This window comes from Haliotis rubra, unplaced genomic scaffold (genome assembly GCF_003918875.1).
Source record: "Haliotis rubra isolate DU_JTF1 unplaced genomic scaffold, ASM391887v1 Scf1010, whole genome shotgun sequence".
Taxonomy (NCBI): domain Eukaryota; kingdom Metazoa; phylum Mollusca; class Gastropoda; order Lepetellida; family Haliotidae; genus Haliotis; species Haliotis rubra.
This window is the reverse complement of record NW_025764905.1, coordinates 288,559-341,114: the sequence shown is the minus strand read 5'-3', so window position 1 is coordinate 341,114 and position 52,556 is coordinate 288,559. Positions and strand designations below refer to the sequence as shown.

At 43.4% G+C, this 52,556-nt stretch overlaps 1 protein-coding gene across 1 annotated transcript; it reads left to right on the top strand.

Annotated features, from left to right (window-relative positions):
- Positions 1-24,966: 24,966 nt before the first annotated feature.
- On the top strand, positions 24,967-34,222 carry LOC124269197 (transcription intermediary factor 1-alpha-like). Its single transcript, XM_046704208.1, has 6 exons — positions 24,967-25,053; positions 28,759-29,810; positions 30,619-30,677; positions 31,548-31,608; positions 31,771-31,839; positions 32,720-34,222. Exons 2-6 carry the CDS (start codon positions 28,760-28,762, stop codon positions 33,373-33,375), a joined length of 1,896 nt encoding a protein of 631 aa, XP_046560164.1. The 5' UTR covers positions 24,967-25,053; position 28,759; the 3' UTR covers positions 33,376-34,222.
- The last annotated feature ends 18,334 nt before the right edge of the window (positions 34,223-52,556 follow it).

Here is a 52,556-nt window from a genome sequence, read left to right as displayed (position 1 = left end):
TATATTGTACTACAAGTAGTAAGTAGTTTGATTCTTTAACTTCCGCGAAGCGATCTGGACAAATTTAAGATATCGTTCCAAGCTTCCACAACGCTTGTTTCGCACTCACAAACATAACTCATTTACTAAATGATTTAGCACGAAACTGCGGGTCCGGTGGAAATTAGTGCATGGTGACACCATCACTCGACCCCCCAGGACGGCAACGCAACGATTGACAGCAACGCAACGATTCGTTTTGCTTTGAGTAAGTTTCGTTGTTCAGACCATCCTTTAATGTTGGAATAAGGGCGAAAAGTAAATATAAAACAACATGAGTGATTCTACTCTCTGTGTATTGTACTTACCATTGAATCAGAGTACCAATTCTTTATTGAATGTTCATTTTACTGTGATCTGAGAAACAGCCTTCTCCCACAATACTACATAAATAATCCATGTGAAACATTGACAAAAGAGCAGAAGTTTTGAATATAGAGTATAAGATTAAATTAGACATTGTACACGTTAGCATACAGCTTAATATTATATATGGCGCTGGATTGTATTTTCACCTTTATAATTGTAAAACGGGTCGGTGGCCCTTGTACGAAATTAACTCTCACTGACTAGATATAAGCTTATGATGATACATATTTAAACTCAACGTGACAAATTCACTTTTCACCCACAACATTGAACACTTAAAATGTGTTCACTGCAATTTCGACTAGTCAAGTCGATAATCCTTTCGTTAACCCCTTAAACAATCATTACTAAAACAACACCAAACATCAAAGACTACCGCCAGTCGCCTTAACGACCCCATGAAACACTCATGCCGCCCCATGCCACTATTGCAATTAGCCCATGCAGAACAATAATTTACCATCACCCACCAGTTATCTCCCCTTGCGGATATTTCCAAGATTGGAAATTTTTGGAAACATCATCTTTCCAAAATTGGAAAGTCTTGGAAACATCATCTTTCCAAAATTGGAAATGTCTTGGAAACATCATCTTTCCAAGACATTTCCAAGCTTGGAAAGATGGATTTTTTTTCCAGTGGCCCGTCGCCATACCGTTCGTCAGGTTTGAAGAACTCACGGGTGACATCATATTGCGAGGTATGGAACACGTTGCCCAGTCTAACACATCTTTTACGTTTGACAGTACCATGACCGTAAGGTTACACATAGTGAGGAATCCCGCCGCTGTAGGTAGAGGTAATGGTCGATTGACTAAGAAAGAGCTTATCACGCTGGAGGCTTTTACCAACCGTAAAACCACTAGGGGTGGTTGTCTTACTAAAATAGAGAACAACGACAATTTATGTCTAGGTCGGGCTATTGCTGTAGCCCTATATTTTCTAAAGCATGCTTCTCAACCACGGATGTGTCCAAGAAGGAGCGAACAGCGATATACAGAGCGTGAAGCGTTCCTGAGAATCTTGCGCGGGGTGTACAAGCGATAGCCACGCATGAATTGTACAGGCGAGCGGGTCTCCACCCGGGAGCGTGTATGGAAGGTCGTCCGGCTTGGGAGGCCTTCCAAACATGTCTAAGGAATGAGGCGCGCTTGCATGTACACACCATTACACCCGGTAATGGTGCTTCTATCTTGTACGCTCCACACACTCCTCTTGACACGGCCGAACACATCCCCTGTATCGATATTTTCTGGTGGCCTGCTAACACTCCCAGAGGTGGACCGCATGGTCACTATGACTGCATCAATACAGTGGTAGGGCTGTACGGGAATAGTAAATATTGTAGGGTGTGCCATAGAGGGTACAAGGCGGACAATACTCATGCATGCACTAATGAGTACGCGTGTGGGAAATGCGGGCGTAAGGGTAAAAGCTGTCTGAACGATTTTCGACGACAGAGGTCAACCTTGTCGAGAGTGTCGGGTGTGGTTTCCTACGAGGGACTGTCACACGGCTCATATCGCGAACCGCGTTTGTGGACGAGAGAAATTCTGGTGTCCTAAATGTAAGACCGATAGAAATGCAGACCACGAATGTCTCAAAGACAATAAAGATAGGGTGTGTTATCGGTGTAAACGTTTTTTCGGACCTTCGCACCGCTGTCACATACCCGTCGACATCGTCAAGGATGAGGACCGCGTAGACTATGATTTGACCAAGTACGTTTTTTACGATTTCGAGTCCATGTGCGACGAAAATGGTAAACACATACCTAATCTATGCGTTCTCCAGCTCGGTTAAGCGGCAAGTGTATGGGATCAGAATCTGAATACCTGTGTCAGACATGCCCCTGGCGTAGTGAGAGTAAAACCGGCTGCGTGCCTACTGATTTTAAACGGGAAATAGTCATAGACGGTCCCCATACCGAGACACTCGTAGGGCTGTTTTTTCGTCTCGTACCACCCGCGCAGAAACCACGAGATACTGCCGAGAACATCGCCACCCCTCCCAAAGAGTGGAGTCTACCGACACGGTCAATCACAATTCTACCGCAAATGACGTGGATGGTGACGCTAGCATAGTGGTGGGTGGCACACTATGCTAAAGGTTACGACAATCATTTCATTTTGAAATCGTTGTTAGAACATCTCACTCAGAAACACCGCAGTTATTTTGACGGGGGTAAAATTTTTGAATATGACCATCGGTAGGCTACTTTTCCGTGACTCACACAACTATATCCCTACAGCTCTGAAAAAGTTCTGCGATACTTTTGCTTTGGAAGACGGTGAAAAGGGATATTTTCTGCACCTTTTAATAAGACTGGCGCTGCATTCAGACAGCTATCCAGAGTAAACTACCACCCAAACATTACTACGATCCGGATAGCATGTCGGCGGGACGTCGGCGTGAAATTCTTAACGTGGTATAGGGAAAACCGCGAGGGCACCTTTCAACATGCAGATTCGAGCTCTTTGAAGTATTGTCGACGAAGATGTGTCCATCTTAAGGCGGGGTTGTGCTAAATTCATAGATGCCTTCATGTCCCTTAACGACGTTAACCCTTTGTACGAATGCATCACGTTGCCTCATGCCTGCATGTTGACCTTTAGACGCCAAGTACCTGAAACCCGGCACTATAGCTATAATACCCCGGGGTCTACGAGGACAATCAACCGCGACAGTCTAAAATATGTACCGAATGGTTGGTTGTCTCTTGAACGAAACCGGGTTTACAGTTGGACCGTGAAAGTATCCTTTCACTCCGCGCGGCGTCGTCGGCGACCACTGCTTCGATAACGACGACCGAGGCATACGCCATACCTTCAAGGTAGGCGGATACGATCCGCACAACAAAGTAGTGTACGAATTCCTGGGATGCTTTTGGCATGGTTGTATACGTGGCTTTCCATCGTGGCCGAATGTCAAAGTACACTACGGCTCAGGCACTACCCTGGCGAACAGACACGACCGTAATACCGTGTATCGTTTAGGTCTTTTACGAGGACCATGCGGAAGTGTCTGCCATACAACGTCATATGGGAGTGTCATTACAGAACCGTTAGGCCCAGGGAAGGCGAATTACCTAACGAGAGGCTGTCGCCTCTCAACCTCGGGGACGCGTTTCACGGGTTGACGTACTAATGGGATTCACTTGCACAAAAGTGTGGCGAGGGAGAAAAATACGGTATGCCGGCGATGTTAGCTGTACCCATCGATATTGTAAAGCGGGTCGCTTTCCAGTATCTCACCCGGCGTTTACACAACCCCCTCTCGGACGAACTGTTCGAATTGGATGGTCTCGCTCAAATGTGACATTCTTCCCCCTCGGCGTCTCTATCATCCTCCCTACCATACGCGCTACTAACGGGAAGCTTTACTTCCCTCTCTGCCGAACGTGTGCCGAAAACGCATGCCAGCAACGCGTGTCAACATACCGACGATCAGAGATCGTGGGTGGAATCGCATACACCACCGTGGAAGTACAGAAAGCGGTTGAGAACTGGGTTATGTGTGGTTAGACGTATTTTCTCCGCATGGCACTTTTCGGTTCGAGGTTTAATCGACAGAGCAACCGACACCTCCGGGGTTGTTCGCCGAATACGTCGACAACTTCTACAAACTGAAACAGGAAGCTAAGCGGCTATCCTGAGGAGTGTAAGACGGATGATAGTAAGGCATGTTTCGTCGACAGGGTTTTCAATAAGGAAGGTGTTCGCCTGACCCTGCCAATATTAAAAAAACAAGGGTATGCGCGCCATAGCCAAGTTTATGATGAACAGTCACTGGGGCAAATTTGGTCAGTCTAATGACAAGACCCAGTGCCAGTACATCTGAGACGAGAGAAATTTCTACGACCTCTTTCACGACAAGACCATAGAACTGAAAGACGTCGTTTTGATTAACCCGACACTCTACTGCGTCACCTACTCTCCTCGAGGAAACACACACCTAATACCTCATACCGCCAGCAATCCCGCCTTAGCCGCATGGGTAACGGCACAAAACGCGTTGAAGCTGTATGAGGCCTTGGACGCCCTAGGCGAAAACGTATTGTATACTTTGACACGGATTCGGTCATTTACACGGTACAAAGCGATGGCGCCCCACTTCTGTTTGAAGCTCGGTGATTCTTTGGGCGAGTGGACTGACGAAATAGAGGATGGTAATGGATTGACGAATTTGTCACCTGCGGACCGAAAAAATTACGCCTACAGGCTACACCATCCTCCGCGTGAAGGTCCTCAGGAAGTTTGCAAAATTCGAGGTTTCACCTTGAACTATCGCGCCTCGGCTCGTCTGAATTTCAAGGCCATGGTCAGGACAGCTCTTAAGCCTAGAAAAAACCGAGGGAAGATAAGCGTCACGTACCCTTATTTTCTCAAGAGGGGTGGGCTTAAGCGTGGGCTGGACGTGCACACCACCGTTCAAACTAAAGAATACGGGTTTTGTTACACAAAACGTTCAGCATTATTCGCGACCCGTAACCTCTAGGTTGACCTATACCGTGCCTTACGGTTACGAAAACCAATGCCTGCATTGATTCGTCGATCCGCGTCCGACCGGTAATAGCTCGCTAGACAGTCGCTCTCTACTATAAAAAGCCACGAACAACTCCCTTTAGTTCGCCTCCAGCTGTATAATAGCCTTTTCCTCACCTCGCTCCATTCACAATCACCTCACGGTCATGTCTCTACAGTCAAACGATCGTATGTGTAAGAACGACGACGTGTTCCACATAAGCTGCGCCCTGACGAACGCCCTGTCACCGCACGTCATGGTGGCTCTTAAGGTCTTAGTATACAATCATCCTCCAGCCTGTCACTTCAGGGGACCAAAAGAGACCACACCACCACCAACAACAACGACGGTTCAGCCGAGACCACCCGAAAGCGCGACCAACAACGGCAGCAGCACCACCACCGAACACCACCACGAAAAAACACACCTCGCGGCGACGACAACCACGAACCACTCGCCGAAGAAGCCGACCACGCGAAAGAGAAAACTCGGCGCGATTTAATGCAGCGACGCTGAACAAGAAGAAGCAGAAGAAGAAGAACCCTACAGCATTACCGTCGCTATGCGACGACGGCGGGACGGCGAACAGGGGAGGGAGAAACCAGCGTGAACATCGAGTTGCAGAAGCTCGTGGCCGAGCTGATAGGCAGCACAGCAGGCTCCGACACTAGTGCCTGAACAAGCGCACGCCCTCCCTTCTCGACGTGTCGATTATAACAACGATGATGATAATAATAAAAAAATTTAAAAATAAACGAACGGATCGCGTGTTCCGTTGGAAATGTATATTCCGCTATTTCTGTCGTTATTCTCGCACCCCCCAAACAGGGTATGTCGAGGTCTGGATTGGAAAAAAAAGGGGTGCATGGTTGTCACAGGTTTTTAGAACTATCCCCGTCATACTTTTTTAGATCAGTTAGTCGCATACATTTAGATGCGGCGATGGATACACACAGGAATAGCGTGTCATACTTTTTGGAACGGTATGTCATACCTTTAGGCGTGATTATTCGTTCTACCCATACTTTTTAGCAGTAAACCTATGGAACGGGTCCACGGCTAATGACACGATTTTGGAAGGGGTCTGTCATACTTTTGGAACAGCGTGTGCGTAATTATTAGAACAACGCATCATACATTTGGAGCAGTAAGTCGTACATTTGGAAGGACGTGTGACACTTTTAGAATAAGCGTGTCGTAATTTTTTTTGGGGGGGAACGGTTTGTCATGCCTTCGGGTGTGGTTATACATTCTCCCTACATTTATTTCAGTAGTAAAATCTACGGACACTAGAAAACCCGAGACAGTAATATGCGTTTTAACAAAGACGTCACGGTAACACTTTGATAAGATTATTTATACGCGCAATGTTAGCGGTTAATTTACGCCATTCCTCCGTGGAGATAGAAATACCTAAAATTGTCTCTTTACCAGCTATAAATTGCCTGATATCTACGATGGGTAAATTTTCTTTCAAACAAACGGAAACACGTTTTGTTGTCGAGAAAGGCATAGCTGATTGGGCGCATACACTCGTTATCCGTTAGATTCACACCCGTTCCCGCGACAAATGACCAGGGGTGTTGTTCGATATGAGTGGAGAGCGGTAAAGCTATCAGCGTGCAGCGCGATAGCTACCAATAATCCCAACACCGTCCAGACACGCATGCTTCGATACACACGAGTCTCTTTCTCCGTCTCTTTGCCGTGGTTTCCATTTTCAAATAAAGACAATCCTCTTTGGGGAATTATTCGGACATTTTCAAGCGCGTACACGCCGCGCAACACAAATATGGCATAAGCGGTATTCCCTTCTCTACTCGTACACTCTACCCCCCTTTATATACTGGCGTGTTGAGAGAGAGACTCCCCTTATATACCGTCGGCGTTGAGAGAAGCCCATAGCGTTGTCACCAACTCCCGAGTAAACATGAAGACCGACTATCGCTGACGGGCAGAAACGTCTAGTCGACAGAATTCATTTCAATTCCCAATGATATTCAGACTCTTAATAGGAGGTCCTAGCGGTCGGGTAAAACCACTTTCGTGAAGCACATGCTGAAAACGATATAGATGGTCCGTGGCCTTTACTACAAAATTACCAGACGTTATAGTATGGGTCTACAGCGAAAACGCAACCCGTATACGACGCTATAAAATACATCTGCGTCAGGGGAGGTATCGACATTCATTTCGTGCAAAGATTGAGTGGCGGCGGTAGAAGGCTACGTTGGCGGCTTCCAAGTATAACTGGCTGAGTCGTCGACGGTAGCGGCGAGGCGATTTGACAAAGGAGGGGGCGAGCAAGAGTTACTTAGATGGTTCCCGTTAAAGAAGATCGCATCACAGACAGACCAGCATACTATACTTACAACAGAATATTTTTGCTTGCGCGAACACCGTTCCATAGAACGATCAGCTTAAATGTAACGCGACATTGTTGTGCCACCAAGAATCAATAGAAGTCAGATAGAGCATTTAGCTAGACAAATATTTCCGGGTCAGTCGGAGCTTTATAAGAGGCGCACGCCCAAGCTACGTCACAACCACTTACTTACATACTGCTAGATTTAACACCGAACACGCCCGACGAGTTTAGGAGTGCGTGGAAACCAGTTTAACAGAGAACTACTTGGAGAAATAGGCGAGTATACCGACCTAAACAAAGTGAATAGAATGGATTGCCATAAGCGCTCAGAGTTAGCGTTTCGGGTAATGAAATGCTGAGCAGACAGCGGTCGATGGAGGAAGCTACGACGGACGAAGACCAGGATAGCAATAGTAGCAGCAGCACCTATGACGCACGACTATTCTTCTCGAATGTCATACGACGACTACAACGATGACTCTAGTACTAGCATAGAGCGATCTGACGGCGTCTACCACCACGCAGTTCTTCTTCTTCGTTTGGGGACAGCTTAGCGCGTGCTACATTGTCGGGGACGATGTAGCTTTTGTATACTGACGACGGCGATAGCAGCGACGATACCGAGGACGGCATTATACAGCGGAGAACGTGTCACATTCGCCCGGGCGACGAGGGTGGTGTCGCGGCGGTAACAACAGCCAGAGGTCAGATAATACCTCCTATACCAATACCCAAGATTGTTCTGAAAATAAATAACCATAAATACGAAGATCGTGAGTTTAGTCGTCATTTTATTGTACACCCTCGGAGTAGAGCGCGACACCCCTACCCCTTGACAATTTACTAAATTCACCGAAAAATATAAAGTCCGTTCTAGCGGTAAATTACACACTTTCGACCTTTCGTGGCTGTGGTAGGACAAGGCTTTACCCAGTGGTAAAAGAAAAGGTGTCGCCAAAGGCGATTCGGTCAACAGGAGTTAAAGCCAGCGGACATTATACACTACCTATGTAGAGCCCCACCCGCTGTCAGACGCCGAACTTCGTTAATTGTTTACCCAAAAGAAGTCATAGACGCTTTTTAGCAGAAGACGGCCGTTAATGTGTATTCGGCAATTTACCTATGACGGATGATCAGAGACTCGGGTTAAATCGCAAGAAAAAGAGCTCTTCATACCCTATGCCAGAGACGCAGAGCTCTCGCACGCTGGCAAGAGGGAAAATATTGGCGCAAAGGGGTGGTATATTACCATTGTTGTTTGCCTCTTTTAGCTCCAGTCGTAACAAACCTCATATCGAGTGTGGTAGGGTCTATTACAGGCTCCAAATAACCACGCCAGATGTCCTCCTTTACTAAGATGGTCGTGCTACCTCAGGCAGCGTATTCCCGACTTCATTACATTCCTCTCGCGACGAATGGCCAGGGTCTCGGGTCAAGATACTCTCCTCTCAAGGAAATGCTCTTTTAACGAAGAAAGGCGAGACAATTTAGATGAAATGAGAAATATTGTGTATGACGCACGAGCTGGCAGTAAGTAGGATGCTGCTTAATAGGGACGTCATCTGTGGCCGGTTAAACTACACGAGAAAATGTTGAGCTATAACGCTCTATTGGAAGAGCGCCCTAGATTGACAGTGTCGAGCCCGGCGCTGCGGAAGGTAAACGGAAGTCGATGATGATACATTTTCCCCGAAGCCATTAAACGACGCCGCTTAGCGCCGTGCGACTGTAGCTCCCGTGGTTACGGCGGGAGTGCTTCTTTATCGAGGTTTAGATGCTTACGCTTTCCTAGGTTTTGACCGATTTACCTAAACCGCATTACAGACGAGATGCTAAAGATATTACCCGACTTTATTAAAAACGATCCAGACTTGGGGTACGACGGACGGTAAACTTTGAGCTATATAAGGGTTGTTCTCTGGGACCGAGAGACCTTTATGCTGACGACATTACAATTTAACTGACGAAAAAGGTAGTAAATACAACGAGGTAGCTGCTTTTCTGTCGTCGAGAATGGCAGACACTGGCGCGAGCACTGGCGCTATTAAAAAACAGGTTATACACCGAGGGGGGCGACACTCCTGGGAAGTCGCGAAGGAAGAAGAAACGAAGTAATGAGGAAGGCTGGAGCTCCGGACAATGTCGGAGGGAGGCAAAGAAAGGCGCCCGCGATGGGATCGACAATTACCGACAATAGCTGGAAAGCCTATTAAGCCTTACTGGCTGAAATGGTTGAAACGCATCGTGATTATGATGTATCATCGAGGGGTTTTGATTCACTGGTTGCGGCCTCTTTAAGAAAATTATCGAGAGGCTAGGCAACGGTGAAAGGTTCCCTGTCAAACCTACTCCTGCTCAGGTGACGGTTTGGTTAAAGAGACATTCGCTTTACAGTCTACATAGGCCTCGCCTCGCCAAGCTTTCCTAGAACACCCTATTCGCTACCATATGTAGAAAGGATCAGTTGTGGCAGGCTGATTTGTTCGGACGTGTCGCCAGACATTAACAAAGTCAACGATGGTTACAAATTTATATTATCGCGTTATAGACGTGTTCAGTAGATACGCGTTTGCCCGAACCGGCTCAAGGATAAAAGGCTAAAACGGTGACCCGGCGGGTTTCAAAAGAATTCTGAACCGTGCTAAGCCTCGTATTTTCCATAGCTTAATGACCGATAAAGGTAGCGAATTTGTCAACAGTTGTTTTAAGCATCATATTAGGAACGTTCTGGAAATGTTTTATACTCAGCTTCAGAACGATGACGTGAAATGTTCCGTCGTGGAAAGATTTCAGAGAACTCTAAAGACCCGCGATGTGGAATACTTCAACACTGTGTCGCAACTTTCGGTATGTGCCGAGGTATTGGCTAAAATATTGGCGTGCAATAGCGCGATACCAATACATCCATAGGGCGTAGTTTCCAGCCTAATGCGGCGATTACTATTCTCGACGAGATAGCGGTATGGAACCACATGCGAGGCAGCAATAGCGCGGTCAAAAGATTCCCAAAACGTGAGAAATACTTATTGCGCAAACACCAGTCAGAATTTCGGCCGAGTAAAGGGAATTTTGTTAAAGGTTACCTAAGCCAATTGGACCAGGGAAATATTTTACGTGGTCAACAAAGTTAGATATAGGAAACCGACTGTCTATAAAATACGACTACAATAGAAACGCTATAAAAGGAACATTTTACCGGGATGAGTTACAAGTCGTTAATCGGAGCCAGAGAACGCACGGCGTAGAAAAAGTGTTAAAGAGAAGGGTCAATAAGACTACGGGTAAAAGAGAAATACTGGTTCGATGGAAGGGATACCCGAGCAAAAATTCGACCAATGGCTACCAGAAAGTCACATGGTAGGGATTTCCTCAAAAAGGGGCTGACGTGCATGAGGAAACTGCCACTACACACCATCCTGCTATGCGTGCTGATCGTATGATGCTACCTGTCGCTGAAAGGTACCACATCGTCCGATCTAGCCGAGGATATAAGAAAGAAGGTTGAAGAACCGTTGTTTGAATTACTGAAAGTATCGCTGTTCACGCTGCTCGGTTGATACCCCTCCCCGCCCTTTAAGAAGTCGTAACAGCAACAACCCTCGTCTGTCACCGAACGTCAGCAGTGTATGGGAGAACAGCACCGCCAGCATTATGAATAACGGCAACTGGCGACAGATTTTTACATTACCCTACCAGTTTTATGCCAGTCCCAAACTACGACCCGGATAATGTACAACACACTTACACCGTCAGATTTTACCATACCCCTGAAGGTAAACAGAAAGGATAATTGGAGGGTTACGTTAGTACTGTGCAGATACCCGATGACATGGCACAATTTTACCCGTTCTCATAACGCTTTCAGCACGTCCAGCGAGAGTGTATAAGAAGGGCATGGTGAGAAAGGATAGATTCGGTTTAGAAACTAAATTTCTGGGGCAGATAATGTTGTCAAGCAAAGGAATTATCTGATCATAAAGACTCTTAGATACCATGAATAGTTCCATCAACGCCACAGTTGGAAGCGCTGGCGAAGAATATCATAAACATAGCGATGCAGGGGTGGTGTGGAAATCGATAGAATTGATAACGCCTAAAGAGACTAGTAAATATGTGTACTCCCAGGACGATTTAGTCTACATGGCCTCGGGCTTTGTGGAAGCCATTTCGGAGGGTCCCATGCTGAAGAGGTGAGACATGTTTTAGGCAATTGTGGTCCTAGATTGGCGTGTCTCCTTACTTGGCTTCCATGCTGGGTTTCACAACCGTAGTGCCGAGGCAAGGGGCGACTTACACGTGTATGTGCTCGACCCCAGAACGACCCCGTGAGCGATCATGTGTTCAATTTCTCCAAAGAACAACTTTTTCCACAATATGTAACGTCTATGCCGACATTATAGACGACCAGATAGGTTGGTCACACAATGGCGCCTCTGTTGACATTGATACCGTCCAAAAGGAAAATGTTAAAAGATGTAGTATACGTTGAGCGAAAAGAACCCTATTCAATATCTGTCTTTAAAATTTGTGAGATCGTTCTGTGACTATTCTTATAAGAGGCGATCGCGGACTGACCATTATCATTTGCTAGCGGTTACGATTCGGTGGTGATACTCCATTTTAAAAGCGAGGGATAAACGGCGTAAGACGTCGTAAGGGGATGTCACGGAATCACATACCCGTGTAATGCGTGGGCAGGCATTATGGTCAAGGTGGTGCTGGACTCGGTAATATTTTAGGCGCTATAGGTAGAATAGCGATGCCCCTGCTAAAGTCAACGGGTAAAATACTATTGAGGGACGGAGCCAAGGCTGCTGCGGGTGTTGTGGGCGACGTGGTGACGGGTAGTGCAAAAGCGTCAGAAAGTATAAAACGACGTAGTAGCAGGGCGCTTAAAAGCACGATGAAAGGTGTTTTGGGATCATTTCCGTCGGGGACGTCGAGCCATAAGCGTAGACTCGTTAGTACGGGTACTCTGACACCTCGTAAAAACATACGCCGTCTAAAAGAGAGAATTCCGGCTGTTGGATCCCTCCCGAGCAGAGTGAGTGAGTGAGTGAGTTTAGTTTTACGCCGCACTCAGCAATATTCCAGCTATATGGCGGCGGTCTGTAAATAATCGAGTCTGGACCAGACAATCCAGTGATCAACAGCATGAGCATCGATCTGCGCAATGGGGAACCGATGACATTTGTCAATCAAGTCAGCGAAACTGACCACCCGATCCCGTTAGTCGCCTCTTACGACAAGATAGTCGCCTTGTTATGGCAAGCACATGGGTTGCTGAAGACCTATTCTACCCCGGATCTTCACGGGTCCCTCCCGAGCAGAAAGAAGCGTAGGAGAAAGTCTAAGAGGCGTTTGGTATTTTAGTAGAGATATCATAGCTTCCATCACGATGTCGAGGGATATGGAACACGCGCAATGCGGTAAAAGTGAACTGGATTTATTTTCATTACCGGGTATGGTTTCCACGATGACGGATTCACACTGGACCAAATATAGCCCCGTTACAGGCCTCGGGCAGTTGGACGGTACCATCAGGTTTGATATCAATAACCCTATAAACAGTTACGTAGACTTGGCCGAATGTTACCTGAGAATTGTATCGCGAATTTAAGGCGACGGATGGTCGTGCTACAGTCGCTGACAATGTGATGAGCCGCTGATGGGGAGACGGTGACTAGACGTAGAGACGTGTGCGCCCCCGCGACAAATACTCTACATTCTCTCTATTTGAGGAGGTGAGAGTAATAGCGGGCTCTAATCAACTAAATTAACAGAACAGTTTGGGTACATACCGTTACAGAGCGTACATAGAAACACTACTGAGCTGCGATAAATCGCAAATAGACAACAATTTGGTAGCACAGAATTTCAGTAAAGATAAGTGAGGGTGTTTTAATAACTTTTCTCTAGGCAATGAAGATTCCAACCCGCGATTCGCGAAAGCGGCGGCAAAAATGTGTGCCCAGTAGGCCCTTAGAACTTCGTTGGAAAATTACACTCTGATTTGTTCATGCAGCATAGATACCTCATAGACGGGGTACCTTTAAAAATCGAATTGATACGTAGCCCGAATAACTTCTATATGTTACACTCCACACTACGGACGAGGCCGGTTACTCGCATACCCGGTTATGCTTGCCATATACTCTCAGCCGAATTTCATGTCAGACAAGTAAACGTGAGCACCAGCTATTAGAGATAGCCATATAAGAGGTTTGACGCGTGGAAGTACCGCGAAATATCCCATAGCCCAGGTGAAAACTTCGACACCGACATTCCCCAAGGCCTGAGAGAATATAATTCGAACATTTAATAATGGGTCACATTCCTAAAAGAATAGATACTCGGTCTCGTTGACAACGAATCCTTTGCGGGGTTTCGAACAAAAATCCTTTTAATTTCCAACCTTTTGGATTGACGGAAATAGCCGTTAAAAGTAAACGGTCAGGAGGTAGGCAAAAGATGCCATACCGTCAATTTCGAACCCGACTCTACACGGATGTATCAGACATACCTAGAGCTGTTTAGAAATACAGGGGTTTGGTGAGAAATTCCACGCACAGTAACTCTCAAAGAGTTTTAGACGGCACTACATTGTTTGTGTTCGATTTAACGCACGATTTAGGTGCTGACATGTCACACGTGTATCGAAGAGCTCTGGTAAGGTCGGCATAGAATTGAAATTTTCGCAGCCAACGCCCGAGCTCTGACGTTAGTGTGTTATAGAGAGCTGGACAGCGTAATAGAATTTGACCACTTTAGAAATGCCGCTATACACTGACGTAGACGAGGACGAGTTACATATCCTTCTAAAATGTTGTACGGTCGAGATTTGGAATGGTTTGGTCGTAATGAGCCTTTCCTTAAAACAACTATGGCGGCATAAGTAGCAGAGATACTTTGGAAGAGGTGTGTGGTAATAAAATAGTCGGGATGAAGAGACTGAAATATCCTTTATTGTTTATTTGCAACACGGACAGAAAAGCGAACCGGGGAAGTCACTGGCTCGCTTTAAGCGTAGAGGCACCGGTAGATTACACATGCACGACTCGTACGGTATAGATTACACGCGAATATGGCCCGAATTTCACTGATTTTGTGACAAAATACGGTCGTTTGCATTATTCCTACAACAGAGTTCGTGTGCAAAGTCTATCGTCAGTAGCTGCGGTCACCATTGTTTATATTTCGGTAGCTGGCGATCTCGAGGTATTTCTAACGGCGATATAGTTAGTCATTTCAGTAAAAGTGATACGCTTGCAAACGATTCCATGGTTTTCAGATGGTATGATAATGCCAAGAAGAATATACTCGAAACTTTAAAAAGAGCTATGGATTTTGACGAGGGAAAAAATTAGGTTATTGATAGAGCTGTAGGAATGTTGTCGATTTTTTCCCACGCCATCTCGGTCGTAAAACCGGTCTTACTAGACAACCATACAAGGAGGTGTCAAGCCGGGTTTTAGCTTTACGCTGTCAGGTACCGTCGCATAGCGATAACGACTATGTTCGATGTAATTGGAATAATTATGTTCAGGGCGAGGATTTGACCCCTTACCGTCCAATGGCAGGGCGATAAGCCCTTAGGTCACGCCCCCTATTCTTCTGGCAACGTAACCGCTGATGGTGTCGAGTATCACGCACCCCAACCGCGCAGTAGCTAGTTAGAAGCCGACTGCCCGAGAGCGAGGTTGTGTATTTTGAGTACTCCGTACCACGATGTCCTGCTGCTACGTTCCCGATTCGTATAATGACCAGAGCGATGGAGAAAGATGTAAACTTTTCTTCAATAAGAAGGAGAAGTATCGCCATCAAAGGACTCTGAAACGAAGACACCTTGTCTGTGGACGGGAAATATGGTATCCAACGTTTCAGCGATGATAATGTGGATTCAAAATTACCGTTTCACAACAGGGAGAATGGAGGAGAAACGGTGATAGACAGTTCGGGTACACGCGGAGACACGTGGAGGAACCTAGAAGGCTACTGACGGATTTAAGCCAGAACTACTGTTGAAGCAATGCTCAGCGGCTACGCCAGGATGGTTTCTTTCCAGGACTGGCCAGAACAAATGGTTCAAAAGGGAGACAGCTAGCCGGAGAGGATTCTTTTTTATCACGGGCGTGGCCCGGACAAAGGTCGATGTGTTGCATAGTGTGGATTAAGACTATGGAAATGGTGTGCAGAAGACGACATAGACTTTGAACACAACAGGTTCAGCCGATGTCGTATGCGCATTTCTCAAAATCCGCGTCCCGTCAGGTTTGATACTGACATGAGAACTGGAGTTGCTTTGTGGGTAGAAATGTAGATGTGCATATTTACGAATAAAATTTGTGAGATGTTGTTTTTACTAGTCTCTGTTGTGTTTTATATAAAAGTGTTGACGTTGTCTACCTCGTGGGTATATTTTGGGGTGGTTTAAAACAACGAGGGATCACGGTGCTCGCCGCGTCTAGTATTGTAGAGAGCTTTACATAGACTGTCCGACTCAATCTCTTCTTTGTTGTATTTGGTAGAATATAACCGCCTTCCCGGTGTTGTATTGTAGAGAGCTTTACATAAACTGGAGGGTGTTATTTTTGAGTGTCTTGTTACATTTGTTTTGCTGCCTAGTATTGTAGAGAGCTTTACATTGGCAGTCACGACATTTACAGACCTCCTTCAAAATTATTATTCGTTCCCGCTTTGGGTTTACGATACGAGGTAAAGAACGTAACACTCGGTACCACTCTTGCTGCTTTGCCGTTTTCTACCCTCACATTTTGTTTCGTAGAATATCACCGTCTTACAGTCCTGTATTGTAGAGAGCTTTACACAGACGGGTGGTCGTGTGATTAAGAGTGTCTAGGTGTTTCTTGCGGTCTAGTATTGTAGAGAGCTTTACATAGACAGCACGAGATTCCCTAGCCTCCTTAAAAACTCAAATATTATTGGCGCGCGCTAATGGTGCATTTATGAGGTAAAAACGCGTCTGAGAAGTAATCGAGAATTTAGCTTGGCGGATGGGATTCTTATGGTCGCCATTTTTGTTTGTGTGACGTCATTAGTAGAGGTCACATGCGCGCGCACACACACACACACACACACGTACATGCACGAACACGTACTAGCCGACCATTACCCTTATTTGTGACGGTTCAATGACCACGTGACGTCAATACCGTCGTTGTAGGGCGTGACGTCAGTGTGGTAGTATATTTTCGAGGTTGCGTCACCATCAAGTGACGTCACTACCTTCGTTTGTAGATCGTGACGTCACGAGACCAATCGTCGTGACGTCATACGTGTATGACGTCAGTGTGGCCGTATATTTTCGAGGTTGCGTCACGTTACGTCACCTCGGAAATGTGCGGTCACCATACTACTAACGATTCACTTGAATTACTGACAAAAGATACAGAGAACAATGTAAAGGTGATATCGGTGACTTGCTGCTCATAGAACATGAATCTGCCCACCGTTTCCATGGTTCAAAACCATACCGGTACTTCCTGGTAGAAGAATCGGCTCTACATTTGGACAACCAGCCTCTAGCTCACGAACACCCTCCGGCATCTCCCCAAGTTCGTCCCCATATATACATGTAAACACATATGTGAACAGAATGAAACATTTAGCATGTACTGAAATCAACAGGCAAAGCTCACATATTAAAATGCAAATCTTTCTCTCCAAACAATCCACCCCTTACAATGGAAGCTGCATAGCATTCCTTAGGTCTAGGTAGATCCACCCCTTACAATGGAAGCTGCATAGCATTCCTTAGGTCTAGGTAGATCCACGCCTTACAATGGAAGCTGCATAGCATTCCTTAGCTCTAGGTAGATCCACCCCTACAATGGAAGCTGCATAGCATTCCTTAGCTCTAGGTAGATCCACGCCTTACAATGGAAGCTGCATAGCATTCCTTAGCTCTAGGTAGATCCACGCCTTACAATGGAAGCTGCATAGCATTCCTTAGCTCTAGGTAGATCCACGCCTTACAATGGAAGCTGCATAGCATTCCTTAGCTCTAGGTAGATCCACCCCTACAATGGAGCTGCTGCATAGCATTCCTTAGGTCTAGGTAGATCCACGCCTTACAATGGAAGCTGCATAGCATTCCTTAGCTCTAGGTAGATCCACCCCTTACAATGGAAGCTGCATAGCATTCCTTAGGTCTAGGTAGATCCACGCCTTACAATGGAAGCTGCATAGCATTCCTTAGCTCTAGGTAGATCCACGCCTTACAATGGAAGCTGCATAGCATTCCTTAGCTCCAGGTAGATCCACGCCTTACAATGGAAGCTGCATAGCATTCCTTAGCTCTAGGTAGATCCACGCCTTCACTTGCATTGATGTACACATCTCCACTGTCAACAGGACCAAAACCAGGAAGGATACCACTCTGGCACAACAAGTGTACCTCTAGCGCCACACTCCGACATAGGTCTAACAGCTCTCAGTATGAGACAGACAGGGTGTTATTGAAATATTTAATTGTTCCGGATTGCGATCCACATTTTGTATGTCAAGGAGGCAAGGTAGGTATCTCCAAGTATGGGAACTTTAGTTTTTGCCATGTGCTTCACTGCGGTGAAGATGACGAAGAGATGTAGGCAGTTTTTAATGGGTTTACACATTGATGTTGTTTATTTCTGGCTTGCAGTTATTCGTGAATGGTATCCTCGTGTTTGGGGGTTTTGGACGTGTAGGAATTTCTGTTGTTCTTGCAGAAACAATTTAAAACCTTGTCATCAATTTATTAATCAAATTTTTCCAAGTTACTAGTAAACATGCTACATTACACAAGTATCTGTAATGTTTGTTTGTGGCAACTAGAGCCAACGTAAAGGTATTTCGTCCACAAACATCAGAGGATATTGTATTTTACTGAGTAACATTTATTCTCTAACTTTGGGGAATATTTCTGGGTGGTAATTAGTACTGTGAAATTTGTAGAATATCTTTAATCACATTTTAGCTTGAACCGACAACTTGCAGGAAGACAAGCAATACCACTGCGGTGTATAATCATGATAAAGGAAGTAAAAACGTCGTGTACAAGAATGAACATTACAGAAGAATTAAACTTTTTGTTATGTCTACAACACAGGGGGACAACACAAACCACTCCATTTCACCGTGAAAGTCAACAGCCTCACAATCACAATTGTAAAATCTAGAATTGAAACGTACAAGCTTTGTATTGTAGTAACTAGCAAATCTATCCACTTCATATGGTCCCCGTTTTGCATTTATTGTTGAAATACATTCCTTGCAATTGCCCAGTCATCATAGTCAGTCACTCTACCTGCTCCCACAACGAGGAACCCACTGCAAAATCAAATGTAACTTGTAGACAGAACATAATTCAGATATCTGCATGGCTACATCATGAAAGTGCTGTCTCGTGCTCCACTTTTAAACAATGGATGCAACATTCTGATTATCAGTAAACCAAGTAATTCTGTGCGATTTCAAGGATGGTACGAAACTTTTAAAACTAAGTAAAACCGCTCAAGCTCTCCACGTGGAACTATGATTAGCCTCCTCTGCATCTGATAGTGAAGATGCAGTCAACTTATAATGACAACGTTGTGCTTCGTGAAATTCAGGAAGCAGTGTTTCTCTACAGATTGTAGGTTTTGAGTTGTTGATTGGCGGATGGTCTAGCATAAAGGACACTTGATCTGTAAATGTCTTAGGTGATCATTTGTTGTGGTCAGGCAGACATGAATGAAATTGTAAGTGATATATTACAGCGTGTCAGCTTAAGTTAGAGACAACACAATGTGCTGGAATATTTGCATGGTTATCATAATTCTTTCTGTGGGTTTGTTAACACGATACTTGTGGCTATGTACACAGTGTGGTCAATATCGAAGACTGCATCACATGGGGCTTTCCCTACCAAATCAAGCTAAACTAAACACTGTTTAAAGCTGAAATAGTTTCTCACGTCACACAGACAGATGCTTATATAAGTAGGGCCGTCTTAGATATTTCGGCAGGCAAATGATATGGTGGTGAAATCAAGGATCATTATCATGCCAAACTTGGGTACAAACCGCGAACACCTCTTCCAACACGCCTGCTTTCACAACAGTTTTGAAATACCTTCTGCCAGAGTTACCCATAAAGGTACCCGTCACGACAATAACGAACAATAATCACAAATGACCTCCTTCTCATGGTATATGTCTCATATAAGTGTTGAAATACTTCTAACACGCAGTGACAAGTAAGTAATTTTATGTATCTATTTTTTCAATTAATTGCAGTTTTGCCAGGTAAGTTGTCACTCTCACAATATTTATACACTTTCTTAATTTAATATGTTCCCTCTACTACTTCAGCAGCAGCAACAATTTGTCCACCAGGCTGGCAGAACAACGGAACAAACAACTGCTACTTCTTTACCTCTAGCGGAAAGAACTGGCAATCTGCTGAGAACCATTGTCAACACAGAGGCGCACATCTTGCCAGCATTCACAGCGAAGCGGAAAATATGTTTATGTCAAGTATGGAATACTCTTATGTCAAGTATGGAATACATTTGTAGTAATGCGTATTGAGTACATTTGTGTTACGTATGGAATACATTATGTCAAGTATGAAATGCGGTTATTCAGATATGGAATACAAGTATGATGCACATTTATGTCAATATTAAATATAAGTTCAAAATCCTATCGTGTTACATATCTATAAGCTCATGAAACAGACAAATTATATTCGCTGTATAAAATGAACAATTTAACGAGTGACCAATACATATATATGCCCCTGTGTTTTAAGGTTTCTCAGCTGCGCGATTTGGATCGGTTTAAATGATCTAATCCAAGAAGGTTCCTTTCGCTGGACGGATGGATCTGCACTTGACTTCTCTAACTGGGGATCAGGTATGATATTGTTGTAAGCCAGGAGTAACTTGGGTATTATCTCATTTGGGTGACAGTCTCGCCTACTGACAAATCAAGGATCTTGATAGAAACGATCCGGTCTGGTTTAGAATTAAATTATCATATCCTGGCACATGTAAGGGACACAACTCGGGACAGCTAAAGGTGCAACTTCGACATTAAATTACAAACGCCTAACAATTATGTGGAACCTTCAATCGATCATATAAATTCAACATCACATCATACGCGAAAGAACTTTGAGAGTTACTTTCAGGCTCAGTAGAACAGAAATGGCTTCAAAATATGTCAACTTTCAATGGTTATTTCGGCATAGCCAGCGTTAGATATAATTTCAATCCGTCCGAACTGTAAGGCTGTGAAACGCCCGATATGCGTAGGTAGTCATGTCCCATGTACATTTTTTCCAACCACTGTGATGTGTAAACATTTCACCACACCACATGATAGGTTGTCTATCACAATATAGCGGTTTTGTTTGCAGGCTTTTAATAAATGTCAATATACGTCCTATCAGGTCAGCCCGACTTTAAAGGCATAGAAGAGTGTACCGGGCTAACTATCTGTGGTTTGGCGTGTGGAACAACTTTTTATGCATCGATGAGTATGCGTATATCTGTATGAAAAAAGGTACCGATGATTTCTCATTCCATTAAATATTTTATTTTATTTATTCCCATTTGGGGGCTCAAGGAGATTAGATGTTGATTGGCTAATTCAGCCACGTGATTATACAAGGCAGGATAACTCGTGAATAGGCAAATGAATATAGGGCGTCACAGGTTAGAAAGGTGAATCAAGTAGTGGTTGTTCTAGTGCTCTCTTGGAGGAAACCATTCATGACATGAAATCAAAGCACAGTAAATACTATTTACCTCTGCTGTGATGGTGGTGTAATTGTTCTATTCTGAAGCCCACTTGACAAAGATTAATGACATAGGGTATTTGTCCTTTATGGGTATCTCTAAAATGGTGATGGGGAATTGTTTTTGTACATATCTTGTAGCGATTAAGGTCAAGGTCACGGCGGAAAAAAAACACCCAAACCGTCTGTGCCTATACGTGTGTACTATACTCTCAATAAGCCAATTATGTCTGTTCAAATATCAATTCATATGAAAATGCTATGTATCCTTTCAAGGTGACGATCAAATATGTTTCGTTTTAGGTTTGCATGTAATATGGAACATGTATTGTATTAGCCTTATGAGACAGGGAAGTTCTATGTTTACCATCAAATGCTTCATTTGTTGTTTACCAAAGATGAATTTGAAACCACGGAAGCTGAGAGGATGGAAGAAAGAGGAAGGACGAAAGAGAGAGAGAGAAAAGGAAACGAAGAGAGAGTAAAGGAGAGGGCGTGAGAGATAGAGAGAATGAGAGAGAGAGGGGGAGGGAGAAAGAAAGAAGAATGAGAGAGAGGGGGAGGGAGAAAGAAAGAAAGAGAGAGAGAAAGAGAGAGATATTATATACACACCTTTTTCTTTTGCTATAATGAGACTTACGATGAATCTCGCTTGTAATATTTAAATGTCCTAACATATTGTCATAGATGTCGATTCTATTGTTTTAATGTTCTCACACAAAAGTCATGCTATACACCTAGATGCAAACAATTCATAGATCATTCAGAAAAAAAATGTTCTATGATATTAATTCAGAGAATTATAGCTGTATGAATTAGGTGTTGCTTAAATTATGTCCATAAGTATTAGTGTGATATGGAGTGAAAACGTTCAAAGTGCTATCTATCTATGTATCTATGTATCTATCCGTGGTAAACATTCAGATTTTTTCAGCATCCCCGCTGAGACCTGGATGCTGGAGATTTGACTCAAGGACGTATGAGCGTTTCACAAACATGCCTACACAATTACTACCTTAATTTAACACACACTCACATACCCTATGACAGCCTTATGTGAACTGACAAATGGACATATTTCTCAATCTTTTTCTCAGTCATCATACCTAAGTATGCGAGCTTGTGTATTTAGTGAACACCAGACATACGATTTCCACATAAAATCTAGGTTAACGTTTGTACCGCTTTTCTTGTTGTTCATGAACCGTAATAAATAGGATCACAACAGTCTCGGTTAGAAGTGCATTTGATGTAATGATCATGGGCTTGTCAGTCTGTGCCTACTGCTTCTCTCATCATACTAGATTCAGTGCACACCACATGATAATCATATAGCATGATTAACAAGCAGAGTGAACTGAACTTGCCGAGTATCTTTTTCTCTTCTGACGACAGGCTCCACTTGTAAAGAGCGGAAGACACTGTACGTGTGTCTGTTCCTCTGGAAAAACCCACAGCTCCTACCTGTGTCAGGGAGTTTGTACCGCTTGGTGGTGGCAATGTAAGGATTTCGCTGTGACTTCCGAGTAGGGAAGAACCTAATATGTGTGTTGAATATTTTCTCACAGCAAGTGCCCACTTATACTACATTATATACGACATCCTCCACCGACCCACAATGACAAAATGGCAACTACATACAAAGCATAGTGTCCATCACTTCTAAAGGTCAATAACGTCAATGCTCGACCACTTCTCCGACCACTTTGATCAACAGATGAAAATACGGCCTGGCTTCACGCAGAACTGATTGAATACAGGTGTTCGGGGTCAGAATTGCCCCGAATACCAAATGGCGCCATCCGACGTTGAACGAATGCGACAATACGTCATGCAAGGGCGTGTCTTGAAGCCAGTATGGGACACATGCTATAATTATTATGGTTACTTCAACGCCGTCCAAGCTCAAAGCCTTTCATCTCAACCTTATTGTTTATAAGCGGCTTGAAACTGACAATAAACTCCCCATTTCTCTCCGAGGTAGTATTATTAGATACACGATGTTTTGAAAGGGTGTACGGGACTGTATGACCCTTGTAAATTCCGTATTTCCTGAGGCGCACCACCTGAGGCGCACCACCGCGTGACGAATTTCTTATCCTTAAGATCTTTTTATTTAGCTTATCATTAAACAACAACATTCAACTTTCGACAGAGCGAGACGCAAAACGTTTCGCCATGATATGTCCTGAACGTTCATAAAGGGAGATAACTCGGGATGGCTTAGTTTATGATAAAAATTATCGAATTTGAGGTTTTTGTTAAACGACAAGTGAAATACAGAAACATATATATATATATATATATATATATATTCCTTGACACAAACAACTAAGAAATTATGGCAACAATTTTATTGCTCTGTTTATAGCAAAACATTTTATACCCCAACTCTAACATTTCGAAGCGATCATCCGTTTGGCAGCCACATTCCATCTAAGGTCAAGGTCATTCGTACAACACGTGCAGTGTGTCAATTTACAGATTTGACGGGATGTACCGTTCGTACACCCCGGCATATCCGCCTACAAGGTTTCGTACATATATGACATTCCTAAAAATACAACTGGGAAATGGATACATTGATAGTTTAGAACAACTACATGAAATATCTAATGGTCTAAACCCTGGTATTTCAACTCTGCAACACTGGTGATTACCAGGCTAAAGTAAATAAATCTACTCCATTGCTGATTAAAATCGACTGGTATAAAAGGATTCCTTGTCTAACTACTGTAATTTCATTCTTATCCGGACTCACAGCGGATCCTCACTGTGATTGTGATGTGTTGTGGGTGTTAATGTTGCAAGTAGATGAAAGTCTCTTTTAACGCCATTCCTATCCCCTTGTAGTGTCAGGTTACAGCCATAAAACGGCGTTCTATCGCGAGTACGTATAATACAAATATGATTTAGTATCAATCATGTACTATAAACAGGAGGTCAAGTATGATTTTCATCAGTAAAATATTACTGATAAAAACTGTTTCTGGACCACAAATAATGCAAGTAAGGTGGCTTAGGTGTGTAAGCATCCAGTTACAACACGAGGCTGGCTTGATTATCAAGTCACTTCTTTGATGAGTTCACATGTGATTTGTTGGCGAGATCTCAAAATGATATGTGCTGTGTGTTAATAAATAGAAGTGTGAACGATGCTTCAATGTAATGAACTATTGGTTGACTTGTGGGTTTACCTTAACATGCATTTGGGGCGGTGGGGTAGCCTAATGGTTAAAGCGTTGGCTCGTCGCGCCGAAGACCCGGGTTCTAATCCCCACATGGGCACAATGTGTGAAGCCCATTTCTGATGTCCCCCGCCCTGATGTTGCTGCAATATTGCTAAAAGCGGCGTAAAACCAAACTCAGTCAGTCAGTAACATGCATTAACATCCTATTTTGTCAAACACGAGACATAGGCGCCTGACTCTGATATATGTATAAGTATGACCTAGATATATATAGGTCATACTTATACATATATCAGAGTCAGGTGCCTATGACACGAGAATAGGTTTGGGTTGTTTAGATGAGGCCCGAATTGACACAACGGTCGATACACTACATCCTTAGACAAATGCACCATCACCGTAACCGACTGCCGGCTGAGAAAACACCAGCAGAAATGGGATTCACACATTGTACCAATGTGGGGAATCGAGCCCAGGTCTACTGCTGGACGAGAGAACGCTTTTAACCACTAGACTACCCATCGCCCCGTGTGCAGGGAGAGTAGGATTGATGGTTTCTACCTGCTTGTTTGCACATACACACATTATATAATACACGCTGTGACATACGCTCCAATACCCACACACGTTGCCACGTGTCAGTCTATATAAACAGCACAAATATGCAGTCATGCAATAACACTGCAAACATGCACCGGATAGATTACACTTCAAGTATGTTAGTCACGTGTCATCTGCCGGAAGTGACCTCTGTACCACAGAGAAGGAAGCTATTTGTCCAGGTAGGTGTGTTGTAACTGTCTCTCATCTCGCAGGCCAGTACACGGTTATCAGTCAGGTCCTACATGTGCTAGTATATGTCACGATGCCACGTTGTTACTGCTGGAGGTACAAATACCATGGTCGTACGTTGTAAATCCTGGTTATTTGTCATACGTAAAAACGACAAATTTCTACTTTCGTTTTACGATGATGGCAGCTTGCCACTCATACACGCCATGACTCACCGTAATTGTGCCATATGGAGACAGACAAGCCTATATCGTGTTGCGATGGTTTAAAAGTACGTTTTGTACAAAATTGTATCAGCTGGCTACTCACATACGCCATGATACACTGTCTTTGCAGGGGCGTAGCTACCGTTATAAAAAAACAGTCCGGGCTTAAACATGATTGTTGATATAAAAGGTTGGGCAAGCCCTCAATACTATCGTAATCTAAAGCTTTACACCATATCGGGATTACACGAAAAACAATTGGCTTGCTACGCGCATGCTCTGTGTCATATCGAGACAGACAAGCTTCATCGTATTGCGTTAGTTTGAAAGTATGTTTCGTACCAGCTTGCTACTCACATAAGCCACGATACACTGTCTTTGTGCCATAGCGTGCACACACAAGCCTTTGTCGTCTTGCTGTAGTTTGAAAGTGTGCTCAATGCAAAATCCTACCAGCTACCACTGTGCTAATGTTGAATGTATTCAAAAGATCTATTGAAAGAATAGTTCTCTTATTGTGATCGTGGTGAAAAGTCTGCACTGCAAGGATATATGTTGTATTGATATACATGACAAGGTAGTCTCTCGTACAGACCCTGAAGCAAATAAACTCTGTCAAAAAAGAAACGCAACCCCTGTCCTCAGATATGAAAAATTCGTTTGAATGAAGTTATTGCTTCCAAACTAAATTTTATTCGAATGTATTGAAATGATACACGTAATTAATGAAGATTACCATCCAAACAACTGCATTTGTACGCATAAGTGTATTTTATTGCTTATTCCGTCACAACGCATGAAATGACCCTCATGGTGACTTCGCACAAAAAAAACACATGCAAATCATGAAAATGGCAGTTAATGTAGGGGTGTATAAAAGCCCATGTGCTTCCGTATTATATTCATTCATTTGTCGCCGAAAAGCTGTGTTAAAAATGCCACGATTGAGTGCTGCCGAACGAAATATCGCCATTGGTCGTGTTCAAGCCGGAGAAAGTTTTGGAACTGTTGCACGGCACCTAAATGTTCACAAAACAACGATATCCCGACTTTGGAGCCGCTACAACAACTTCAATTTGACCAACGATCGCCCGAGAAGTGGAAGGCCAAGAAGCACGACCCCCCTTCAAGATCGGTACATCCGGGTCCATCACCTGCGTAATCGGCATGCCCTACCAACCGTGACTGCCACACAAATACCAGGTTTGAGGAGAGTGTCAGCTCAAACGATTAGGAACCGTCTGAAAGAAGCGGGTTTACGTGCCTGTAGACCAGTTGTTGGACCTGTACTACGCCCCCTACATCGACGCCGACGACTCAGGTGGTGCAACAACGTAAGGATACGGACTTTACAAAACTGGAGGCGAATCTGGTTTTCTGATGAAGCACGTTTTCTTTTGCAACGTCACGACGGAAGACAGCGTCTGTATAGGAGACGTCATAAACGTTTTGCGCCCATCTGCGTCCGACAGGTGGACAGATTTGGCGGAGAAAGCGTCATGGTTTGGGGAACCATCTCATACAACCAGAAATCAGACTTGGTGATCGTTCCAGGGAACCTGACAGCCCAACGTTACATCAACCACGTGTTAGAGCTTCACCTTCTCCCGATTATTGACCAACAGACACAGATTTTTCAACGGGACAACGCCCGGCCTCATACTGCACGTGCAACAATGACCTTTCTGCAGAATTCCAACGTCAATGTCTTGCCATGACCCTCTCAATCACCAGACCTCAACCCTATTGAACACCTGTGGGATACTCTGGATCGACGCGTACGTCAACGTCAGCCGCCGCCACAGACGCTGCAACAGCTCGCCGTTGCACTGCAGGAGGAGTGGAGAGCCATTCCCCAGGAAAGAATCCGGCGTCTTATCCGTTCTTGTCCAAGGAGATGCCGTGCAGTGATTGCAGCGCGTGGTGCTCATACGAGATACTGAGAAAGACGCCCCCCTGGTGACAAACTGGTGTCTGTGAGATGACTTTTGAAATGACAATTTTAAACATGCCCATCTGGGTTATTATTCTGCCAAATTTCAGACTTCTGTCTTAAATAATAAAAATGCCGTGTCGTCCTAAAACTTCAGATCAAAATCTCTAAAATACAGGGGTTGCGTTTCTTTTTTGACAGAGTTTATATCCAAGAAAGCCCACACAAGTCTAGAAAATGTGGCAAGTCTAGATTTCCTCACTGAAAATGAAGAAAGTCTCAGGGCTCCTTTTCATTATATATATATTTTTTTTACTATGAACATTTTTCAGTAAAATATGTTCATTTCAGAGACTAGTTGTTAGTCTAATGACAAGGTACCTCTCGTTGTTAACGAACCGCCTCGCCTCTGTGGGTTGTGGATAGAACGTGGATGTGTTGTCCGGCGCCCAGTATTTCGATGACATAAAGCAGCACAAGCCTATTCAGACACAGTATTATGTTTCTGAGAAGAGGTTTCTATTTCAAATTACTGCCTCGGCTCTCATACAATACAATACATACACAGTCTCGTACGTCTTGCAATTTATTGTAGTTTGCTTCTTTTATAAGCTTTGTTGGATTTTGTTTGCTGTGTAACGCTGCAATGAGCAATAGTCCAGCAATACGACGATAGTCTGTAAAAAATTGAGTCTGGACCTGACAATCCAGTGATCAACAGCATGAGCATCTACAGTATTTGGATACTATAACGTGTCAGTCAAGTCAGCGAGCCTGACCACCCAATCCCCTTTGTCGACTCTTGCGACTTTTTCTAACCCGGATAATGACGGGTTGTTGCTTTCCTGAATGTGTGTCTTGAGCCTTTTTATTATATTTAATTAATGTATTTTAGGAATCATTTGTACTGAAAATATGTTAATGTCAGGGACTAGCTGTTATTCTACACAGAGACTAACTCAACGAGACATTGTGTTGAAGACACAGTTATATGTCTTATTTGAATAGATGGACAAACAGACAATGCAAAGTTAGGGATATATGAAATGCTTAAACTGTCTGGTAACACATCAGGAATAGGTTTTACAAAATGTTATATCGGCCTGAAGGAACATTCGTCAGTGAATTTGGAAAATATAGGAAAGAAGTCTGTCGAATGGAGCATGCAAATCACAATAACCACCTTTGAAAAAACAAGTGTTGTTATGGGTGCGTTGTCTCGAGGTCAAATATTTTTACACGAGTACTTGGATATATGGATAGGTATAATTACAGATTACAAAACTCAAGTGTTTACGATTGTGTGGGACGAAAAAAACTTTGCAAAAACACCACAGAGAACGGCCCAAAAGGGCTTTAAAATGGTCTTTTTTCAACATTCTACTGTGGACCCAGGTGCCTTTGGTCACAATAAGCGATTTGACGTGTAAAATTAAACATTGAGATGCTTGTAAACTGTTCTTTGGGTGACAATTATATGTTGGTTTGCAAACTACCTATCTCACCATTAGGGGAAATATAACAGAGATCACTCATTAAAGTTTACTGTCTTCCAGAATGGACATCTTCCCCATGTGTTCTGTCTGTCAGCAGCAGTTTGACCTCAAAGGCCCCGCCCCCTACCTACTGCCCTGTCTACATGCTGTGTGTGAGACGTGTGTGACATCTGCAACTGGTGGGGTGATATCATGCTCTACTTGTCAGACGGAGGTCAACCTCACAGATACAAGGCTCAAGAAGGATGCAGTGAGACAGAAGGAAATATTCCATCTGACAGCCAAACATCGCCCCACGGAGCTTCTCTGTACAAATGAAGATGACGGCAACCAGGCTGTGTGTTGGTGTCAGGACTGTGAAGAGCTCCTCTGTGAATACTGCCAGAATATGCACTGCAGCCTCAAACTTACCAGAAAACATGTACTTCAAAACCTCAGCGACTTTAAACCAGCTGTCTCAAACATTCCAACCCCGTGCAGTATCCACAGCCCTGACTCTCTTTATCTTTTTGATCGGAGATGCAACATTTTGATTTGTGGAAGATGTAGATTTGAAGATCACGCAGATCATGAAGTTGAGAAGCTAGATGTGGTAGCTGAAAGTATCCTCAAACAGCTGGACCAACACAAAACTGAGCTGGCAACCTTACAAGCTCGTCAACAGTCCAACATTCAGAATATCAGACGAGGGACCGAAATCACAGATACAACGCACAACACACTGAAAGAAAATATTGGCCATACTTTCAGAGTTCTGCGATCACAACTTGACCAACGAGAGAAGGAACTTCTGACTGATCTTGAAGGTCAGACGAAGGCGACCAAGGCAAGTCTCCGTACTCAGCTAAACACATGTGAAGGAGCTTCGAAGAAATGCTCTTATGTTATAGACTACGTCACCAAGGTTCTCACGTATGCCTCACAATCAGACCTCCTGGAGTTGGAGAGTTCTGTAAGGGAGGCAACTCGGGCTTTCCTTGACACTGCTGAGACTCAAACACAGGACATACCCGCAGCTGTCTTTAACACCAACGGCTTGTCAAAGCTGAAATCAAACATATCACGATTTGGGGCTGTCGTGACCAAGGACATGGAAAAACAATATGCAAGAGGTATTTATATGTGATATGATTGCAAGTTCTTTTTTATTGCGTGTAGGAGTGGAACAGCGGTTTATAGTGCTTACAGATGCACTATTCTTATGGATACACAATGCCATTTAGAAAGTGATCAGAGTTGTTTTGTTATTGCGTGTAGAAATGGGACAGCGTTCTACAGTGTTATGTTGTATTTGGGACTACACGTTCTCAGTAAATTACAGATTCTATGACTGTTTTGGGTCTAGAATCCGTAATTTACTAAGAAGCGTCCTTCAAACTGACATTGTCTATTTATAGCTGTCGGCTATGTGGGTGGTGTCAATTCACATTTGTCAGAGGGATACACAAAGTACATAGTCTACCAGTTGTCAGACTTCCATTTCTATGGAAACCGCTGTGGCTGAGTAGGTTAGATCGCTGACTTTATGTGATCGGGTGCTTGACTCTGAGAGTGTGGGTTCAAATCACGGCTGGACTCAACCTAACAAAATGTACTAGAATTTGTACTTTACGGATAAACTGTAATCCCAAATATAACATGTGACACATCATTCTCAGCAACTCGAGGTTTTTGCTCGAAAAACAACTAATATTATACTTAAAGCACCGGTATTTATTGACACAATGCCATTGTCTAGTCAGCCGAGTTGTATTAGATACTTAAAAAACACGCACTTTATAAACAGTAACACTTGCTCATAATATGTTGGAATTTTACAGTCGAGATTTCTTATGGATGTCCCATTATCGCTGATGGGGCGTAAAGCACCAATTATTCATTCATTCTTAAGGGTGTATTTACATCATGGTGTTGTTTCAGACAAGGAAACTCAAACTGAACATGACTTCATAGCTGAGATGGAAATCAAATATAAGAACGTGAGTTTGGTAATTAAAATAATATAATGCACCTTAACCGCTAAAGAAGAGCATATGAGATAGTATGTATGACTACAAAGTATCAATGTACTATAACCAACTAAAATGTAAGACAACGATCTAAAGCATTTTGAATCCGTTTTCAGAAGTACATGTCCATAATTACCTATCTAATGTCCACAGCACATCGCTCGCCGCGAATAGCTGTAATATCGCTGATGCGGGGATAAGGAATAATTATTCATTCATTCATTCATTCATTCATTCATTCATTCATTCATCCATTCATTCAGCACATCTGAAAACAGAAGAGGATCATTGACTGAGACAAAAACAAAATCGAAATACATGCAAGCTATATCAGAATTAACAATCTGAGAATGATATGCTTTTTAAACATTCACTTTATTAAAAAGAGGTACAAGGTAACTTCAGTTATTTTGGGTCACGCTGGAGACCCGGGTTCGATTCCCCACATGGGCACAATGTGTGAAGCCCATTTCTGGTGTCCCCCGTCGTGATATTGCTGGAATATTGCTAAAAAATGTGTAAAGCTAAACTCACTGACTTACTCATTCAGTTATTTTGGAGGTATTCGTTGACAACGAAGAGGGCACGATTTATAGATATTACTTTTATTGTGACTACACATCGTAGGCCGTTATGAGGTTGTCAAACCACCGTAAAGCAATCCAGAAACATCGCTGTGCCAGTAGATAAAATATACGGCATATTCGGTACATTGTATGTTCCTTTCCGAGTTAAGTTTACAATATCTAGATATTTGTACATACCTATCACCTACCTCCCCATATGTCCCGACATACATACTTACAGACAATTAAGTCTGATTAAGGGTTATCTTTTCAGAGCATCGATGAGAACGAAAACATCGTGAAGAGAGCCTCAGAAACCACCCATTTCCTGCTTGGTAAAGTCCAGTCACCTTTGTTCCTTTACTTTCTTCGTTCAGATAACTGAGTCCAGGTTTTAACACTAAAATGTTGGCCTGTGTGTTGGGTTTATTATTGACATTCACTACAAGATATGAAAATGTTGTTTTATCAAAGTGATGGCAATGTTGATGTTGCAGGGCTGCTCAATGAATGCGATGTTCACCTGCTGAAACCAGACGCCTTGGACAAGTCGATGGTGCTGAAGTGTACGTTCATAATCTACCCATTTACCATCTATGCTTACACTACAGCCTCCGAACCTATTGTCACATCATGGAGGTGATTTGGGGGCTTGGCTACATTAGCCACCCAGTGTATTCTGTAGTAGAATGTTTTGGAACAACTGTTTGGCTAATGATCGACGTACAAAGTGTTTGTTTGTTTGTTGTTTAACGGCGCAATCGGCAATATTCCAGCTCTATGGCGGCGGTCTGCAAATACTCGAGTCTGGACCAGACAATCCAGAGATGGACACCATGAGCATCCATCTACGCAATTGTGATACGATGACATGTGGCAACCAAGCGAGCCTAACCACCCGATTCTGTTAGTTTTCTCTTACGACAAGCATAGTTTGCTGAACACAAATTCTGATCCTGATGTCAATGCTGACTATATATGGGATACGACAACATCATCCTAGAGAGAATTTGTCTTCTGAATCGGTGACACCTGATTAGTGTTTGCTGGACTGGTCACTTATTGTACCTTCTTTCAGAATGTTACACTCAGTAGATACGATGTTTATGTGACAGGGCGTGAAATGATATACATATGACAATTTCGCTTTGTCAGCTTCCTATGGCCATGTGGACGAGCCATCCGACTTCCAATCAAAAGGTCCATGGTTTGAATCCCATCACGGGATACGGTAGTTTTATGGCCTGTACATAGCAATCAGTGATCAAAACTGACCTTCACGTTGTTGTTTTTTATCATTTTGTTCTTAAGATTATCTTTTACTCGTTTGTTTGTTGTTTAACGTTGCATTCAGCAATATTCCAGATATGTGATGGCGGTTTGAAATTATTCAGACAACCCAGTGATTGTCATCAGGAGCATCTAATCCACGTTTATGTGTTGTAGGTATACATCTGAAGTATGACACAGATAATATTAACCTTAAGGGCACCCACATCAACACAGAGGGGGACTTGATCAACAGCAAGTCGGAGACCAGGTCTGCAGGGAAAAGGGGAAAGACGATCTATGAGGGCACATGCAGCACTATCCCCTACCCCTTGGCTGATTGTCCCCAGTACTGGGAGACGGAGACCAGGGTCGGACTGGACAAAACACTCACATGGAACATTCTCATCCTGGAGGTTGGTGTCTGTGCTGAGAGAGAGAGGGACATGGCTTTCTACGTAGACCGTCGTCCCCATCCCTACAGTTTGATCGTCCACTACTGTACTACTCACAAAGGGATATGCAGGGTAACCATGAAGGAGGGAAAGGATGTGTTACATCTACCTGACACCATCCCCAACACAGCAGGGACATCACACACACTACACTACGGTGTTGTCTATGATGACGCCAGGAAGAAGATTGTCTTCATTGATGTGAAGGAGAAGAAAGTCATATCGACCTTAGACAATGTAGACTGTAGTCAACCACTGTGGCCGATGTTCCGGGTATATAACCCACATGTCCTCAATGTCAGCATGAGACTTGTGGTGGGCATCGACATCAACATGACAGAGGAGAAGAAAGCCATGATTGTCAAGGCGCTGTCGTGATGTGGCATGCTAAAGGCGGGCATGGTGGTGAGTATGATCACACACAGATACGTATGTATCAACATGACGGAGGAGAAGAAAGCTCTCGTTATAAGACACTGTCATGATGCCATTTTATCACACCGACGGCCACTGTCGTGAGTAGGAACACACAGAGATATGTACCAACGATATCAACATGACGGAGACGAAGAAAGCTCCAGTTATAAGACACTGTCATGATGCCATGTTATCACACCGGCGGCAGTGGTGGTGAGTAGGAACACACGCAGATATATACCAACGATATCAACATAACGGGGGAGAAGAAAGCTCTAGTTATAAGACACTGTCATGATGCCATGTTATGACACCGGCGGCCACTGTCGTGAGTAGGAACACACGGAGATATGTACCAACGATATCAACATGACGGGGGAAAAGAAAGCTCTAGTTTTAAGACACTGTCATGATGCAATGTTATGAGACCGGCCCCCATGGTCGTGAAGATCAACACAAAGCGTTGTGGACAGCGTCATAAACATGGCAGAGAAGAAAGTTCTGATTATTTTATGATGATGGTACTTCAGACAGACAGACAGACAGACAGACACTAGTCTATACCCTGTCTAAGCAAGATGCTCCTCCCTGATTATTACTAATCTCCTCATCGTGTTGCTGTCCGAACTTGAAATGTTTGTATTATAATAGTTTTCTACACATTGTTAACTTAGAGGACACAGAGTCCAGCCATACTGTACACATTGTTAACGTAGAGGACACTGAGTCAAGCCATACTGTACACATTGTTAATGTAGAGGACACTGAGTCCAACCATACTGTACACATTGTTAACGTAGAGGACACTGAGTCCAGCCACACTGTACACATTGTTAACATAGAGGACTCAGGGATGTCCAGCCATACTGTACACATTGTTAACGTAGAGGACACTGAGTCAAGCCATACTGTACACATTGTTAACGTAGAGGACACTGAATCCAGCCACACTGTACACATTGTTAACATAGAGGACCCAGTGATGTCCAGCGATACTGTACACATTGTTAACGTAGAGGACACTGAGTCCAGCCATACTGTACACATTGTTAACGTAGAGGACACTGAGTCCAGCCATACTGTACACATTGTTAACGTAGAGGACACGGAGTCCAGCCATACTGTACACATTGTTAACGTAGAGGACACTGAGTCCAGCCACACTGTACACATTGTTAACGTAGAGGACTCAGGGATGTCCAGCCATACTGTACACATTGTTAACGTAGAGGACACTGAGTCCAGCCATACTGTACACATTGTTAACGTAGAGGACACTGAGTCCAGCCATACTGTACACATTGTTAACGTAGAGGACACTGAGTCCAGCCATACTGTACACATTGTTAACGTAGAGGACACTGAGTCCAGCCATACTGTACACATTGTTAACGTAGAGGACACTGAGTCCAACCATACTGTACACATTGTTAACGTAGAGGACACTGAGTCCAGCCATACTGTACACATTGTTAACGTAGAGGACACCAGGGATGTCCAGCCATACTGTACACATTGTTAACGTAGAGGACACTGAGTCCAGCCATACTGTACACATTGTTAACGTAGAGGACACTGAGTCCAACCATACTGTACACATTGTTAACGTAGAGGACACCGAGTCCAGCCACACTGTACACATTGTTAACATAGAGGACTCAGGGATGTCCAGCCATACTGTACACATTGGTAACGTAGAGGACACTGAGTCCAGCCACACTGTACACATTGTTAACATAGAGGACCCAGGGATGTCCAGCCATACTGTACACATTGTTAACGTAGAGGACACTGAGTCCAGCCACACTGTACACATTGTTAACGTAGAGGACACTGAGTCCAGCCATACTGTACACATTGTTAACGTAGAGGACACTGAGTCCATCCATACTGTACACATTGTTAACATAGAGGACACTGAGTCCATCCATACTGTACACATTGTTAACGTAGAGGACACTGAGTCCAGCCACACTGTACACATTGTTAACATAGAGGACTCAGGGATGTCCAGCCATACTGTACACATTGTTAACGTAGAGGACACTGAGTCCAGCCACACTGTACACATTGTTAACATAGAGGACTCAGGGATGTCAAGCCATACTGTACACATTGTTAACGTAGAGGACACTGAGTCCAGCCATACTGTACACATTGTTAACGTAGAGGACACTGAGTCCAGCCATACTGTACACATTGTTAACGTAGAGGACACTGAGTCCAGCCATACTGTACACATTGTTAACGTAGAGGACACTGAGTCCAGCCATACTGTACACATTGTTAACGTAGAGGACACTGAGTCCAGCCACACTGTACACATTGTTAACATAGAGGACCCAGGGATGTCCAGCCATACTGTACACATTGTTAACGTAGAGGACACTGAGTCTAGCCACACTGTACACATTGCTAACATAGAGGACTCAGGGATGTCCAGCCACACTGTACACATTGTTAACGTAGAGGACACTGAGTCCAGCCATACTGTGCACATAATGTGTATCATGGGGTTCATAAACTCTCTTTGAAACAACAAATTATGAATGTGAAATTTGTTGGTGACACTGTCAGTCCAGCCATATTGTACACATTATGTGTATCCTGGGGGTCATGAACTCGCTTTGAAACAGCAAGTTATGAACGTGAATTTGTTAGTGACATTGATTATATCTGGACTTAGATGATTTCTAGAGATGTGCAATGTAAAACAAGACCTGTAAATAATCTCTTTCACTACTACGCTTATATTATTCTTGTATACACATCTAACCTCTCCGTATTTTGTGGGTAAAATAAAAACCTGAAAAGAGAAATAGAAAGTATATGCAATTATTTAATAAAAGTGGCTTGGATATGAAGTGTCTATGAAAGTTGGCTTTGAGTATAATCTAATACAGCATGACGTTTTCATGTATTTATTGCTTATCCAAATCTACTATTCAGCAGCAATCTCCTACTGTCTGCTTGTGTGATGTTGGGAATGTATTGAAGAGAGCAGCATGTACTGATGGGCCAACATGTATTAAGGGTCCAACATGTTTCAGGGGCCAATACGTATGGAAGTTCTAACATGTTTCAGGGGCCAATTCATATGGACGTTCCAACATGTTTTGATAGGCCAACATGTATTAAGGGTCCAACATGTTTCAGGGGCCAATACGTATGCAGGTTCTAACATGTTTCAGGAGCCAAGACGTATGGAGGTTCCAACATGTTTCAGGGGCCAATACGTATGGAGGTTCTAACATGTTTCAGGGGCCAATTCATATGGACGTTCCAACCTGTTTTGATAGGCCAACATGTATTAAGGGTCCAACATCTTTCAGGGGCCAATACGTATGCAGGTTCTAACATGTTTCAGGAGCCAAGACGGATGGAGGTTCCAACATGTTTTGATAGGCCAATACGAATGGAGGTTACAACATGTTTCAGGGGCCAATACGTATGCAAGTTCTCATATGTTTCAGGGGCCAATTCGTATGGAGGTTCCAACATGTTTTGATGGGCCAGCATGAATTAAGGGTCCAACATGTTTCAGGGGCCAATACGTATGGAGGTTCAAACATGTTTCAGGGGCCAATACGTATGCAGGTTGTAACATGTTTGGATGGGCCAATTCGTATGGAGGTTCCAACATGTTTTGATAGGCCAACATGTATTAAGGGTCCAACATATTTTAGGGGCCAATACACATGGAGGTTCAAACATGTTTAAATGGGCCAACATGTATAAAGGGTCCAACATGTTTCAGGGGCCAATACGTATGGAGGGTTCCAACATATTTTTAATGGGCCAACATGTATTAAGGGTCCAACATATTTTAGGAGCCAATACGCATGGAGGTTCAAACATGTTTAAATGGGCCAACATGTATAAAGGGTCCAACTTGTTTCAGGGGCCAATACGCATGGAGGTTCCAACATGTTTCGATGGGCCAACATGTATTAAGGGCCTACATGTTTCAGGGGCCAATACGCATGTGGGTTTCAACATGTTTCGATGGGCCAACATGTATTAAGGGTCCAACATGTTTCAGGGGCCAATATGTATAGAGGTTCAAACATGTTTCGATGGACCAACATGTATTAAGGGGCCAACATGTTTCAGCGGCCAATACGTATGGAGGTTCAAACATGTTTCAGGGGCCAATACGTATGGAGGTTCCAACATGTTTTGAGGGGTAAACATGTTTGAGGAGCCAATATGTATGAAGGCTTCAGCATGTTTTTAGTTACCAACATGTTTGGATGCTCCAATATGCATTGAGGCGCCAATATGTATGGAGGCTCCAGCTAATGTTGAGGCTCCAACATGTTTAAGGGGCCAACATGCATTGAGGGGCGATAGACAAAACTACTCTATACAAATCCATGATCAATCAATTTATTTTCTCAGCAAAGGATAATTCATACAAACTGTTTGTACACACAAAATGTACAAAAAACGATGGTATGAGTATTAGGATATCGACATCCTAAACCGAGTATTTTGTCATCTGAGTTGTGATAGTATTTTATAGCATACTATCAGATTTGACCTGTAAGATTGATAGGTTTAATCGTTTATTTTATCAAAGATAGAAATATACTAAGTTTGATCACAAACGATTTATTTCAGTATATATATAATGTACATCAAATATACAAAAGACATTCACCGTGTCACAGCTCACATTCATCACATTCAGTCTTTCACTCAGGCGCGTGTCACTGCAAATCAAATTACACATATATCTCAATGATCATCAAGGCAAGTTCCTCAAAACGAGGAGCGGTCGGGTAGTCTAGTGGTTCACTCGTCACACCATAGATCGATTCCCTACATGGGAACAAAGTGTGGGGCTTATTTCCGGTATTCTTCGTTGGAATATTGCTAAAAGAGGCATAAAACAAAATTCACTCACTCACTCCAACCATAACTGGAACAAACGAAACATAACAGTTTCAGATTCGCAAATTCTATTTGCGTAATAACTGAGAGTTTATGAGCAAACGATCGGAGTCTTTCTGTCGTCAATTCCAGATGCGAGGGAGGTGGACACTATCTGTATTCTGTGAGCAAAGTGGTGAAGATGGTGTGTAGTCACGTCGGATTCACGTCCAACTCCTTGTTGTCGAAATTCGCAGTACTGTGGTTTCCTTGAAACTGTATTGAGAAATATACGACCATGTCATAGGAAGACTACTCTACGGCAGATTAACATCTCACGCAACTGTGATACACATGGGTATCTTGGTTAACCAGCTCCCAGTTTTACACACAGCAACAACTGAGACGACTTAGCTGGGAAAGTCTCATTTCAAAACATGATACATATAAATATGTTTATATCTGAATTTAGATACCATTGTTTTACCTAGTACGTATGGAACTATCATTCCTGTTTGTAGTTGAGTACAATAAATCAAACAGAAACTCATGTGCTTCAATTAACCTGGTTACTGAAAGAGTAACATGTGGTATCAAATTGAAATGTTCTGTACATAACAAAGAGCAAGTGAAATTATATACAAATATACATCGCTCCTGACAACACTGACCAGACGAAATTCGAAGAACACACTTTGCAATAATTACACAGGCCTCTGTCTTGCTTGTCTAACCCTTAAATCATAAGTTTTCCCGTCACATGGCAGCTGTCTGAAATCAAGCCCGAAGCGGACCATCTAGTGATTGACACCATGAACACTTATTTGAGCAGCCTGGCGACTCCATTGCTGCCAAACTGTACGGCGACGGAGTCATGACCTGCTCCAACAGCATTCCAACAGGTATAAGCCTTTTCAGGCTGACAGATGCACCGTAGCATGTTGCTGTTGACTTCTGGACGGCGACGGAGTCATGGCCTGCTGACTTCAGGCTGACAGATGCACCGTAGCATGTTGCTGTTGACTTCTGGACGGCCACCTTGACGGATATTGTGTTGTGTACCCAGATGCATCCCGTGATAATGTTGCACGCATATTTATGCTGGTATTCCTGTTGCATCACTACAATTAGTTCAGCATCATTTGAGAACATTTGGAATCCACATTCCTATAAATATAGTTTGGCCTGGCTGAATGTTTTTGCTCGTCATGTGTATATCTATATTTATATTCTGTACAAAAGAAATGTTAAATGATCAGTGCCATTATTTGGATGACGTCAGGGTATAATTAACATATCGTCTGTGAGTCTTGTTTGTATAGGATGGGAATTGGTATAAATCTTCAAGTGCTGAGCCCAGAGTAATTCCTGGGGATTCAACACTGGCGTCTCACAGTAACAGTCATCCACCCATCGTTGATTGTGCATAAAAAAAAGATATGTACTAGTATATTGTGATGAAGCGTAAAATATAAAGGTAAATACATGAAATACAGGTAAATACAGGTAAATACAGGTAAATCATGACGTCATCCTATCCCGGATATTGACATCATCCAATTACGTCACAAAATAATACAAATACATAGGGTGTTTCTATTTACAAATTTATAAATTTAGTTATGAAAATCAGCAAAATCCATTGCAATTTACGTGGTCTCTAATTCAATAGGAGAATCCATGTTGATGTATTACGACATTGAGACAACAGAAGCAGCATCCATGAAAATATATTAGCACATTAAAAGAACATGAGCAGCGTCCATGACAATGTATTAGGACATTCAAACAACGTGCAAACAGCGTCTATGAAAATGTATTATGACATTAAAGCAACCGACGCTACATCCACGATAATGTAAAACATCAGAAGCAGCATCCGTGGCATAATGTCATTGTACCGACAGAAAGGAGGCGCTTCACACATTTATTTTTTCTCTCACTTCCATTTTCTCAGCACTCGTGTCTCCTAATTCACCTTTCATGAATTTCTTTCAAAACACGTTACTTCGATGTCACAAATATGACATTAATGTTGTTTTACTAAATATATATCACGATATACGTTCGATATCAAACTGCTCACCTAAACTGTAAGAAGCCTATAGTCATCTTGAATTCTCACATTAACATTTACATGACATTCTTTTGAACAAGCATAAAGGTTAAGAGCGTTCAATATAATTACCCTTTTCAGTTAACATAGTAGTGAAAGGTAATTCTGCGGTCGAAGCCGTTCTCGTTGTTGTAGTTGCCAACGTAGTACACGTCAATGACGTCGTTGCAGCTGCTGTTGACGATGCTGAACATACAGCAATATTAGCATTCTAATGTTGCGTCAAACAAAATGCAGCCTTACTCAAAAGGATTGAAAGCTGAAGCATGTCCCGCTGTTTTTAATGTTCAGTTCAGGTTTGAATATTTGTTCATCAAACGGTTCTTCCCATAGAAGAGACAACACGTACAATATCTTCTGCTCTTTACATATGGAACCTGTTCTTAGTAGAAAAACAAGACACTCTGCCAGTCCAGTTCACTTGTTCAGTTAGCGCCTACCAGTGTCAACACGATCCCTCGGAAAGATTTATTGGTATTCTGATTTGGCGTTACACACAAAATGATTGAATGTTGAAGCATGATCCGGCCGTTTTCAATGTTTGATTTCAGTTTTACATTTGTTCTCGATTGATGTGCTTGAAGTAAATGAGTGGCATGCAATTTTATTTCTGTGGTATGACTTGTTAAGTTTCAGACTTTAAAAGGGGCCGAGATTGACAAAGGAACATTCAAAGTAAAGAGACAAATACATACTGTGCCTTTTGAGGAAGTATAAACACAAACGTTTTTGGTAGTTTCTTTGATGTCATGACCTTTGTCAGTTTAATGATTTGTACAAAACGATATCCCCATCACCATTTGAGAGATGTCCACAGAAGGCAAATACCGTATGTCAATAATCTATGTCTAGTGGGATTTAGTATAGAGCTCGAGTCACAAATCAGTTGAGTGAGTGAGTGAGTTTGGTTTTATGCTGCTTTTTAGCAATATTCCAGCAATATCACGGCGGGGGGACACCAGAAATGGGCTTGACACATTGTGCCCATGTGGGCAATCGAACCCGGGTCTTCGGCGTGACGAGCGAACGCTTTAACCACTAGGCTACCCCACCGCCCCGACAAATCAATTGAAGGTAAGCCACGTTGGTCACGGAGAGTCTTGGATGGGTGACCGTTTCCGGCAGTTCCACTCCTTAGGGGTTTTAGGACTTCTGTACTGTCCCACAACGACGCACACGTGATTCATGTTGTCTCTCCTTAAGCAAGTATGTTTGTTCAAAATAGTGTCTGTTCAAACAGTAGAAAATGGGTACCTGCTGGGGCAAGCCACATGACTATAAACTTCACAGGCAGCTTGGGTTATGTATAATGTTCATTATAATTGTACAGCTAAAATCGTTCTATGCAGCTGGGCCCTGGGCCCCGTTCCTCAAACCGATCGTAGCGCTAAGACGACCGTATCTCCGAGACTTAGGCTTACGAGTGTGGTAGAAGCTACAATGGCTTTGAGGAACGGGCCCTGGTATGTAAGAGTATGTATGAGTCTTCATCTGTTTTCGGTCATGTTCTTGTCAACAGTAAATATTACTGAACACGTAAAGTTACTGATGAATGCAGAACTAATGCATGCATCAACAATAATAATAGTTCTCAAATCACGCTACCTTTCTTCACACAAATATACGGGTGCACATAGAGACACGGAAAATCATTCCAAGCGCCGAAAACCCCAAAGTTGGGTCCTACGCAGTGCTCTCTACCTAAGTTGTCAGGCTGACCTGAAAGAGAATTAACATTTATGAAACACCTGAAAGCAGTACAGATACATTGTGACAGACAACCTATCCTGTGGTAAAGGTGCATTGATAAATCACAAGGGGCATATCCGGGCATAATGTGCTACAACGTCACACTATTGACGTAACAAAATATTGTCTGACGATGACTCTTCCTTACAAAGGTTAAACAGATACCTGTATCTGAGAGTTTCTCTCAATACACTTACGTGTGTAAGTGAACTGATTTTATTGACTGAAGGTTCCACAAGTCTGGAGCCCAGTGGTCTGAGTCGCTGTAATTCAGAGTTATGTCCCTGCCAGGATAGGGGATGTAAAAAGTTCCATCGTGATCATTTACTTGCCATTACCGTATAAGAGGGCTTAGTTGTCACCCACATGAGAACAATGTCTGTATTGCTACACCCTTACGATAATATGATACCTGATCCCCAGTTAGAGAAGTCAAGTGCAGACCCGTCCGTCCAGCGATAAAACCTTCTTGTTGTAGATCATTTAAACCGATCGAAATGGGCATAGATACCTGAATCAAAACCTTAAACAAAAAATGGCATATACACTGATAAAATCAGATAAGCTATATGCCATGACTATAATGTGTCTGTTTCTTTTAAATGATTTTCCAGAAATTTATCGAAGTCAGAATTTTAAGTCAAGTTACAGCATGGCACATATTTCCCGACTGGCTATTAAAGCTTGCCAGATGTGCGCCTCTGTTTTGACTATCCTTGTAAGTGGTATGTCAGTCCGTTTTGTCAGAACTGATGAAGTAGCAGTTTGTTTCATTGAAATTTGTCGAGGTCACAATGTTAAAACAAGGTACAGCATGGTTGCCAGAAAATTACGTAAACGTTATAATGATATGCATAGGCTTTATTTTTATTTAAAGTCCATCAATGTCATAATCATAATGGACACGTTATACGATTCGTTTACAAAAGGACTAATTGGAAATGATATATTCAACTAATAGTAGTATAGTTAAGGTTCCATTCTTGAGATATATGCATTGTTAGCAGAATGCCAGTCCGTTTTGGAAGACCTGACGAAGTATCATATCATACTGTGTCGCGCTACGTGCAATCAGTGAAGTATGATACACTACGGGTTGTCGTGCACGACGTTGTACTGACGGTCTTTGTTGTTGAGTTGACATTCTTCCTAGTCTTGGATTATACGATTCTGAAATTCTACACCACACCAATGAATGGCAAAGAATGCAACTCTTATTCTGGCAAGCAGTAGTCAGTGAACTTCTGGTATCAGCGGTTTGTAAAGATTCGAAATTTGACTGTCAATATGAGCAGGGACCCACTACCAACTTGACATGTGGACACGCATTCGATCAAATATCACTTGTCGATTCTGATGGAAATCATGAACTTCTAGTTGGGACCATATGTTCGTTTTTATACTGAATATTTGAAGAAGCAGAGGTAGAGATTACAGTGTGTAAGATTGCAGGTGTATTTCATTATATGAATAGGTTCGATGATCCATAATTAGTTGATACAAATCTACAGGTAAGACATGTGACCTCAACACTGACCAGTGGCTGTAGGTCTGCCAACCAGCCACACATATTGTGTATCCCCAAACGAGCCATGAGCCAGTGAATTCCCATTTCAAGGTGATTATGTTTTGGATTGTTCTATAGCCTGTATTCTTCATACAAAGTGCTAACGGCCTTATTAAAGCGCCTTTTCCACTCACTTTGTGCTGCTCGAGATGCGTTGTACCCTGGATTAGGCTCTGCCTGAGATTTTAAGGCTATTTTTCACATGTCTTATCCAAAAGGGTACCCATTTTCTGCTGGGTGAACAGAGGCAATTTTTAACAAACTCACTTGCCTAAGGAGAGACAACGTGTATCACTTGTGCTTAGTTGTGGGGCAGGACTGAAATCCCCAAAACTCTCAGGAGTCAAGCTGCCAAATACAGTCACCCATCCAAGGACTCTCCGCATCAACGTTGCTTTTATACCCCTTTTCAGTGGACGCCGGCATGGAAGGATCGTCGCGGATGTGCGCGGAATGGAGGCTTGTGGATAGTCTTGAGCATTTTTCCACGCACAATTGGAAAATCCTTCGGGAAATTGTAATTTGATGCTCCTTCGGAATATATTCCGAACGTTTACGGAATATATGGAACAATTGCGGCAAAACTATGGTTGAACCTAGGACTAATTGCCGAATACCCAACGGAAGAAATGCGGAATGCTACGGAATGCTACTGAAGACTTTCGGAGTGTAAGAGGAACACATACGGAAACCACGCAACATTAGGAGAATAGCTGCGGATGAAGTCGGCAAACATCAAAGGATTTTCACCTGATCCCGCTCATAAATACGCGGATTCGACCAAGGAAGCTCAATTCTGCAAGTGAAGACGTACTGGAAACACTTCAAGAAGCTCCTCCAAATGGACCAAACTACAGAGAAGGCTGACTTGGAGTTGCTCGACCTGCTGTTGTTGTTTCACGAGTACACCGAAGTACAATGTGACATACACCGCAGAAGACGGCAAAGGCGAAGGGCATACACGCCCAAACGCTTCTGGGTACGTCCATGGCTGAGGGTCGAACGAAGAATTGGTCTTGGGAACTATGACAATCTCGTGGAAGAGCTCCGTTTCGAAGACAAGCAATCCTTCTTCAATTATGTCCGGGTCCCATCTAACCTCTTTGACGAGTTGCTCATAGTCTTGGCTCCCCGACTGACAAAGAAGGACACCAACTTCAGAAGTGCACTCAGTGCTGGCATGAAATTAGCTGTCACCTTGCGTCACCTGGCTTCTGGCGACAAGTATCCAACTCTGGTGTACAACTACACAACGTCATACAGTGTCCACATACTGAGCAGGAATTGAGATCACTCAGCTGGGAGTTCGAGGATAAATGAAATCTACCTCATGCCATGGGAGCCCTGGTTGGGAAGCACGTCGCCATTAGAAAACCACCATCAAGTGAAAGCCGGTACCATAACAACAAGGGCTTATTCTTCATCGTTCTGTTAGCACTGGTAGATGCCAACTACAGGTTCCTGTGGATAGATGTCGGTGAGATGGGCCACATATCTGATGCGCAGATATTCAACGCCTCGGAGCTTAAAGAATGCATCGAAGTCGAAACCATTAACTTCCCATGACCTGAACCACTCCAAAACGACGACGCTGACACGCCATACTTCCTTCTGGGGGACGATGCTTTTGCCCTCAGAAAGTACCTCATGAAGCCACACTCGAGATGAAGCCTTACAGAGGAGGAATTGGAATTCATCTACAGGATATCCAGTGCACGAAGTGTCGTGAGAATGCCTTTGGCATCTTGGCCAATCGCTGGCAATGCCTTGTATCGGTGTATGATTATCTACACTGCAACATGGACCAGGGGTCGTGAGAAGTATGGTTGAAGCTGCTGTCTGCCTTCACAACATCATGAGGACGAGGTACACTGCCAACCAGAATGCACTTGTAGACGGAGAAGACGATGACCACAATATCATCCCTGGGCAGTGGCGTCAGACGGCCAATATGCATGATTTGGCCAATGTGATGGGTTCTAACAGAGTCACTGTAGAGGTCAAGAAACAGCGAGAGTATCTGAAACTCTAATTCAACAGTGAAGTGGGACAAGTTGCTTGGCAACCATATGTCACCAGACAGGCTCAAGTGTAATTGTGCCGAAATGGATGGATGCTATACTCCCTTAATACGTAATATGCACACTAGACTCTTGACGCAGTATCACCTCACTCAGTGGACTCTTTATGTATGCTATGTCATTGTAAATTATTGTGATAAGAATTCGAGTTTTATCATTTACTCATTCTAGCAATAAAATTATGTTAAAATGTTTCCCTTGTCATGTTTTTCTTACAAGTTACAGTACAGTTGGGTTTGAAGCTTGTGACTTATGTGTTGATAGCTCGACATCATCACCATTCAGTGCCGGACAAGAGAATGTGAACAAAATAAAAGAGAGTCCAATTTTGTGTGTGATGTGTAATGTTGTTCACTTTCTTTTGTTCAACAGAATTGATGACAATACGGTTTGGATGTAGTTGGAAAAGTGTATGCTACAGACATCATCACAATTCAGTACCGGACAAAAGGGTGTGAACACATTTAAGGGCTAAGAGATCATTTGATATTTTGTATACCCGACAAAAGCTTAGAATCACCATTGAAAATGTAATGAAGTAGTTATAACTACGGGAATAGGCATCATAATAATTTATAACTTTTCTGTAAAACAAGCCAAACCAATCAAAAGTCCATACACATTACTGGAACAAACAGCAAAATGATTTTTTGTACATCTTTACGAAAATTATGCATGCGCTTCTAAACTATTATCAGGTAGTATAGTATGATGTTCACATCCTTTTGTTCGGAAGTATTGATACCAATTAACCTTCGTCCTGCGCCACACTGTATTTATATTGCATGATGTCTCCTGTACGTGTATCTCACAGATTCGTATTACCATGTTCCAATAACCTCATGTCTGGGGGACCATTTCATTGTCCACGTACAGAGAACAAACAATCACTAATTGCATTGTCAAAAGTTAATAAAACACAAATAATAACCAAAACGAACAAAAAAACAAAGCACTCATGTCACACACTTCACTCCGGAGAACTGGAATCTTCCAACTCCTCACAACAGCGTCTCAGCATCTCCGTAAACATTCCGTGAACATTCCTCAATGTTCCTCGTTACGTCCGTAATTCTTCCACGGTGTTCCGTGTGTATTCCGTGCCTTCCGTGTGTGAGCGAGAGTATTCCATCACACGGAAAGGGAAGGAAGGTTGCGGAATACTCGCTGAAGACTTGCGGTGTGTGCGTTCATATAAGAAATGAATACAAAAAACTTGCGGAAAGGGCGGAATACTTACGGATTGACCTTTGACCCCGCAGAACACCGATGGAATGTTTTTCTGTTAATATGCTTATGAACATGTTCAAAAGCACGTATGTGGAAAATCTTGGCCTGCCGGAACATTACGGAAGATGAGGAACACTTGCGTAATAGCTGCCTTCCCTGGAGGAAAGCCGCGGAAGATGGGTGAATATTTTCTGACAATTTCCGGATGGGACCATTTTTGCTTCCACAATTATGACACGGCCCAGTGAAATATTAGCTTCAACTGAATTGGGACCTGAGCTCCATGCACAGGACCACTCTCAATGACAAAGGGTTCAAGTTCACACATTTCATAATTCTTACTGGTTTGTTTGTCTGCGTTAGCGTGACGCTGCAGTCAGCACCAATCGAGGAATATCATGGCTGAATGGAAATAGTCAAAAGTCAATATCCCCCACCTTTAGGAAGGCTAACACACCGTCATGTAACAAGGGAGCAAATATTACCACCGAAAAACATAACATTACTACACGACTTGATATGCTGATATCCTACTCTGAACAAAAAGCAAAACTAACGTCTCCATGATCATTAGAAAAGTCTGCTAAAAGAGTCTGGTCCGTCAGTAACGTACTGAAGTAGTAACTTTCAGACCAACGTCTCCATGATCATTAGAAAAGTCTGCTAAAAGAGTCCGGTCCGTCGGTAACGTACTGAAGTAGTAACTTTCAGACCAACGTGTCCCTGGTTTTCTCGGTTTCCTTCTTGCCTGCACGGTGCCAGACATTCCTGCCTATGCCTATCTGATCGGAGGGTAAGCTTGTATGTACTCTACACTCATGAGTCTACACAAAGCGTTCGAAACGTTACGATCTGTCGTAACTAATAGTTTATCATAGGCTTAGGAATGTCGTAGCGCTACGATGTTTTGTGGATCGGGACCCTGGTCCGTCGGGGATGTCCGTGTCAAGGAGTGAGGGGTCGGACGACCGGGACTCCTCACGGTCAACTTCACATTCATGCACTAGTGCACATTCATAGAATAATTAACTCAACACCAGGTTCTATACTTACATAGGTTTACTTTGCCTCACGTCCACCTCTTGCTACAACTTCTACACAAGACAGGATTTTTTTGTCCCATAGTGGGAAACTGAGCGACGGTCACACTATTCTTGTTAAATTATCTTTAAATGGTTCGTCTCTGACCTGTTCTGGAACATATGTTTCTATTCATCAATATCAAATGTTAATCTGACCATGGTTTCATGTCTTGCCTCGTGATCGGTCTATGACTGCAAAATTATCACAAGTGATTCACCGTTAAGTCTTATGCATTCTGTCACGATTATTACGTTCTATATCTCCTGATTTAATACAAAGCAGCGATATCACCCATTCTATCACCTAAATTATGTTAAAATGTTTCCTTTGTCATGTTTTTCTTACAAGATACAGTTATGTCGGGTTTGAAGCTTGTGACTTATGTGTTGATAGCTGGACATCATCACCATTCAGTGCCGGACAAAAGAATGTGCACACAATAATAGAGAATTGAATTTTTGTATGTAATGTGTAATGTTGTTCACTTTCTTTTGTTCAACAGAATTGATGACAATACGGTTTGGATGTAGTTGGAAAAGTCTATGCTACAGACATCATCACAATTCAGTACCGGACAAAGGTGTGAACACATTTAAGGGTTAAGAGATAATAATACCCGATAAAAGCTTAGAATCACCATTGAAAATGTAATGAAACAGTTATAACAACGGGGAATAGGCATCATAATAACTTATAACCTTCCTGTAAAACAAGCCAAACTAATCAAAAGTTCATACACAGTACTGGAACAAACAGCAAAATGATTTTTTGTATATCTGTAAGAAAATTATGCATGCGATTCTAAATTATTATCAGGTAGTATAGTATGCCCTGTGTATTGATGTTCACATCCTTTTGTTCGGCAGTATTGACACCAATTAACCCTCGTCCTGCGCCACACTATATTTATATTGCATGATGTCTCCTGAACGTGTCTCTCACAGATTCTTATTATCATGTTCCAATAACCTCATGTCTGGGGTACCATTTCATTGTCCATGCACAGAGAAAAAACAATCACTAATTGCATTGTCAAAATTTAATGAAACATAAATAACGAACAAAACGAACAATAAACAAAGCACTAGTGTCACACAGTTCACTCCGGAGAACTGGAATCCTCCAACTCCTCACAGCAGCGTTTCAGTACACTTGAAATATTGGAGAGGCTCGGCACACTCCCACTTATGATGTCTCTGGCAACAAGGATGAATGTCGGCGTTGACGTACAGCTAATGTCTAGTGACGGGGTACCAGTAACTGAAGTCAAGAGAAGGGGTACCAGAAGCTGAAGTCTAGTGACGGGATACCAGTTACTGAAGTCTAGTGTTGGAGTACCAGTAAGTGAAGTCTAGTGGTTGGGTACCAGTAACTGAAGTCTAGTGAAGGGGTACCAGAAACTGAAGTCTAGTGAAGAGGTACCAGTAACTGAAATCTAGTGAAGGGGTACCAGTAACTGAAGTCTAGTGACGGGGTACCAGTAGCTGACGTCTAGTGACGGGGTACAAGTAACTGAAGTCTAGTGACGGGGTACCAGTAGCTGAAGCCTAGTGACATGGTACCAGTAACGGAAGGCTATTGGCGGGGTACCAGTAACTGAAATCTAGTAACGGGATACCAGTAGCTGAAGTGTAGTGGCCGGGTACTAATAACTGAAGTCTAGTGACGGGGTACCAGTAACTGAAGTCTAGTGGTGGTGTACCAGTAACTGATATCTAGTTTTTGCGTACCACTAGCTGCAGTCTAGTGGCGGGGTACCAGTAACTGAAGTCGAGTGACGGTATACCAGTAACTGAAGTCTAGTGGCGGGGCACCAGCAGCTGAAAGTCTAGTGGCGGGGTACCAGTAACTGAAGTCGAGTGGTTGGGTAACACTAGCTGCAGTCTAATGACGGGGTACCAGTAACTGAAGTGTAATGGCGGTGTACCAGTAGCTGCTGTCTAGTGGTGGGGTACCAGTAACTGAAGTCTAGTAGTGAGGTACCAGTAACTGAAGTCTAGTGACGGGGTACCAGTTACTGAAGTGTAGTGGTGGGGTGCCAGTAGCTAAAGTATAGTGGTCGGGTACCAGTAGCTGAAGTGTAATGGCGGGGTACCAGTGGCTGAAGTGTACTGGTGGGGTACTAGTAACTGAAATCTAGTTGTGGGGTACCAGTATGTGAAGTCTAGTGACGGGGTACCAGTAACTGAAGTCAACTGTTGGAGTACCAGTAACTGAAGTCGACTGGTAGGGTACCAGTAACTAAAGTCTAGTGAAGGGGTACCAGAAACTGAGGTCTAGTGAAGAGGTACCAGTAACTGAAATCTAGTGAAGGGGTACCAGTAACTGAAGTCTAGTGAAGGGTACCTGTAACTGAAGTCTAGTGTTGCAGTACCAGTAACTGAAGTCTAGTGGTTGGGTACCAGTAACTGAAGTCTAGTGAAGGGGTACCAGAAACTGAGGTCTAGTGAAGGGGTACCAGTAATTGAAATCTATTTAAGGCTTACCAGTAACTGAAGTCTAGTGAAGGGGTACCAGTAACTGAAGTCTAGTGAAGGGGTACCAGTAGCTCATGTCTAGTGACACGGTAGAAGTAACTGAAGTCTAGTGACGAGGTACCAGCAACTGAAGCCTAGTGACATGGTACCTGTAACGGAAGGCTATTGGCGGGGTACCTGTAACTGAAATTTAGTTACGGGGCACCAGTAGCTGAAGTGTAGTGGCGGGGTACCAGTAACTGAAGTCTAGTGACGGGGTACCAGTAACTGAAGTCAAGTGGCGGTGTACCAGTAACTGAAGTCTAGTGACGGGTTACAAGTAACTGAAGTCTAGTGGTGGGGTACCATTAACTGAAGTCTAGTGTTGGAGTACCAGTAACTGAAGTCTCGTGACGGGGTACCAGTAACTTAGGTCTAGTGGTTGGGTACCAGTAACTGAAGTCTAGTGACGGGGTACCAGTAACTGATGTCTAGTGGATGGGTACCAGTAGCTGATGTCTAGTGACGGGGTACCAGTAACTGAAGTCTAGTGAAGGGGTACCAGTAACTGAAGTCTAGTGACGGGGTACCAGTAACTGAAGCCTAGTGAATGGGTACCAGTAGCTGATGTCTAGTGACGGGGTACCAGTTACTGAAGCCTAGTGAATGGGTACCAGTAGCTGATGTCTAGTGACGGGGTACAAGTAACTGAAGTCTAGTGAAGGGGTACCAGTAACTGAAGTCTAGTGAAGGTGTACCAGTAACTGAAGTGTAATGGCGGGGTACCATTAACTGAGGTGTTATGGTGGGTTACCAGTAACTGAAGTCTAGAGGTGGGGAACAGTAGCTGAAGTTTAGTGGCGGGGTACCAGTAACTGAAGTCTATTCACGGGGTACCAGTAACTGAAGTCTAGTGGTTGGGTACCAGTAACTGAAGTCTAGTGACGGGTTACCAGTAACTGAGGTCTAGTGACGCGGTACCAGTAACTGAAGTCTAGTGAAGGGGTACCAGTAACTGAAGTCTAGTGACGTGGTACCAGTAAGTGAAGCCTAGTGGCGGGGTACCAGTAACTGAAATCTAGTAACGGGGTACCAGTAGCTGATGTCTAGTGACACGGTACAAGTAACTGAAGTCTAGTGAAGGGGTACCAGTAACTGAAGTCTAGTGAAGGGGTACCAGTAGCTGATGTCTAGTGACGGGTTACCAGTAACTGAAATCTAGTAACGGGGTACCAGTAGCTAAAGTGTAGTGGCAGGGTACCAATAACTGAAGTCTAGTGGCGGGGTACCAGTAACTGAAATCTAGTGATGGGGCACCAGTAGCTGAAGTCTAGTGACGTGGTACCAGTAAGTGAAGCCTAGTGGCGGGGTACCAGTAACTGAAATCTAGTAACGGGGTACCAGTAGCTAAAGTGTAGTGGCAGGGTACCAATAACTGAAGTCTAGTGGCGGGGTACCAGTAACTGAAATCTAGTGGTTGGGTACCACTAGCTGCAGTCTAATGAGGGGGAACCAGAAACTGAAGTCTAGTGGCGGTGTACCAGTAGCTGATGTCTAGTTTTTGGGCACCACTAGCTGCAGTCTAGTGGCGGCGTACCGGTAACTGAAGTCGAGTTACGGGATACCAGTAACTGAAGTCTAGTGGCGGGGTACCAGTAGCTGAACTCTAGTGGCGAGGTACCAGTAACTGAAGCCTAGTGGTTGGGTACCACTAGCTGCAGTCTAATGACGGGGTACCAGTAACTGAAGTCAAGTGGCGGTGTACCAGTAGCTGATGTCTAGTGGCGGGGTACCAGTAACTGAAGTCTAGTAGTGAGGTACCAATAACTCAAGTCTAGTGACGGGATACCAGTAGCTGAAGTGTACTGGTTGGGTACCAGTAACTGAAGTCTAGTGAAGGGGTACCAGTATCTGAAGTCTTGTGGCGGGATACCAGTAACTGAAGTCTAGTGAAGGGGTACCATTAACTGATGTATAGTGTTGGG

Bases quoted from the DNA above. Each gene is read 5' to 3' on its own strand.
- LOC124269197 (XM_046704208.1), top strand. From the start codon at position 28,760: ATGGACATCTTCCCCATGTGTTCTGTCTGTCAGCAGCAGTTTGACCTC. The intron at 29,811-30,618 runs GTATTTATATGT...GTGTTGTTTCAG, and splicing joins GGAAAAACAATATGCAAGAG to ACAAGGAAACTCAAACTGAA. The intron at 31,609-31,770 runs GTAAAGTCCAGT...TTGATGTTGCAG, and splicing joins AACCACCCATTTCCTGCTTG to GGCTGCTCAATGAATGCGAT.